Source organism: Hyperoodon ampullatus, assembly GCF_949752795.1.
Source record: "Hyperoodon ampullatus genome assembly, chromosome: 17".
In the NCBI taxonomy this organism is placed as follows: domain Eukaryota; kingdom Metazoa; phylum Chordata; class Mammalia; order Artiodactyla; family Ziphiidae; genus Hyperoodon; species Hyperoodon ampullatus.
The window spans coordinates 56,828,827-56,900,915 of record NC_136930.1 but is presented as its reverse complement, the minus strand read 5'-3'; the positions used below and the strand labels follow the sequence as shown (position 1 = coordinate 56,900,915).

Sequence of the window (72,089 nt, the reverse complement as noted above, 5' to 3'; positions counted from 1 at the left end):
TTTGCTGTGTTGGGTCTTCATTTCTGTGCAAGGGCTTTCTCTAGTTGTGGCAGGCAGGGGCCACTCTTCATCGCAGTGCACGGGCCTCTCACTATTGCGGCCTCTCTTGTTGCGGAGCACAGGCTCCAGACGCGCAGGCTCAGTAGTTGTGGCTCACGGGCCTAGTTGCTCCGCGGCATGTGGGATCTTCCCAGACCAGGGATCGAACCCGTGTCCCCTGCATTGGCAGGCAGATTCTCAACCACTGAGCCACCAGGGAAGTCCCCTGTTTTATTTTTTTAAATTCCACATATAAGTGATAACATAGACTATTTATATTTCTCTGTCTGACTTGTATCAGTAGCATAATATCCTCTAGGTCCATCCATGTTGTTGAAAATGGCAGAATTTCATTCTTTCTTATGACTGAGTAATATTGCATTGTGTGCACGCGTGTGTGTGTGTATATATACATATATACACACATATACATATACAGAAGTTCTCATCACAAGAAAAAAACTGTAACTAGACTTACTGTGGTGATCATTTTGCAATATATACAAATATCAAATCATTTCGTACATCCGAAATGAATACAATGTTATATGTTAATTAGACCTCAATTAAAAAAAAGAAAAATTTTTTAAAGTGCAGTTTTGCCCCCAGTGCACATTTTGCAATGTCATTTTTGATTGGCACAACTGGGAGGAATGAAGTACTACTGGCATCTAGTGAGTTAGAAGCTGGGGTGCTGCTAAACATCCTACAAAGCACAAGACGATCTCCCACAACAAAGAATTCTGTGGCCCAAAATATCAAAGTGCTGCCATTGAGAAATCCAAGAATGTGTCAGGATTTTTTTTTTTTGAACCAAGCCATTCTTAGTCAACATTTAAATAATTTTTTATTATTGTAAGTAACACTGGAATGAAAATCATGGTAGTTCCTATTTGCTGAGGCTGTTCTGTGGTCTGCGTGATAATTTATGTTAAGTTGCATCAATATAAGCATCTTGGGGTGTGTGTGCGTGTGTGCATCTGTGTGTAGGCTTGTACGCGAGGGCATAATGCAAATTATCCCTAATCCACATCCTAGGGACAGTTAAATAGCACTTGAAATGTCCTAAAAAAGATCAACATTTTTAGAGTAGATTACCTGGTACTTAAAGTAGTCTTATTGATATCTACACCAGAGGGTGTGTTAATTAGCATAAGTGACATTAAAAAAATTTTTCCTTGGTCTAATGAGTCATGTTTCCTATAAGTGACTGATAAGGAGTAAGTTAGAAGACACACTGCTCTTGGATGCCAGAAGTGTAGGAATAGGACACAGCCAGGAATCCAATGCCATCAGTAAAGTATTTCAGGTCAAGGTTCCCTTTGGTCACTAATCCCTCCATCCATGACAGACTTTGAAGTCTGTTGGACTCTACATTCACAGTCCTGCCTTCAGGCCATTGTCATGTTAGCCTTTCAAGCAAGTGCTGGTGACCATACATAAAACAAAGAGCTGGCCTCTCCGAGAAGATTGTAGATGGAATGTGTTCAAACTGGTTTGGGGGAAGTATAACTGACATTCAAACCATGATTTCCCTGATATTGTTGGTTGGCACGAAATTACTTTGAAACACACACAGACACAAAGGTGGAACCCAAAAGACTGCTCTTTGTGAAAAAACTGGGCATAGGCAAGGTCATCAGACAGATTTTGCGTTGATCTAGACTCTGCCTTCCTAGATTCATGTCTTGGGGCAAGCTTCTGCTCTGAGCCTCAGTTTCCCTCGTAAAATGAGGATTATATCACCAATCTCAGTAAGTACATTAACTGCGTAGCAGAATAGCTGGCACATTGTGAGCATGCTACAGATGTTTGTATTATTTGCATGTCTTTATACCCAACTCTACTTCATTACTTAGGACAAATTTCTAGAAATGCAATTTCTGGTCAGCATATCACCTTTGAATGTAACGTGATCACCAGTGTTTTCTCAATAAAGCACTCATTGCTTCAGCGATTTAATGATTTTTTTTTCCTTCATTTTGTTCTTTTAGGAGAAGAAAAGGCCAGTCTGGTTTGTTCTTCTCTTTTGATGGGAGTCAACTCTTCTATTTGACTTCAAGAATGTATTTTGGGAGCCTGGTATTCCCAGTTGCCTGTCACCCTCCCAGTATTCAAGTACAACCACTCCCACCTGGTGCCCTTCCACCAGCTTCCTAGGATAGTTCTAGAAAAGTCTCACACCAAGCCTTGCCCATAGCAGGATTGGAGTTCCTGGGACTAAGAGAAGCAGATCCTCAGAAACGAAACATTATTTGCCTTTTATAACTAGAAAGACAAGACACATTATACAGTTCTTGAAAGTCACGAAGCTAGTAATGAAAATGTTAAGGTATGTAAGTGTATAATAATGTGTCAGTGTAGGTTCATCCATTGTAACAGATGTACTCCTCTAGTAGGGGACAGTGATAGTGCGGGAGGCTGTGCATATGTGGGGTAGTGGGGGGGTGGGTAAAGCGTATATGGCACCTCTCTGTACCTTCTGCTCCATTTGCTGTGAACCTAAAACTTCTCTAAGAGCTAAAATCTATTTTTTATAAAAGTGAGCAATACTACCTCCATCACAGGCTTTGGGAAAAATTGAATGTGATTAAATATGGGCAAAACTCTTAGCATAATGCCAAGCATGTAACTGCTCAAGCAATGTTTATCACTGTTGTAAGAGAAAACATAAACGATGGCAGGAATTGCTTTAATCTCTACATGTGTTTCCCCATAATAATAATGAAACCATCTATATACTTGTTAATAAAAAAAAAAAAGAAGAGGAAGGAGAGGGCACCACGTGGAGTACTTGGTACTAGAACTCACACGCCCTGCCTTTAAATGCCTCTATCCTGTAACTAGTTCTTCATTCAGTAGACATTTGTGGCCTCCCTGCAATGTCTAAGACACCCTGCCTGGTACTTGGGAATACAAAGATGAGTGAGACCTAACCAGCCCACAAGGCAAACGCGTATGGGTAATCAAGAGTCACAGGGAGAGGCGTCTATATTAGGTCAACTACATGTTCAGAGACTAATCATTTTAAAATATCAAGGGAGAAAAGATCTGATTCAAGTAACTTAGTAAGAAAGGGGGAGAAAGCTCTGATACTTTACTAAGAGATATAAAAGAAGACAAGTGCATGGCCATCTGCACTCCCTAAATTAATCCGTAAAGTCGATGTAATCCAATTAAAATATGCCCAGTGGATTGGAGTATTTTTAACTAAACCAGCTTTCAAGTTCAAATGGAATCATAAACCTGTGAAATGTCTAGAAAAAATTAAAACAAGCATTGAGATAAGTTTCGCTTTTATTAAATATACACTGTATTCCATTAAAAAAAAAAGGCTGAAACCACATGGATGTAGCCATGTGGATTTATGCACTGTCTTGATTGTCTTGATTAATCTTTAAAGCAGACTTCCTAGTTTGTTTTCTCTTTTTACCCTAGGGGCATTGCAACATAGTATGATTTGGAATGGATGGAAAATATGCCTCTCTGACTTCCCTGGTGGCTCAGTGGATAAGAATCTGTCTGCAAATGCAGGGGACATGGGTTCGAGCCCTGGTTAGGGACGATCCCACATGCTGCGGAGCAAACTAAGCCCGTGCGCCACAACTACTGAGCCTGCGCTCTAGAGCCTGCGAGCCACGACTACTGAGCCTGCGTGCCGCACCTACTGAAGCCTGAGCGTCTAGAGCCCATGCCCCACAGCAAGAGAAGCCACCGCAATGAGAAGCCCACACACTTCAACGAAGAGTAGCCCCCACTTGCCACAACTAGAGAAAGCCCACGTGCAGCAATGAAGACCCAACGCAGCCAAAATTAAATAAAATTAAATCTTTAAAAAAAAAAGAAAAGAAAAATATGCCTCTCTCTTCCCCCTTCCCACTCCTCCCCCTCCTCCTTCCTCTAATGTAGAAGTATTATTTTGAACTTGGGCATGTTATCCAGAAGATCGGCTTGAGGATCTGGACTCTGACCATCAATAAATGTTCCCCAGTTTGAAGACTGTTAACTTAGATGAAAAAGAGGCTGCTGTGCCAAGCAAAGGGATTTTCAATTTATCCCATTCACAAAGGTTTCTGAAACCCCACACTATTGACATTTTGGAAATTGGGGGAAATTCTCTGTTGTTTGGGGAGGTCATACATACTCTGCACCACCGCAGTAAAGAATGTTCAGCAGCATCCCTAGACTTTAACCACTAGATGTCAGTAGCAGCGCTCCACCCCCTCCGGTTGCAACAACCAAAATGCTTCCAGATATTGCCAGATTTCCCCTGGGGGACAGGATCGCCCCTAGTTGAGCATCACTGCCCTAGACAAAAGGTAAGTCATTGAAGGGCTTGAAGCAATAAGACACAACCAAAATTGCAAGATTATTTGTATTGCTTTTAGAAGTAATTGCAATGTTAATATGGGGGAAGGCCTAATAAACTTTTTATAGACCTGGTGAAAAAGGAGGAATCTTTGGGGACATTTGCCTGTCCAATATCAAAACACACTCTAAAGCTTTGTTATTTAAACTGTGGTACTTGTGTAGGAATTGATAAAGAGATCTAAGAAATGGAGCAAACAGTCCAGAAATAGACTAATGTTAGAAAGAAGAGTGAAATAAGCACTCTCACACAATATGATGGTGTCATATGGTGTAAATTAGTACAATCCTTGGAAAGCTATTTGTTTATATGTATCAAGTTGAGAAAATTTTTTATATCTTTTGGGACTGTATACACTTGTCAGAATACTGTGAACTTGTTAAGAATTATGTTTATGGGGCTTCCCTGGTGGCGCAGTGGTTGAGAGTCTGCCTGCCGCTGCAGGGGACACGGGTTCGTGCCCCAGTCCGGGAGGATCCCACATGCCGTGGAGTGGCTGGGTCCGTGAGCCATGGCCGCTGAGCCTGCGCGTCCGGAGCCTGTGCTCCGCAACGGGAGAGGCCACAACAGTGAGAGGCCTGCGTACCGCAAAAAAAAAAAAAAAAAAAAAAAAAATTATCTTTATCAAGAGTGTGTTATAACATGCAAGCATGCTTATGTTATATTAAGTGAATAAATATATAGATGACAATATGCATATATACATATATATTGAATACAGAATACAATATACATTTTGAATGTATCTTCAATGTAGGCACAATTAAGTTAAAAAACAATATAAGTTTAAGAGGGTGTAGAATAACAGTGCTTTTCTCTAAGTAGTAAACATTTCACAGGCTACTTTTCTGCTTTTGATTTCTATTTATTTTAATTTTTTCTATAATCAAATAATTTCCCCTTATTAATTAAGGGAAAAATTTTCAAAATATTTGAAATAAATTATAATTTAAAATTGAATGAAAAAAATTAAATAAAAATAGCCCAGTGTAATTTTTTTGCTTTCATTGAATGTATCTTTTGACAATTTACCATTACTACCATAGCCTGCTTGAAGAGACATTAGTTTTCTGTTGGAAAAACCCCATGTTTACTGACAATTGAAAATTGAAAAATACATAACACACAGTTTACTTCAGCCTGATTGTGAGTCAGTGTTTTGAGGATGCTGGTGACGTGCATTAATTTTAGACTGAATTTGTCTTCTTTTCCCTCACATGCATGACATCCTATCCTAGGAGGAGCGTCCTGATGGTTTAATTCATCGTCCATTGTCATTCTTGACAGTATTCATCATGAAATGGACACATACTGCTGCAGCTCAGGGTAAGAAAAAGTCTAAATTGAAATTTGTTCGTTTTGAAGTTAAGTCTAGTAATAGTTATGAGTTTAAAACTTTCTTTATCTGGATCTCAACTCTATTCATCCACCTTGCTAGATGTAGAATGCAATTCCTCTTCTTTATTTGACATTCATATTTTTTTTCAACCCATGTAATTTATTTTTTTGCTTGGCATCTGGTTAGATTAATTTTTTTTCATTTACTCTCAGATGTGTTAATGCTTACACATAACTTTATTATTTCCTGCCTTGACATAGTACAACTTATACTTAATTAATGAAATATCCTACCTAGGCTAAATGATATTCATAGAGAATTATAATAAAAGTATCAGAGAAATGAAATATATCAAGAGTTATTTTTAGCAAGTGAATCAAGATAAATTTTAGTCATGAAAAGCATTATTTTATATATCCACCTCATCCTTAATAATACTGTCTGATTCCTATTACTATTCAACATGTCACTACAGTGTCTCTTAATTAATATAATAAATTATTTCTACTGGAATTCATAATCTCAAGTAGTTATTAGAAAGACAAAATTTGATTCCATAGTCCAGAACCATAAATATCTACTGAAAGATGCTTAGTAATTAAAATAACTCCTAGAAGAATATCTTTGGCTTTTAGCTTTTCTGTTTAAGTAGAAATGTTCCCATTCTGGTGAAAATGTTTAAAATATAAAATAGAACCTTTTATAATGCTGGCAGTGGAAGAAAGACTCACAATTAATAAGTTTATGTATCATGTTTAGAGAGAGATGCTGTACAAAAGGAAATTTATTTGATCCTCAAACTGATTCCATAAAATAGGAGCCACATTTTTGCTTTCTGATTTGATAAACCGAAAGAGTCACCTGTTAATTTGCAATAAGAAATACAAACATCGGGCTTCCCTGGTGGCGCAGTGGTTGAGAGTCTGCCTGCCAATGCAGGGGACACGGGTTCGTGCCCCGGTCCAGGAAGATCCCACATGCCGCGGAGCAGCTGGGCCCGTGAGCCATGGCTGCTGAGCCTGCACATCCGGAGCCTGTGCTCCGCAACGGGAGAGGCCACAACAGTGAGAGGCCCGCGTACAGAAAAAAAAAAAAAAAAAAAAAAGAAATACAAACATCAAGCCAATTAGAATGTTCTTATCAGTTAATTTGTCATTTTCCAAGAAGAAAAGAGTCTAACCAGGAAACCAAACTATCAGATCTTTTCTACCCCACACGGCAACCTTGTAGTTAGGTTTTAAGAGTCCAGTAAATGACACTACTTTCTTCCAACTCTTGGGCTTGGCGCCCACTAAGAGACAGGATTACTGACAAAAACTTTATTGGAGGACAAGGCTTGGAAGTGCAGCCACGATGATCTTTCTTAAACTGCACTTTTCAGTGCTCACAAGCACCCTATAAGGTAGTCACTATTACTCCCCTCATTTTATAGATGAGGAAACTGAAGCAGAGAGAAGTCAGGAAATCTGCTCATGTTCAAAGATGTACCAGTTGGTGGGCTGTAAATGTGAAGCCAGGCATTTTGACTCTAGAACCTACATTTAAAACTACTGTCTGCCTCACTTCACAATCTTTTCTTGGTGTGACGGGGATTCCATTGGCTTGAGAACAGAGGTACAAGCATTAAGTTCTTCCATCGCGCCACAGAGCCTCAGACATTTTGACAGTTGACATTTCCTCTGAGAGAGTCACTTTCATTCAGTGGTAACAACTCAAGCCAGAAATTAAGAGAGCCACGAGGTCTAAATTGACCACGTTACGACCATAGCCATCTGTGACTCTGGCTACATGTTTGTACAGGTTCCTTTCCCTTAATCTGGACTGAACCCTCCTCCCTTGTGTACCTCACAGCTCTCAACCCTTCAAGACTCAGTTTAAGAAGATCCAGGGCTTCCCTAGTGGCACAGTGGTTGAGAGTCCCCCTGCCAGTGCAGGGGACACGGGTTCGTGCCCCGGTCCGGGAAGATCCCACATGCCGCGGAACGGCTAGGCCCGTGAGCCGTGGCCGCTGAGCCTGAGCATCCAGAGCCTGTGCTCCGCAACAGGAGAAGCCACAACAGTGAGAGGCCCGCGTACCACAAAAAAAAAAAAAAAAGAGGATCCAATTGCCTATTTTTTAAAGCATGCTCTGATCCTCTTGGGAGATGAAATGTGTCACACCATCCACTTGACTCCATAGAACTCCAGGAACTTCCCTCATCTAGCACTCACTACATGTATTTTAGACGATATACCTACTTGCCTACATATAAGCTCCATGGAGATAATACTGGCATTTTATTTATCTTGCTCTTCCTAGGATTTAGCCAGTTATGAACCTTAAAAGAACGTAGGCTCTATAATAAATGTTGTAGAATCATAAAATCTAGTCCAGTCTTTTTCTGTTTGAATTCTTTCTACAGCTCTACAATTCTCGTGTATCTCTTGCAAGCTAAGTGTGGGCTTAGGGTTTGGAGATTAGGTATTTTGCTTTGGGTATGAGAAAACTTAGGAACTGAAAAGCAACTAAACTTCAGGTGTAAGATAGTTTTACAAATTTTTATATAAAAAGTAATGTAGTCTAGCTGTAGAAAAATATAAAAATCATAAAACACAACTTTAATTGCATCACCTTGCTTTAACATCAATATATTCCTCTAATCTTAGCAGCTGTTGTTAAGCCATTAAAAAATAGAAAAGGGAGAGTAATATAGAAAGTATCAATAAAATATTTTAGTTAAAATGATATATTAAAAAGAGAACAGGAAATGTAAAATGTTACCGCACCTGAAACAAGAATAAGGAATGTTAGATTTAAATCAGCAAAAAAGTATTGAGTGGTAACTAAAGATAAGACAAATACAGTAATAGTGATGCAGCCCCCTTTGTGACCTCAGAATCCTCGTCTCTCAGATGGTGACCAACAGATAATTCTATTCATTCATTCACTCATTCATCAAAGGACTCGGCACAGTAGCACATACTGGTTAGCCCCTAATAGATCAAACAGACCTGCAGAACACATTTTATCCTTTATCTGGTAAGTTCACCCAACAAAAAATTTCCAACTGCCTACTAAGTAAAAACAAATTAAGCGTGATCCTGGCCCTGCATAGTAATATCTTGTCAACCTTGGGGTCTACCTCCCTGAAAAGTCTTACTTAATCAAACTGTAGGTTCCACAAATTAAGGTCTCAGAGTTAAAATGATTTAAATGTCATTAAATATATTTTTAAAAGAATAAATAAATATTCCAAAAGAGATCTTCTAAAACAAATCAGATTCATAGAATTAAAACCCAGTTATATTGGATAACCCTTCTTATTAATTGCCTTCTTCTGTGGTTTAGGATACATTGCTGGGGTATTGTTTTCTTAAGGCAAAATTGATTTCCCCACAGTTTTAATATGGTGCAGGTCTTTCAGGTCTTCGTATTTTTGAACTAGTCCTTACTGGCTTGAAATGTAATGCTATTAACACTTGCATTCTTTCTGTTTTGTTTCAACATGCTCCATAACACCTGCTTTGTCATAAATCACAGTGCTTGAGGGCACAGTCTTCCTGATCTTGATTCCATAGATAGAAAGGGTGTAGCATCCACACACACACAAATTCTCTCTCTGTAATATCCTCATAAATACATACCTGTGATCTCCAAGAGTGGGGAGCTAAATTTGGGTTCATTAACAAGACTGAACCAAACCACATATTTTTTTTTTAATCAGGGTTGTTTATATATACAAGACCCCATTATGTCTGTAAAAAAAAAAATTGTCCAAAACCTGGTATGGTACAGAACCCTATTTTGTTATATTATTCCAAGCCTTCATCTGGGAAGAAATTAGTCCTCCTGATAAAATGCATAAACAATTTTAGGGCTTAAAGGGTTTAATACTGAGAAACCAGTCATCTACCCTCCCAGCTGACTCTCACTTGGTGATTGTTATGAAACATTATTTTCTATAGTTCAACAAATATTAGACAGCCATCCTCTTTTCCTATAAGTGTTCTTGCCAAGAGTGAATCTTTGAACTGGCCTGCTAGAGGCCTTTTTGCTTGCATCAAGCTCATAATTAAATCCTCCAAAACCTTTTTTATTAATGTCTCAGAACCTCCATTAGCAAGTCAGAGTTTACAGAAGATTCTTCTAGTAAGGAAGAGAGCAAAATAAGTTGATAATTACAGTGCAGTATAATAAATTCCACTTTGTAGGTATACCCAGCGTGCCATGAGGATGGAGCAAAACTGTTGAAAGCAGACTGGGACCAGCTTACCACAAGAGAAACTGAAGGTAGGAGAATTTTTGTGAATATTTTATGAACAAGTTTTCATTCAGTGTGTTTATTTTGTTTAATTATTAGTTTTAAGACAGCTACCATTTCCTATCTGTTTTTGCTAAAAGTACATTTTTTATCCACATTACAGCTCAAACAAGTTTTATTGGAATAGCTGGGAATTTAACCACCATGGTAATATCATTACTAGGGGAAAATAGGTTACAAATTCTAACCAAAAAAATCCCAAATTGACATATGATACACAACCAATTGGTAAATCAAGATTTCTTGATAATCTATGTGGGTGAATACAAAAAGATGAAATAATTCTTAGGTAAGTTCAGCTTGATTTAGCTCTGCAAGATCATTCTCAGAAAGCTTTTTTCTGATTATTGAGTTGGAGTCCCAGATATCTTGACAATAGGAAGAAGAATTTCAGCTGGTGGATATGATGATAACCTTAGTCACAGCAGTTAAATCTTCTGTTACAGATCAATCCCTTGGCTTTCTGGGGTATGAATTAGTCTTTTGTTAGAAAAGTGTACATCAATGCTAAAGTTGAGTCCATGTAAATATACACATGGTAACAGAATCAATCCAACTGCTCTAACTATATATTGACTCTGTCCTTGGTGCTGGCTGGTTAATATTTATATGCTTCATTGTTTATTGTTAATGACTTGGATAAAGTTATACCCCCAAAATTTCCAGATGACACTGTTGACAAAATCAAAACTAAAAAATATCTCCATGTACTAAGATGAACCAAAAATACACCAATAAGAAATTAACTAAGGATAAATGTAAGAAACAATTGCACAAATATAGGAAGATGTGACTTAGCAGCAGCAGGTATAATAATAAATTTTTTAAAATCAGAAGGGCTTTTATTGACAGTGAGCTTAGTGTGGGTTAGAAGTGGTCCAAAACACTAATATGAACTCAACCTATTTTCAAATGCAATTAACATTCAGTCAGTTCTTATTTTTCACTATGTTTGGGTCTTCCATATCATCATTAAAGATTTATAATGAGAGGGGGGATCAATAAGGTTTATTCTGTGAAGGTTGGACCCCACCTGGAGAACCGTGCTATGTTTAGAACAAAAGGGAACAGTTTTGTATGTTGGAGTTGCATGTTTGGGCTTGCAAGTTTTTAGTGAAATAAATTTTCCACAGAAAATTTTTAACAGAGTATATATTATAGAAAGTTTTTAATCGAGAATTTCACATTTACCATTTGTTTTGAATTCTAAAATGTGAAATTGTAATATAAAGGGAAGAACTCATATGGAACATTGTTCAGTTTTTACCATCTGAAGAGTGCTCTTGAAAAGTATCTCTTAATCTCGGTCACTTCAGCCTGGCAGTCTAATGACTGGATCAACAATCTCTGATATTAGCTAAGAACTAATTCTTGTCTGCATCATATCTCTGTTAAAAAAACATTCAGTTCGGGCTTCCCTGGTGGCACAGTGGTTGAGAGTCCGCCTGCCGATGCAGGGGACACGGGTTCGTGCCCCGGTCCGGGAGGATCCCACATGCTGCGGAGCGGCTGGGCCTGTGAGCCATGGCCGCTGAGCCTGCACGTCCGGAGCCTGTGCTCCGCAACGGGAGAGGCCACAGCAGTGAGAGGCCCGCATACCGCAAAAAAAACAAAAACAAAACAAAACAAAAAAAACATTCACTTCATCCCATAGAGACATCATCTTAAAGTAAAACAGAATGAGAACCACCTAATTAAATCAATGTGCAAAATGCAGTCTTGGGCAAAACCAATCTCAGCACAGCAGTGAAAGTTTTTCCATCAGAGAGAAGGAGTTTCATTCTACTGTGAATTTAGGACAAACTCTACAGTGCATGGAATTCCATGAACTATTAATTTAACAGATAAGAACTAACTCCCAGATGTTTCTTGCTATTTAAAGTGAAAGATTCATTTGCCTCTGAGCTACACTCAGAAAACTAGGTAGTAAAAGGCTCCTCAACTGAAATGAGCTAAGAAAATTATGTGAAAGTCAATTTGCTTTCCTACTTGGAAACTTCTGATTTCTGAGATGAAGAAAATGAGTATAATTTTCTATAAATGTATGGATTCAACTCTATGAATGCAAGCACCAATAATACATCTTAATGGAAACATGGGAAGTTATTGCTGGCATCCTCCACTTCCCCATTAGAAAACCAAAAGTCACCTCCTGCTATCCCATATTTCATGAAGCAGACTACTTGGTCTCTGTGGCCTGTATTTAAAACAAGAGTAATAAATGCAATCTGGGATGGGTTGAACAATTTAAAGGAGACATTGGGATTTTGATCCTATCTTCGGACTCAGGCAAAGAGTTGTTTTATTTCCCTTTCTTAGAAGGACCTGCAGGATGCAGCAGAGACCACTAGCAAAACTAAATTTCCAAAAGTTAAGTAAGTTATTAGCTGACAGTTGAACCCATGGGCTAGGGAGTCAGACAGACCTCTGTTCAAAGAGTGCGTCTGCCAGTTACTAGCAGATACTAAACCTCCCTAAGTCTTAGTTTCTCCATCTGTGAAATGGGATAAAAAATATTACCTAGAGCATAATAAATAATATCTGTGCAAATATAATATAATATTTATTTCTAGAAATTAAATGGTACCATGCCTAGTTTCACTCACCACCTATCAAAATGCCTTTAATATAGCAAATGCTCAAGAAATAGCAGTGATTATCCATATCATTATTATAATTATTGGCAAGAATTACCAACATTAGCCCAGCAGTTAGAAGTACAGTCTACATGGGACTTCCATGGTGCTGCAGTGCTTAAGAATCCACCTGCCAGTGAGGGGGACACAGGTTCAAACCCTGGTCCAGGAAGATCCCACATGCTGTGGAGCAACTAAACCCATGCGCCACAACTACTGAGCCTGTGCTCTAGAGCCCACGAGCCACAACTACTGAAGCCCGTGCACCTAGAGTCTGTGCTCCACAACGAGAGAAGCCACCACAATGAGAAGCCCACGCACTGCAATGAAGAGTAGCCCTGGCTCACCGCAACTAGAGAAAGCCCACCTACAGCAACGAAGACCCACCGCAGCCAAAAAAAAAAAAAGTACAGTCTTCAAAGCTAGACTTCCAGGGTTTAAATATAACTTCTGGGACTTCCCTGAAGGTCCAGCGGTTAAGACTCTGCACTCCCAATGCAGGGGGCCCAGGTTCGATCCCTGGTCAGGGAACTAGATACCCTATGCCACAACTAAGAGTCCACATGCCGCAGCGAAGATCCTGCATGTGTTAACGAAGATCCCACATGCTGCAACTAAGACCTGGCACGGCCAAGTGAATAAATAAATAAAACTTTTTAAATAAATAAATAAGTATATATAAAAATAAATAAATATAAATTCTACCCTTTCCTAGTGATCTTGGATATTACTAAGCCTCTCTGCTGTCAATTTTCACCATTCAACAAATGGTTCTGGAACAACTGGATACTGTATCCACATGCCAAAAAAAAAAAAAAAAGTTAAGTTAGACCTCACACTCTCCACAAAAATTAACTCAAAATGGATCACAGACTTAAATACAAAACACAAAACTATGAAACTCCTGGAAGATAACATAGAAGAAAATTAAATGACCTTAGGTTTGGTGATGACTTTTTAAAGATTTATTTATTATTTTATTTAGTTAGTTAGTTTTTAAATTTTTGGCTGCGTCAGGTCTTAGTTGTGGCATACCAGATCTTCATTGAGGCATGTGGGATCTTTCTTTGCAGTGCGTGGGCTTCTCTCTAGTTGTGGCATGTGGGTTTTCTCTTCTCTGTCTGTGGCACGCAGGTGCCAGGGCACATGGGCTCTGTAGTTGTGGCGCTCGGGTTCCAGAGCGCGTGGGCTCTGTAGTTTGTGGCACATGGGTTCTAGTTGAGGCGCATGAGCTCAATAGTTGTGGTGCGCAGGCTTAGTTGCCCCGTGGCATGTGGGATCTTAGTTCCCCGACCAGGGATCGAACCCGTGTCCCCTGCATTCTAAGGCATATTCTTCACCACTGGACCACCAGGGAAGTCTGGTGATGACTTTTTAGATAAAGCAACAAAGCACAATCCATGAAAGAAATAATCGATAAGCTGGACTTCATTAAAATTAAAAATTTCTGCTCTGCAAAAGATATTATTAAGAAAATAAAAAAGACTAGGAGAAAATGCTAGCAAAATACATATCTGATAAAGGGCTTTTATCCAAAACATACAAAGAACTTTAAACTCAAAAATAAGAAAACTACTCAATTTGAAAATGAGCCAAAGACCTTAACAGATACCTCACCAAAGATATATAGATGGCAAATAAGCATATGAAAAAATGCTCCACATCATATGTCATCAGGAAAATGCAAATTAAAACACCAGTGAGACACCACTACACGCCTATTAGAATGGCCAAAATCTACAACATTGACCTCACCAAATGCTGGTGAGGATGTGGATCAACAGGAACTTTTATTGCTGATAGGAATGCAAAATGGTACACCCACTTTGGAAGACAGTTTGGCAACTTCTTACAAAACTAAACACATTCTACCATATGATTCAGAAATCCTATTCCCCTGGTATTTACTCAACAGAGTTAAAAACTTATGTCTATACAGAAACTTGTACACATGTTAAACTAATGATTATTACCAATAATTATTTAACTGGAGTTGCAAATCATACTAAAATTACCTCTAAGATTTAATTTTAAATTCTTTACGTCTCCGTTCAGTGGGTCCTTTTTTTTTTTTTTTGCGGTACGCGGACCTCTCACTGTTGTGGCCTCTCCTGTTGCGGAGCACGGGCTCCAGATGCGCAGGCTCAGCGGCCATGGCTCACAGGCCTAGCCGCTCCGCGGCATGTGGGATCTTCCCGGACCAGGGCACGAACCCATGTCCCCTGCATCAGCAGGTGGACTCTCAACCACTGTGCCACCACGGAAGCCCCAGTGAGTCCTTTTGTTCCCAGATCCGTAGGTGGAGCTGTCTCTTCCAGATTTCAAGCTCAGATCAGTTTTTTAAGTTGTTTCACTCTTCTGATTCTAAGTCAGTGGTCCTCAATCTGGAGACTTTTTGGGTTGTCACATAAGGAGGAGGAGGGAGATGTTACTAGTAGACAGAGGCCAGAGATGCTGCTAAATATCCTGGATACCGGACAGCTGCCACAAATGGCACAATGATAATTATGCCAAGTTTGCGAAACCGTGCCCTAACACCTTCAGTCTCTTAGACGTCTTTTGTGTAGTTTTCTCCTCAGCCCACCTTCCATGTGTTCCTCTAAATCCCTAGGGTAACACATGATTATAATGGCAGTGCAATGGTTTTTACAATAAGATCAGTTGTGTCTCAGACAAAAACCAGTATTCTTAGAATATGCAAATTAGTTGTGAGGGTAAAGTATTTTGTCAAAGGAAGGTAAATGTAAGTTGCTATCTCCCACAGAAATGAGTTTATTTTGTTCACTTTTAGCCTTCCATTGAAAAGAAGTATTTGTCAAAGCCAGCCTACTCATTATTCTCCATCCTTAAGAAGTGTTTCAGTGATGCATCTGACAAATTATACTCAGATTTTCTTTTGGATGTAATAGTTGTACTATAATAAAGATGAAGCCTATTGTAAGAATCTTCCAAAAGGTAGAATTCAATCATGTAACTCATTAATTCTTCACACAAACATGTTGCATCAAAGACAGATACGTGTTTTTAAATTTTTTATGATGATAAAAATCTAAAAAATGTAAAGAAACAATGCCAAACTAGATATGACATCTTTAATAGCACAGAATATTATTTGAAAGCAGTAGCTTCAAATATATTAGTATTAATCTATTCTTTCATTTCAAGAAGCATGTATTAGTTTAAATTCTATTCAAGTCTTTGAATATCCTAGTTCAAAATATATACATGGTCTATATAGCAAACCAAGCAATAAATTACTTAAGAAACCTCTTAAGAAATTTGTACTTTGGAATAAGTGTAACCTCTGATAGAGGGCTCATCCCCTAACTGACTCCACTTCAGCCAAGCGGATCTCCTTTCTGTTCCTTGAAACTTCCAGGGAACCTCTTGTCTCAGAGCCTTTGTACTTTCTGTTCCCTCTCCCAGACACTTCTTCCCTAGGGACTCACAGGGCTCATCCTCTGGTTTCCTTCAGATCTTCACATAAATACCATTTTCTCAGGGAGACTTCCTTCACCCCCTCAATACTCTCTACTCCCATCCTGTACACTATTTTTCTCCATGGCAGTTGTCACCTTCTAATGTACTATATATTTTACTCATTTGTTGTATTAAGTACTCAGCAAATATGTGTTGTGTTCATTTAGTAAATAAAAGGAAGGAAAGGTGGGGATGCCAATAACATGGTTTTGCTGGAGTGGACTTAGTAGGCATGGTCTGTCTCTGGAGCTCTAATGCTGGTGGACGCTTCTAACACCCGTCCATAGCTAAGGTAGTGTGATTCTGGAACAAAGTGTACCAACAATGCCTTCCTGATTCCCCAGCTTCCTGACAGTTGCAGAGGTGGCCCTTTCTTTAGAAGGTGGCTCTCAGTTGATATTCTGGAGTCTCTCCTGGAGACCCAGAGAGAGTCAGCTCTTCTTCACAATCTATCTCATTCATCTTAGTTTACCCAAATGTTTCCTATTATCTACAACTGAGCCCTGACTATACCCCCATTTTACATCAAGAAAACTGATCACCAGGAACACTAAATGACAGCAATAAGTCAAGCCTGAGTTTATATGATCCCACAAACTAAATGAACAATTCTAGATTCCTCTTCCAATGACTCAGAAACACCTACACAGTTCTAGAAATTTCTCCTCCTAATCCCTCCGAAAGATAGATTTCTGGAACTGATGAAAAAATATATTCTTTCCAGCCCAACCCTCTGCCTGGAATAGTTTGCACCTGGTACGGATGACTGTTAAGACTGCTCCCAAGAGGCAAGAAAATCTTGCATCTCAGTATTTGAGCATTTTGCATAATATATTCTGTATGATATTTTTGTGCAATTTTCAAGATATGTTGTACCGGGAAACTCAAATTAAGTCACAAAAATCGGCTGTTTGGTTATAAACCATCCATTGTGGGCTTACAGTGCATATTATGGATTCAAATCTTCTTTCAACTAAAAATGGCTTGTTTTCCTTTTCTGATTACTCAGTTGATGACTTGTGTGATTTGGGACAATCAGAGCCTGAGAATCTGGCTGTTGCTTCCTGTCTTTTGCACGTTCTGTTGAAGCAGCTAAACTCTGTGTCTAGTTGCTTTTTTTTTTTTTTTTTTGTACATCTGTGGAGTTTGTTTTTGAAACTGAAAACATTTTTCAAAGAGAAAACCATCTCAGAAAAACATCATAGAGGGAAAATCCTCTCTATTATTTGTATAATATTATATAGGCAAGCCAAGGACAGGCCACTCCTCTGAAAAGACAAACCTGGTAAGAGGAGATTCCATAATATAGAAAGCAGATGAAGCTGAAGGGATCAGAGGATGAAAAGGACCAACATATTTTCAGGGGTATGAAAGTTAGTAATACAAAGCTATTAAATAACCTGTGAGTTAATTATATTGCACTTTTTTTTTCTTTATATATTGCACTTTTAACACACTGTGGGTTTTTTTCCATTTATTTAAAGAGTTATTCCATGAATTTTTAAGAATTGGTTCATTGGTTCCCAGGGAATTCCTGAGTGGTCCAGTGGTTAGGACTCGGCGCTTTCACTGCCAAGGGCCCAGGTTCAATCCCTGGTTGGGGAACTAAGAACCCACAAGTCACACGGTGTGGCCAAAAAAAAAAAAAAAAAAAGAATTGGGTCCCAAAACGTACAGAAGGAACTGTCCCTTCCAAAGTTGTAAGTTAGATCATGAGAAATTGTCAATATTATTGAAAGTTATTTTTAAAAAGAGAGTTTCTCTCTTGGTTGTCAAAGTCAGTACATTTCCCACTACTCAGATGGAAATCAGACCTTTACCACAAAGAGAATGCTCCTTAAGAATGGCGGTCTCATAGCATCTAACATAATAGCTTATTAGGTTTAAAAGAAAGAAGAAGAGAGAAAGAGGGAAAGAGAGAATAAATACCCTGGCTACCATCAATAAAAATTATATCTTTAAAAAAGGTTTTATATTAGAGAATTCTGTCACAAAACACTGTTAGATAAAATATTATCCTAAACATATGATATTGTAAGTATAAATAAATAGGGTAACTCCCAGAATGTACCAGGTGGACTCAGGGCAGAGGAACTACGGCGAGCGTGCAGGGGGTGGAGAAAGCTTCTCCTTTGTGAAGAGTCAGGCATGAGCATTATGGAAAAGAAAACCCTAGGAAGGAGAAGTCTCATATTTGAGTCTGTAGGATTTGCTAAAGGGCCCGGAATATACATTTTTTTATTAATCATTAAATTCCACAGCCTGACACATTGCCACACACATGATGGTTCAATAAATATTTGTCAAGCAGTTTGATACCAATGATGTCTGTTGAGCACGTACATAGATGTCAACTCCTTTCTTGCTGCTTCTTGTCTTAAATGGTGAAATGATACCTAGAGCAACAGGCATCATGTTCCAACCATGAAGCCAGTATTCCAAGGATGATAGGGCAGGAAATGTAAAAAATGTTGGTCTTTGAGGTTATCAAGGAGCTGTTTCCTCCAGATGTTTTGTTATGTGAGTACTTAAATGTTATATTCCCCCCCTTTTTTTTTCCTTTTGAGTGCAAATTTATATTTGGTTTTTTTTCCCTCTTTTTTATTGAAGTATAGTTGCTATACAATATTACATGTTACAGGTGTACAATATAGTGATTCACAAATTTTAAGGGTTATACTTCCTTTATAGTTATTATAGTTTTATAATATATTATAAAATATTGACTCTATTCCCTATGTTGTACAATATATCCTTCTAGCTTATTTTATACCTAACAGTTTGTGCCCCTTAATTCCCTACCCCTATATTGCCTCTCCCCTCTTCCCTCTCCCCATTGGTAAGCACTAGTTTGTTCTCTATATTTGTGAGTCTGCTTCTTTTTTGTTATATTCACTATTTTGTTGTATTTTTTAGATTCCACATATAAGTGATATCACACAGTATTTATCTTTCTCTGAGTTATTTCACTTAGCATAAAGTCCATCCATGTTGCTGCAAATGGCAAAATTACATTCTTTTTTATGGCTGAGTTGTATTCCATTGTGTGTGTGTGTGTGTGTGTGTGTGTGTGTGTGTGTGTGTGTGTATGACATCTTTTTATCCATTCATCTGTTGATGGACACTTAGGTTGCTTCCATATCTTGGCAACTATAAATAGTGCTGCTATGAACATTGGGGTGCATATATCTTTTTGAAATACTGTTTTTGTTTTTTTTGGGTGTATACCCAGGAGTGGAATTGCTGGGTCATATGGTAGTTCTATTTTTAGTCTTTTAAGAAACCTCCGTACTGTTTTTCACAGTGGCTGCACCAACTTACATTCCTACCAACATCATACAAGTTTTCCTTCTCCACATTCTCACCAACATTTGTTATTTGTAGACTTTTTTATGATAGCCATTCTGACAGGGATGATTTGATATCTCATTGTGATTTTGATTTGTATTTCCCTGCTAATTAGCGATGTTGAGCACCTTTTCATGTGCCTGTCAGCCATCTACATTTCTTCTTTGGAAAAATATCTATTCAGTTCTTCTGCCCAATTTTTAATTGGGTTGTTTGGTTTTTTGATGTTGAGCTGTATGAGCTGTGGACGTAAAAGACCTGTACTCAGAAAACTGTAAGACACTGATGAAAGAAATTGAAGACGATACAAATAGATGGAAAGATATACCATGCTCTTGCACTGGAAGAATCAATATTATTCAAATGACCATACTACCCAAGGCAATCAACAGATTCAGTGCAATCCCTATCAAAATACCAATGGCATTTTTCACAGAGCTAGAACAAATAATTTTAAAATTTGTATGGAAACACAAAAGACCCCGAATAGCCAAAACAATCTTGAGAAAGCAGAACAGATCTGAAGAAATCACACTTCCTGGCTTCAGACTATACTACAAAACTACAGCAATCAAAACAGTATGCTACTGGAACAAAAACAAACACATAGGTCAATGGAACAGGATAGAGAGCCCCCCAAAATAAACCCACACACTTATGGTCAATTAATCTATGACTAAGGAGGCAAGAATACACAATGGAGAAAAGACAGTCTCTTCAACAAGTGATGCTGGGAAAATGGGACACCTACATGTAAAAGAATGAAATTAGAACATTCTATACCACCATATACAAAAATAAATTCAAAATGGATTAAAGACCTAAATGTAAGACCAGATACTGTAAAACTCCTAGAGGAAAACATAGGCAGAACACTCTTTGACATAAATTGTAGCAATATTTTTTGGATTCATCTCTTAAAGCAAAGGAAATAAAAACAAAAATAAACAAATGGGACCTAATTAAACTTAAAAGCTTTTATGCAACAAAGGAAACCATCAGTGAAATGAAAAGACAAACTACTGAATGGGAGAAAATATTTGCAAATGATATGACCCATAAGGGATTAATGTCCAACATAAATGTTTTATTCTTTGTCCCTGAAACCACTGTTATTTATTACTTGTAGGAAAAAAAAAAGGTTATTTATTACTTGCAGAAAAAAGCATTCTTCATTGATACACCCCTAAAAGGAAAACTGTATCTTTTTTCCAGGTCCTGAAAAATAGGCCTGGTCTGATTTCACAGCAGCACCCCCAGATAAACAAACAAACAAACAAACAAAATCACCTGTTTGCTGATGTCTGCAATTCTTCATGCAACAGAACACTTTATCTAGAACATGTGATATTGACTCCTACTTAATTGTATAGCACCTGCTTTTGGCATTATCTTTGGGTCTGCTCCAAGAGAGAATTTCCTGTTTTAGGAACTTCTGGGCTCGCAAATTCAGATAACCCTCAACATATCTATTTTTCAGTTATTACAGGTTTCCTGGTTCAGCCATTGCTAAGCTTTTGTTCTCAAACTAATCACTCTGCTTCTTTGTATTACATAAATAACCACCTCTAAAACTTTCCCTCATAAACCATAAACCTGGTTCTTCCCTCAAATAGTCATAGATCACCATCTGTGCCAGTTATCAATTTATTGTCTCTGAGCTCCAAGTTCACCTTTGTTTTGCTTTGTGATACAGGAGCTGGACCATGCAAATATTTCCCCTTGTCAGCTAGTACAATGTTAGGCTTTGTCAGCAGGGGGCGTGGAACAGAAAGCAGCATATGGGACACCCAGTGGCACTCATGCACCAAGTTTAGCCAGCACCATGCAGAATCTCACTAGCAGCTCAGAAAGTGACTTACCAGTGAGCTTCACCAGCATCCCAGGGGGCTGATTCCCAACTAGTTTTACTAGGGCCCCAACAGGTGGTTTCCAGCCAGACCTAGCTGGTGGCACTTCAGCAAATTCTCTGTTATTAAGTAGGCCACAGCCACACTCTCTCCAACAGGGTCTGGATATCAGTGTTGGCCTCCTTCCAAGTCTTTTCCTTCCATGAGTATTAGACTCAGCTGTAGAAGTAGTAGCTCCTCCCTACCTCTGCTATTCTTGTGTTCTGTTGAGTTCACTTTATTGCTAAGCTGTAATCTCCTGTTATTTAGTTAACTATTAATTATTTATCCCTTAGTAGTTACTCCTTGCTATTAGTTCATTATTAGATAATAATTCTTTATATTGAAATGTTCCACTCAATTAACTGAGCGATTTCTGTCTCCTGGCTAGACCCTGACTGACACATCTTCTTTAGGTCATTCATAGGAATTCTTTTTTTTTTTTTAATTTTATTTATTTATTTATTTATGGCTGTGTTGGCTCTTCATTTCTGTGTGAGGGCTTTCTCTAGTTGCAGCAAGTGGGGGCCACTCCTCATCACGGTGCACGGGCCTCTCACTATCGCGGCCTCTCTTGTTGCGGAGCACAGGCTCCAGGCGCGCAGGCTCAGTAATTGTGGCTCACGGAGCTACCTGCTCCGTGGCATGTGGGATCTTCCCAGACCAGGGCTCGAACCCATGTCCCCTGCATTGGCAGGCAGATTCTCAACCACTGCGCCACCAGGGAAGCCCCATTCATAGGAATTCTGCATGGGCTATCTTTATTTTACAAAAATGACAGGAGTCTACTGACTTCCAAAATAAATCAACCTATCAGTTGTAATGTTAAACATGTAAGGCCAAGTTTCCAAGCCTGGTAATCCAGTACATTAAAATTAAATAGTATATATTATTTTGCAAAGGTCCAGGAATCACGAAAGATTCAAAGACATTGAATTTCTGTTGTGGTAGCCTTCCTTAAACCCATTAACGTTTATTTTAATTGTAGTTCCAAGGTAATATTTCAAATAGTCTGAGAATGAAATTGCACATGTAAATACTTCAGTGTTTAGGGAAGTATTTGGGTATTAGAAATGGACTCTAGTATTGCCTACAATTCAAGGATTTGAAATTTTTTATCTCTACTAATAATGAGCCTATAGGCAAACTGAATTTTTAAGAAGCTGTACTTTCAACCCACGCAACTGAATATCAGAACATTTGAGATTTTTAGGTTCTGTGCTATCCTTTGTCAAGAATGACACAAGTAGAGAAAATATTTACAAATAATATATCTGATAAGAGTCGTGTCCATAATATATTAAGAATTCATACAATTCAACAACAAAAGGTAAACAACCCAATTAAAAGTGGACAAAGTATTTGAATAGACATTCTCCAAAGAGGAGACATAAACGTCCAACAAGCATATGAAAAAATGCTCAATGCCATTAAGGAAATACAAATCAAAACCACAATGAGATACCATTTCACACCCACTTGGATTGATAGAATTAAGAAATAATAATAACAGAAAATAACTAGTCGTAGTGAGGATCTAGAGAACTTGGAACCCTCATACCTTGCTGGTAGGAATACAAAATAGCACAGACACTGGATAAAGAGTTTGGCTATTACTCAGTAATTACCATATGACCCAGTAATTCCACTCCTAGGTATAAACCCCAAAGAATTGAAAACAGGTGTTCAAACAAATATCTGTATGCAAATGTTCACAGCAACACTATTCCCAATAGCCAAAAGGTGGAAACAACCCAAATGTCTATCAACTGATGAATGGTTAAACAAATGTGGTATATCCATACAATGGAGTATTATATATCCAGAAAAAGGAATGAAGTACAGCTATTCACTACATTGTGGATGAACCTAGAAAACATTATGCTAAGTTAAAGAATTAGGCACAAAAGGTCACATATTGTATAATTCCATTTATATAAAATATCCAGGGCTTCCCTGGTGGCGCAGTGGTTGAGAGTCCACCTGCCGATGCAGGGGACACGGGTTCGTGCCCCGGTCTGGGAAGATCCCACGTGCCGTGGAGCGTTTAGGCCCGTGAGCCATGGCCCCTGAGCCTGTGCGTCCAGAGCCTGTGCTCCACAACGGGAGAGGCCACAACAGTGAGAGGCCCATGTACCGCCAAAAAAAAAAAAAAAAAAAAAAAAAATCCAGAACAGGAAAATCCAGAGATTAGTGGTGTCCAGGGGCTGGAGGGAGGATGGAATAGGGAGAGATAGCTGAATGGGTATGTTTTCCTTTTTGGGTGATAAGAAAGTTCTAGAATTAGATAGTAGTGATAGTTGCACAACATTGTAAATATACTAAATGCCACTGAACTGTATACTTTAAAGTGGTTAAAATGGTGAATTCTGTATTATATATATTTTACTGCAATGAAAAGATTATGGAAGGGAAGGAACTGGAGGTAGAAAACATGAACAATTCTTTAAAGAAATTTTGCTGTAAAGGGTAGTTGAGAAGTGGTGCTGTAGCTGGAAGGGGATGTAGAGTGAAAGGAAAGTTTTTAAAATATTGAAAATAGTGTTATATAACAATTATCAAATAGGTCCTTGGTGAATGGTAATGTGGTGCATGGTTACCAGACAGACATAGAGGGTGGCAGCGTTGGATTAATAGCCATTGATCTGTTAGAACCTAAACAGAAGATACCATGACCCACCTTTGCCTCTGATACTCATGATCTCACTGTGCGAAAGAAATGAATGATGACAGTCGGGAAGCAAGATAAAATATGGAAGACCATAGAGACTAACTGATGTGTTGCTTAAAATATTAATTAGATTTCACCTCAGTTCATCTTTCCAAGTGAGATAGTGGATAAAGCTCATTGATTTTGTGCTACCAGTAAGATGTATGAATGAGAAATCCCATTTCCAATTGATTAATCATTGCCAAATAGAACAGATGAATAACTTGGAGAATTGGATGGTTACATATAAATATACTTTATAAATTCCAAGTGTTCTAGAATAAATGCTGGTTAAAAAACCTGTGAGGGCTTCCCTGGTGGCGCAGTGGTTGAGAGTCCGCCTGCCGATGCAGGGGACACGGGTTCGTGCCCTGATCCGGGAAGATCCCACATGCCGCGGAGCGGCTGGGCCCATGAGCCATGGCCTCTGAGCCTGCGCGTCCAGAGCCTGTGCTCCGCAACGGGAGAGGCCACAACAGTGAGAGGCCTGCGTACCGCAAAAAACAAAAACAAAAACAAAAAAACCTGTGAATCTTGGGAAATTTGCTTATTTAAGATTAAAATTATTCTTCATGTCTTGATTTCATTTAAAAAATTTTTTTAATGTTTTGTTTTGGAAAATTTCAAACATATGCAGAGGTAGAGAGAGTGATTTCCTCATGTACACTTCACCCACCTTCAACAATTGTCAACTCACTGCTAATCCTGCTTCTAGCCCCTCACCCACTCCTCTTTCCACTTCTTGAGGATTATTTTATAATACATGCCAAACATCTTATGATTTAACCTGTGAATATTTTAGGATGAAACTCTAAAGGATACTGGCACTCTTTTAAAATATAACCACAATACCATTTCACACCTAAAATAAACAATTCCTTGGTATCACCTTTTTGAACCCTACCTTCCATTAGCTAGTGGATAAAGAGTTTGTCCAGTTGGAAAACGCTGCTCTTTTTAAGAAATCTAGGAATGCCCACATAACACTGAGCAAGACATATTAACCTGGCCACACCTAGATGCATAGGGGGTTGGTAAATGTAATCTTTTAGCTGGGTGCCATATGCCAATCTAAGGAAAAAGGGAAAGATATTGGGAAGTAATATGCAGTTTTTGCCATGGAACTCAATATAGAATAAAGATCAACAGTGAAGGAGAAAATCAGTAGATCTCAGGAGAAATGATTGTTGAATGTGTTGAGGAAAATAAGTATGTCATTAGACATCCAAATATCACTAATAGTAACTACAATAATGTTAAAAGAATAACTACTAGTTACTGAGCTCAAACAATGTGCCAAGCACCATTCTAGATGCTCTAGATATGTCATCTCGTGTAATGAACACCACAGCCACGAAGGTGTAGATATAAGGAGCCTGATTTTACAGATGGAAAAACTGAGCCTCATGAAGTTAAGCAACTTGCTCAAGGTCACACAGCTACTAAATGGGAAGAGCCATGATGCAAACCCAGGTCTACCTGGTTCCAAAGTCTGTTCTCTAAAAATCCTTTCCGCTTGATGTGGTCCACATACCAACAGCTTCTGAATTGCCTGGAAGCTTGCTAAAGGAAGGAAAAAAAAAAAAAAAAGCAAATTCTTGGGCCCCATCCCAAGCAGCTGAATGCAAATCTGCAATTTAACAGAATACCGAGATGAGTTTTAAACCCATTAAAATTGGAAAATCACTCTCTTCCACCCTACTATGAATATACCAGGCCTCACTGATAATAAGACATCAACTCTAGTCTTAGGGAAAGAATTTTGATCTATTTTGTTTCAGTGTGAGTTTCTGTAATAATATTAATTCCTCACTTACAATTAGCAGATAGGGGAATGATTTCCAAATGACGCGGAAGTTACATTAGTTCGGATGTGATTTCTTTTTTCCCTAACACGTTAATTTTTTGCCCCCATCAAGTTAATGCAAAGCCTGTTGACACAGGACTGTACATGATGCCTATTTCCTTCCACCCAGCTCTTGGCTCCATTGAGCCCCGCACTGTGCCTTTCAAGTGCTTACTGCAGGAGTTTCCCTTATCTCATGACCTAGCAGCTTCTATCTTTCTTTACACCTTTTCCATCAAGCTACTTTCACCAACTTTTTAAGTACTTTATCTGCTATATTACTTCCTTGATTAGTGGTAATTTAACATCTTTGAAGTTTGCAAGGATTTTTTATTAAGATGTTACCATTTTCGTTCTCTGCATTGGTTTTAAGAGCTCTACCCCAGCCCTATTTTCCTGCAGTTTGCCCTACTATTTTTTTTTTTTTTTTTTTTTGTGGTATGCGGGCCTCTCACTGTTGTGGCCTCTCCCGTTGCGGAGCACAGGCTCCGGACGCGCAGGCTCAGCGGCCATGGCTCACGGGCCCAGCCACTCCGTGGCATGTGGGATCTTCCCGGACCGGGGCACGAACCCGTGTCCCCTGCATCGGTAGGCGGACTCTCAACCACTGCGCCACCAGGGAAGCCCTGCCCTACTATTTTTAATAAGCAATTTGCAGGATGAAAAGAACAATGTATATTACGTTAAAACAAAAACACCTGCATTCTGGAATGACTGGAGGGGTTCAGGGGAAACACTATCCATCTGCTTTTGGGTAAGCACCCATTATTGTCAAAGATGCCTCATTATTACAGACGAGATCATGGGCTTCAAATCAGAGGAAATGCATCAAAATAGTCAATGACAAAAACGTCCAGCTAAGGAGTTAAAAGTGCTCCCAGCATGGAAATGTTGTTAGAATAATGAAAGTTTCTGAGAAAAGTCAAAGTGATTATCGTAGACCCTGACCCAGCTTCTGCCTCTGCAGCTTCCACTGGCCTCAACCTCAGTTGTTGACAAATTCACATTCCCATCAGGCCCAGAGAACTGCCGCATCCCTGAGGCCACTCCTGGCCCCTAGTGATTTTTCTTTGCTGACACCTACCTGTCTGAACAGACCGTGCAGCCTTGACAGGGATGTTTGCAGCCCCTCTCCAGAGCAGAATCCTGATTCAAAATGACATGCCTGAAGCTGGGCATGTGACTATGAAATGAAATCTACCATTTCTATGATTTATAAAACCCTCTCTCACACATGCCGTTATCACTAACTTATTTAATATCTAGAATATTAAGAATTGAATACCAATGTTTTGTCCTTAATCCCGCCGCTTCTTACATATAATGCATCTGATTATAACATTTTTGACTATGACTGTTGCCCTTAAAATGTGTTCCCTTTTTGATCAAAATATTACCATCCTTTTTAGGGATAAAAAAAATATTGTTGACAGTAGAAGAAAAGCAAGAATCTACAATTTTTTTCAGTCATTTTCTGTCCATTTTTCTCTATTTAGCCCAAAATCTGAAAGGGGCTAGTCACTCTTTCTGGACTTTTCTTTAATGAACTTTAGAAACCACAGGCAACAAATATTTTATACTTTGATTTTCTTTATTTAAACAATTTTTAAATTCTGGTGCAGCATACTTAATACTCATCCATTATTAATATTGAAATACTCCTGAAAATCTATCCATTTGCCTTATTCCTCTCTTAATCTCACCCCTCCTACTTACGATATATTTTTTATGTCATAGAGCATTATGTTTTGAAAGTTTAGCAATTCAGAGAAACAAATCTATGAAATTGTGTTTAAATCTTAAACAGCTCTGTTACTATGTGTTGATCATCTATTTCTGTAACAGTTTTTATCTCGTGAAAAGTCTCAGTTGTGTGAATGTGTGTGTGTGTTCCTGAAATAAGACATAGAAAGAACACAGCTGCTTTATAAACATGCTTAAGACAGAGGCAGCATCCAGTTCTTCAGACAGTGATTATCCCAAATCATACAAGTCATCAACTGAGGAAGCAGGAAAGAAAAGCAGAGTATTCCAACTGGAGGAAGATTAGATCTGCAATTTAAATCTGTCCTGCCACGGTTTTAGTCAAACAAATTCACAATTATTAAAATTGCAAATTTTACATTGCAAAATTGCACACTCACCAAATAAGTATTTCCAGGTAAAGGAGATATTAACTGCAGCTAAGTTCTGTAGCAAGAAAAATTAACTAGCTCAACATTGTGTATAAGGAAATGAATGAATATGTTGATAGGATGGGACTTCAAGCCAGAACAGAATATATACCTTGTTCAAAAGAATCAAATCCACAGATTTAGGGAATTAGGGTTGTATGTGAAGAAAATATTAAAGAAATCCATAAAAGGGAAAGTGGGCTCCAGTGGAGAGCTACTGGGTAAGAATAAATGGTTCAAGAGAAAAGAAGTGATAGTACCTTGGGAGTTCAGTACTGGAGAGAGAGAGAGATTACAATTGTAATCAAATAAGAATTCCAAAATGGTCATAGAGCAAAGTATAGTTAAGAAAGGCATTTAGAGTATGCAGGTATTTACTGATGTTCTTAAAAGCTGAATATTTGATAAATATTTGCCTTACCTTGCCAGCTATTTCATTACTCAGAAGCTAGAAGGCTCAAGAGTAATAGTCACAATTTATTGAGTAATTACTCAGTTTCAGCCACTATGCTAAGTATTTCATATATATGAGCTTATTTAATTCTTTCATCAGTCATAAAGAGTATGGCCTCCATTTTTGTAGATAAAGAAATCAAAACCCAAGAAGTTAAGTATAATAAATTGCATATGGTAAAACAGCTGAGAAGTAGAAGAGATGGATTTGAACCCAAAGCCCATAACCATCCTTCAAAGATAGAGGGAAAAAAGTCTTAGATAAAAAAAGTAAGCTGTTGATTTAAATGTTAGATTTGTTATTAGAAATTAGTAAAACAGAATCGTTTTTATTCAAATTAAGAGGAAATGTATGTGGTCCCACTGACAAAAACTCTAAAAACTAATGTAATATAGAAAGACAGGAAGTGGCAATGCATATTCATCTGACCATATTTTGAATATTTTGAAATGGAGACAGATTTAAACTGAAATTTAATATTAATGAAGAAGGATTCACCATGCAATGTAGTCTTATCCATGTAATCCTTAACCTGACTCAAGACTCTTCCCAGACGATTAGTTTTAGATCACTTTGTAGCTGATACGCTTAAATTATTTCAAAGTAATAATTTTGAATTAAATCGTTCACTGGCAGAAATTGAATTTTTCTATTGTAAAGAGTTTGTTAATGAATGAGTGTGTGTTTTTGTTTGTTTGTTTGGGTTTTTTTTGGGGGGGGGTTGTTTTTGTTTTTGTTTTTTGGAGATGATGACACAATTGCCAGAGTTGAGTTTATGAAAAGCCACACCAGCAGGAAGGATTTAAATGTTTTAAACATTTAATCTGTATTGGTTGAGGGAAATCACAATGAAAATAATAAAAGTGCTTGCACCCCTTCCCTACTTAGCTTGGGATTTCAACAACTGTCCTTAATGGCAGCCTCTTAAAGTCCCCATTAAAAAAACAAACAAAAAATTGCCCAACTAAAATAGGATAGTCACTTGATGAAGCTTTGAGTTCCAGCTGCCATGACCACTTAGCTAATGGACTCCAGCCTGTGAGTTAAACCCTGCCCCAAGCAAAAATCAGGTGACCCAGAATAAGTGCAGCACAAAGCTGCCCACTTTCTTATCCACCTGTTGCTACAACATAGGAAGGTTAAAAGTGAGTTGTGTTGTATAGTGTTAAAACCCTCGAAGGGTCCAGGGCAGTTGAAAAACTAGCATACAACTGGGCTGGATTAAAACTGCTAGGTGTCCACATCAAACGATGGTAATCTTATCCTCTACTCTGGCTAGGAGCATTTTGTCTAGCTCGGGGTGCCATTCTTTAGGGAAAAAACAAAATTTATAGGGGAGAATAATTGTGATAATGACAATGAAGATAGTAATAAAAATAACTTAGATTACTTGTAACATGCCATGCACCATTCCAAATGCTTCTAATCGTGTTAATTCATGAATCCTCGCAACAATCCTCAGGTGAGAAACCGAAACCACAGAGAGGCTGTTACTCATGGTCATAAAGGCAGAAATTGGCAGGGCCGTTTTGTAAAGCCCTTAAGTTTGGGGCGGGATGGGGACCTTTTTTTTTTACATTAGTAGTGTTATCCTAAATATCAGTAATACAGAGGATCAGGGAAGACTCTCTTGTGGAAGTGACTTTTGAGCTAAGAGTGTAAGATTAAGAATTAGACAAAAGGAGACGGGATGGAAATGCAAGACTATTCTAAGCACAGAGAACAGTGAGTACAAAACTCTTGAGCTCTCTTGGTGCGTTTGACGACTGGAGCACAGTGAGGAAGAGAGGGGCAAGAGGGACAGGAGACAGGAGCTGGATCATTATATTATCTTAAGCACTTTGGGTAATAGCACATAGGCAGATACTATCTCACTATATAGTCATTATATCCCAGACCCTAGCTATCATAGTATGTGGTTCAGAGAAGACCGTCTATAAATATAGGTTGACTGAATGAATGAACCCCTACACTTTAGAGAACTTATTTAAGGGCTTTATGTTACATTCGTTGCTACAGAACCATTTAAATGAATTTTTATGTAAGGGGCACACAAAACTACACAGGTTTTTTTTTTTCCTTTAAAACAAGCCCAAGAATAAAGTTACATCCAATCAGCGCTTCCTTGGCAAGCACTGCGCGCGCGCCGCTTGCCAGTTCCGCGACGCTAGAAGACCCTCTAGCAAGAGAATCACCTTTACGCTTGCTCAGTTCGGAGCTGCTCAACCAGAGGGCGGGTTCCAAAGAAAAGGAAATGGTCGCTGCGCCTGCGTTGCTCCTTCTGGGTCTTAGGCTGGCTGCGCAGGCGCACAGGTACCATTTTGACCGTAAACATCCTGCCGATTTGAACCGAGGATTTGGGCGGCAGGAAGAGCCGCGGCGTAACGGCAGCCATCTTGTTTGTTTGAGTGAATCGGGAAGGAGGCGGCGGCCGTGGCGGCGGCGGGAGCTGCTCCGAAGCTACACCTCACAAGGGCTCCCCCCCTTTCCCCGCCCCCTCCCCCGACCCTTTTCCCCTCCCCAGGCCACCCAGCCCGCCCAACTCCCGGCGGAGAACAAGGTAAGCTAGTCGGCTGACCCCTTCTTTTCCTCCGGCTCTCTTCCCCCCACCCGTTCCCTGCCGTCTTGCCGTCGGGGAGCCGGACTCCCGGGGCGGGGGGCGGGAGGGCGAGGGAGACGTCGGCACTGCCTGCGCCCCGGCTCGGGGCAGTGCTGCCACCCTCCGAGCTCCCGAACCGCAGCGCCGCCCGCCCAGGCCCCTTGCCCAGGTGCCCACCCTCGGCCGGGACCCGCGCAGCCTGGGCCCGCATCATCGTCTATTGGGTAGCAAATGGTTCAGGTCTATTCCAAGGCCAAAGAAGCAGTTACTCGGTCGGTCTCTCGGTGAGACGCGGCTCCCCGAGGAGGCAGAAGAAACCCCGGGCCGCGGAGGGCGAGGAGGAGGTTTGAACGAGCGCGCTCTGGGCACCGGGCCGCCTACTCTTCGGGTGAAAATGGCTGTCTGGGAAGACGCGGGATTCGGGGCGGGAGACGGCGGCGGCGGGCTGGCCGCCCGCGACGCCAGCTCCGAGGGGCCGCAGCCGTCCGCCGAGCGTGGGTGCGGGGTAAGAGACACGCGGGCCCTGCCATTGCGGCCACGGTGAGGTCGGAGGACGGGGCGGGCCCCTCGCCAGGGACCGGTGTTGCTCCCCCTTCCCCCCCCCCTTTTTTTTAAGGAAAATGGTTACGCTGGAGATAGCAGATATTGGCCAGACCCATGGAAAACGCAATCAAGGGAAGTTGCCTCTGATTCTTAGGAAATTAGCATAATTGGTTTTCCTCCCTGGCTTTCCTAGTGATTGAGGATATTGAGTGTTGTATTTGGGGGGGGGAGGGGGCGTTTCTGACAAATGCCTGGTGTCTCTTTCCTCGCTGAGAAAGGCTTTGAGAATGATCTGCTGTGATAGTGTGGGGTGACACTGTCGAGCTGTGCTGCTGCCAGACTTAGCGGCCTTCTTCAAATTTGAAAGAGGGAAACGCTGGAAGGTTTGGCCACCTTACGATTTGTTAGGCTTTCAGTGTTCAAAAACGCGCTTGAGTTTTTAAGGGTTTCTGGTAAAGGCTACTGTTCATCGGCTTCCCTTTGCAAGCGAAAGTTAACATCTGCTCTCCGTATATTGTTTAGAATGATGATTGAATTCCAGAAACAAATTCCCATTTTCTTCCAACGAATGTAAATGCCAGGGAGCTGTGTGGTTGTGCGAAGACAGGCTGGAAAAGCTTTCCTAAGTTGTAGAGTCATTAAATTTCTTTGTTTCATGTTGGAAGCAACTAATCAATTACTTTTAAAAAGGCATTGATAAGGACGTATGCCATACCCAATGATTAAATTATTACCAGTTTGTAGATGAGGTGACAGCAGTGCATAACTCAGTGGACATAGTGCCTTTTTATATACAAGTCAGAATTACATTGATAGAGCATAGCTTTTACCTTTCTTGTGTTTATAGAGGCAACACATTAGTACAATCTAGGATTAACTTTTCTTAAGGATGAGAATTTCTTTCCTGGTGAGTTCCTATTTATTGGAACATAAGGATTCTGAGAAGTTTTATCTTTTATAGTTTGGTACAGAAGGGAAATTTCTAATATCAGAAATGAAGATTTTGTGTTTTTTGTTTAAATGTTGTGATGTCAGAATTGTTAGGCATGATCATGATAGCTGGTATGTGCTCTGTGGGAGATTTTTTTCCCAAAGTAACTATTTGTGTCTATAGTGGCATTGTGTTGGGTATGGTGTTCTGTTTAATTCTCATAATACTGTTCGGGAAACATCCCCATTTTATACATGAGAAGGCTAAGCCTCAGATGTTAATTCACTTTTAACCCTTACAAAACAACTGTGGAGGGAGCTGAGTTTGAACCTAGGACTGTCTGATTGTAAAACTCTCCTTCAAAGAACATTAGTATCAAAAGGGAGGGGAGCTCTAGGGTGCGGGGTTGGAAATACCTTCTGTCCCTGAGACACTCCCCAAGCACCCCCAAAGAGATGGTTCCATTCTTACCTGAGTTCGATGTTGATGTTTTCTAAGGTTAGTAATCACTGAATTTCCACCTTCCAGTTTTTTATAGTTAGGAAAAGTGAACTACACAGATTAAGCAGTTTAACATGCTAGTTACTGCCAAAGCACTCCCAAAATAATTGTTTTTACTTTCAGTAGATGACGTTTGTGTATTCCATAAGTTAAAAAAGAAAAAAGAAAAAAAAAAGTCCAACAACAGTACAGAAGGGTCGTCCTCACTTTCTCACTGGACTCAGGTTCCAAAGGTGACCGGTGTCATCAGTTTTATTTGCACTCCATAGATATTTTTTGCTCATGCAAATGCATGTTTGTATACATGTATAGAGAGAGCTCTCTTTTATCATTGTTTAAGAGTGCATGGGATTCTATTGTATGATTGTATTAATTTGCTAAAAGTCACTTATTAAGGGCTAGGTAGGTTATTTCTAATACTTTGCTATTAAAAGTCATGCTGGCAAGGCAACATAGTGTTTAGTTAGACTTGTGGGCTCTGAAGTTCAAGTTCCACTTGCATTAAATACTGGTGACCTTTGCCACATTCCTTATCCTCTCTTTTTCTCTTTTTCCTGGTTTGTAAAATGGGCCAGTATTTATCTTCTAAGACTGTCACAAAGAGGATGGACACATAAAATACTTAGAGCTTAGTAAGTTTTTTTTTTTTTTTTTAATTGTTGTTATTATACATCCTCAAGTATACTTTTGGTTTATTACTGGAAGTGCAGTTTCTTGCTGGAAAGTATGAGATGTTGCCACATTGCCCTTCAAAGAGGTCATAGCAATTGATGCAGCCAGTATCCTGCCCTGCTTTTTAACAGATGAGTGAAATATTATAATGGTTTAACATCATTGTAGAAACATGAGCTGTAATTTGACTTTGTTTTTTTAGAAACATCTTAAAGAAATTGCCGTTTTTGCGTTCCTGAATATGTTCTAAATTATCAGTCTGTTATTTCACATCAGATTTAAATTACTTTTTAGGATCAATTTTTAAAAGTTGTTTGCTGCTTTAGAAAAAATTGATTGAGCAGTCATGAAACTGGTAAGCTATGCTTTTTGACCAAATGCAGACTTTCTGCTAAGATCTTTTGTAAAGAATTAGCAAAATTTAGAATCTTTAAAACTTTCAACCAGTCTTCTTTAAAGATTGGTTAACGGTTTGGTATTACTAAGGGAAAAAAAATGGTTTAAAAGGCAACAATGATTACACTTTATTCTTATTTAGGTACAAGCCAGTAGTTGATCCACTGCTATACATCAGGCTTCCTTTAGTTATTAAGGTGATTTCCTCTTGCTAATTGTTTCCCAGATTAATTTTAGCACCACTCTGCTTTAGTTACTCGCCATCCAATGCCAAGAAAGCATCCGTTTAGGAATCTCTGCCTGGGCATAGCTGGGATATTTTAGGCATGGTACTCTTGACTAGCAGCTGAAGTGCTGGCCATGAACTGCTGACACCTGTTGAGACTTGCCAGTTTCAATTTCTAAAATTTCCAGAATTTTTTACATGTATCAATTATGAGATCACTTGGTTTATTTCATTTCCTTATTCATTAAACACTTATTTAGTAGTTGACACGCAGCAGGGAGTATTCTAGGAGCTAAATAGTAAGAGTTTTTTTACTCATTTGGAACATGACTATCTTTTATAGTGATACTTGGAGCTTATGTGTATGACAGTGATTGTATTTCTGAGAACACACAGCTATATTGGATTTCCACAAAATCCTGTAGATTATATTTATAATGCTGTAGAGGCAGCTTAATTTTTATGCTAACAAACTTTAAGGCTTGAAGTAGAAGCACTGCAACATAGGAGGCTCTCTTTGATTATGGGAAGCAAATTTTGATCTGCTGAGTGGAATAGAAGGTGCACTTGAGGTGTTGTTATTTAATGCTTTTACCTTAGAGCATTTGATCCGGATTCTTCCTAGTTTAGTATTCCTTAGTTCTTTTCTTAACTCCACATTTGAGAGAAAAAGTTCACATCATTAGGCAGTTGATGAAGCCTATTTTATTTTTTTTCTTCAGAGAAAATTTTCCTAGTGTGAATTAATGACCCCCTGGAAGCATCTGGTTCAGAGATTGAAAATTCCATTAAGTGATGGAAACTGGAGATGAGGCAAACCTGACTGAATTACTCTTGCACCACCCTCCCAAACATTTTTGACAGGCATAAAATCTCTTGCTTGGGATACATTAACTAATATGTATGTATTTTCTGTACCTTATTGGAAGGAATGAGCATAGTTTTTAATTGAAAGTACAATAAGCAAACTTCTTGTTTAAAATTTACAGTCCCTTTGTAAAAATATGAAAATACAAGTTAACTTACTCTGGATCTTTTTTCTTAAGCTAATTCAAAAGAAATTTTGCATTCCCAATAGCAGTGTATGAGAAATGCAGCATCTCTGTATCCCCACCAGCATTTGCTTCCTGTTGCCATTATGTTTTATTTTAGCTCTTATAAGAGGTGTGCAGTGATATCTTATTGGGTCTTAATTTGCATTTTCCTAATGACTAGCGATGCTGAGCATCTTTCTTGTTTTTAATTTGCCATCGGTATAGTCTCTTCCTTGAAATGTCCTTTTTTTTGCCCATTTCTAGTTGGATTTTTTTTTTTAACTCTTTAGTTTTGAGAGTTCTTTATATATTCTGGATCCAGGTCCTTCTCAGATATATGGTTTGCAGATATTTTTTCCCATCTTCTGTCTTGTCTTTGCATCCTCAGTGGGTTCCTTCATGTTAGGTTCTTTTCCTTTATAGGACATGTGTTTGGTACAATGTCTAAAAATTCTTACCAAGCTTTAGGTATCAAAGGTGTTCCCTTGTGGTTTTCTCCTTAAAATTTTATACTTTTACATTTAAGTCTGTGATTTATTTTGACTTAATTTTTATATAATGTGTGAGGTTTGGGTTGAGGTCTTTTTTTTTTTTTGCCTATGGGTGATGTCTGATCACTCAAGCGCCATTTGTCAAAGACTAAAAGACTACCTTCCTCCTTTGAATTGCTTCTGCATCTTTGTGAAAAATCAGTTGGACTTAATTGTGTGGATCTATTTCTGGGTTCTTTGTTCCATTGACCTGTGATTGATCTGTGTGTCTCTTCACACAGTATTGACTGTTGTAGCTATATAATAAGTCTTAAAATTGGGTAGACTGATTCTTCCCACTTTATTTTTCTTTTTCAAAATACTTTTAGCTATTCTGGGTCTTTTGCCTTCCCTTATGAGTTTTAGAAAAATCTTGTCAGTAGCTATTAAAAAACCTCATTCGAGTTTTGATAGGAGCAGTGTTAAAGTTCCTTTAAAAGTTAAAGGAACACTTACCATGCTGTTCAATAACACCGCAGAACATTTATCTTGGAAAAATGAAAAATTAACATTCACCAAGTCTGTGTACACTAATATTTACAGCAGCTTTATTTGAAATAGCCAAAAACTGGAAACAACCGAATGTCCTTCAATAGGTAAATGGCTAAGCAAGTTGTGGTACTATAACCACCCCCATGGAATGCTACTCAGCAATGAAAGGGAACATACTGTTAAGACATGCAGCAAACACTTGGATGAATTTGTATCATGATGCTGAATCCAAGAAGCTGTTCCAAAAAGTCACATACTGTATGATTCCATTTATATAACATTCTCAAAATGATAAAATTTGAGAAAAGAACTGAGCGGTGGTTGCCAGGACTTCAGAATGGTAGGGAGCAAGGGATAGGTGTGACATAAGTTTTAAAAGTTTTAAAATCTTAATTAGTTTTCATGTGTTTTGGGTGTGCTTGAGTTTCTTTCTGTAAAAGCATGACTTACCTTTTTTTAGTGTTACGGACATTTTAGAAAAAATTCATTTGGCAAAATAGATTTTCTAAAGTTTTCTGTGGAAAAGGGAAAATACATGATATAAGGGAAATTATCTTTTTATACCGTTCACATGCTCTCCAAACTGGAGTTTTTCAGGCTGCCTTTTTTTTTCTTAGGTATTAATACATTAGCTTACTAAAAGGAAAATAAAAGAATAACATACTTGTGTTTCTACTAAGACTATTTCAGTCATGAGATAAATTGTATACTGTATCATTGTCCTGAATTTAGTAATCAAGTGCTTTTCAGATTCCTGAGTTGAGAAAACTATACAATGCCTCATCTTTTTAAGGCTCAGCTTTTCTAAACTGCTTACCTGTAAAATGGGGCCAGCCCACTTACTTATCTGCTTGGTGAAATATGAAATGCTTGTCATGAGGTAGCAATTATTATATAATGCATTTAGCTAAGAATCTCAGTTTTTAATGGGGTTCTAAACATGGAAATTTCCTCATTGATTAATATCTGTGCCTGAGTGTTTTTCTTCTTGGACATTCTTTTCTTGTCATGAAGAATATATTTTCTGGCTTTGGGCCAGAAGCAGACTTATTTTTACAGTTGTAATCAGGATAGGAATGGAATTAACACTTGATGGAACTTCAAAAAGAATAAGAGTTTTCTGAAGACAGTTTTTACTTAAAGGAAAAAAACAAACTAGCACTTTTATTTTAAGATGATAGTAGGGCATGGAAGTGACTTGACTTGTCCCCTTTCCTTTCAGCTTAGTGTTTGGGGGGATCTTTTCTTCTCAAAATTAAACAATAGATTGTTTTTTATATGCATACTACACTTCACTCAACCCTTTCATAGTTTTTTTTTTTTGTTTTTTTTTTTGTGCTACGCGGGCCTCTCACTGTTGTGGCCTCTCCCGTTGCGGAGCACAGGCTCCGGATGCGCAGGCTCAGCGGCCATGGCTCACGGACCCAGCCGCTCCGCGGCATATGGGATCCTCCCAGACCGGGGCACGAACCCGTATCCCCTGCATCGGCAGGCGGACTCTCAACCACTGCGCCACCAGGGAGGCCCCATAGTTTTTATATTTAGAAGAATAGGAGACTTTTATTTTCAGATTTCTTGTATGTCTTGATAAATAATTCATTTCTTATGTGGTGTTGTTTGCATTAACTTTTTGTCCCCTTCAGGTTTCCTCCTGTTTCATAGTCAACCAGAACAATGTTCTACGCACATTTTGTCCTCAGTAAAAGAGGGCCTCTGGCCAAAATTTGGCTAGCGGCCCACTGGGATAAGAAGCTAACCAAAGCCCATGTGTTTGAGTGTAATTTAGAGAGCAGTGTGGAGAGTATCATCTCACCGAAGGTATGTTTGATGTTGATATTTTTATTCACTTTGTTGATTGTTCATTGATGTGTGAAATAGAATTCTATAAAAACAGCTTCTTAGGTAGGCACCGATGTATATTGGAGGTAAAGAAAATCCATAGATTAGCCAGAGTTTCAGTTTGATACTCTCTTCTCTTTAAAAATTCTGTTGCGTACACAGATATCTTCATTTGCCTCTTTTAATGGCAGATAAGCATGGTCGGGCAGTACCCAAATATTTTATATTTAACTTTCTAGATGTTTTTATATTAAATATGTGTATAGGTATTCCTGATTGAGGAATTTACAAACTTCTCAAAATAAGGACCCATTAATTAGAAAATGTTGCAGGGGCCAGATCTAACTGTTGATACTTTATCCACGTAGCAAATGGTATCCAACACTTGCTCCACCTCAGCTTCACAGGCCTACTTGCCATTTCTTGAAGATACCAGAACTTTTTCCCATCGTAGAACTTTTGTACTAGGCTGTCTTTCCCTAAGTATTTAATTACTGTGTTCCTCTAGAATGGAAGCCTCACGAATGTCCTTACCTTATCTGCCTTGCTTAACTACTCTGTTTCTAGAGGAGATTTTATTGATATCCTCTGAAACTTCTGAAGCAGTGGTTTCCACCCTTGGATTTCACAAATAGTATGACTTAATATGTGTTTTTTGTGTTGCCAAGGAAAGACCATTCAAACAAACAGACACAATTATAGCTACTTAACATCATGAGCATTTCATTGAGGAACAGACAGGTTGACTTTAAAAATGTATGAAGGGCTAATCTCAAAATAAAGGTATAGTCCTTGAATATAATTTTTATATATTCACACACACACATACATATCACATCTGTGTTTTAAAGGTCCTTTCCTGGGCTTTGTATTTATGCATATGCATACACACATACATGTACCAATTTTCCTATTTTGAAAGCATTCCACATTGCAGCTCCCTGGATCAGCATTGGGAGCTCCTCTTAGGATTAACAGTTTGGACAATGCTGGTACAGTGTGTTAAATAAGAGCAGTTCTTTATTGCTGAAGGAGCAAGGGGATCCCAGGAATAAAGCTGGGGTGTAGCAGAGACTTGTTCAGAAAAGTTATCTGGGAAAATAAATGTTTTACAGGAGAGAAGTGAAAGTTTGTATTTGGAATTAGAGTAAATTATAAATTTCTATCTGTATATGGAAATTCAACTGGTTTTAGAGTTACGGTGTAGAATTTATTGGTGTTAAAGATGTTTCTGTTATGTTATTTCTAAGACAATACTAGTTAGAAAACTTTACAAACGGGGAAAGAAGTGACCCGTAGTTCTACCACCGAGAGAAACCTTTAGTATCTTGCGATGTCTTCTAGACTTCTATGGGTGCGTGTGTTATACACGTAATTTTTCTCCTTTTTTAATGCATGTATAAAAAAACTGCATTGTAAGTTTTGTAATAGGACTGCATTCAGGAAAAGCTCTGTTCATAACTCTGCCATCATTTTTAATGGTTGCATTGTACATTGTCATAGTCTCTTACCCACAGAACTTAAATACACAGAAAAACCCAGAAACACAACTTGACCAAAATTGAAGTGAGGCCATTTGTGTTTTCATAAATTTACTGTAGAAATACTAATGTGTATGGTTATGGGGAGCTGCTGCAGACACTCTTGGGAATGTTTTAATAAACGGCATGTGCACTGCAATACCTTTATAATATTCAAAAAGCTCTGAATTCCAAAACACATTTGGCCCCTAGGACTTCAAATAAAGGATTATGGACCTGAAATTTATCATTTTGATTGTGTATGATTTATTTTACCAGCTTCTTTTGGAAGGGAGGGAAATAATCCATATTTTTTCCAAATTTTTTGAATTTAATTCCTCTGGTCTGTATAATGCAACCATTAAAAATTATGATAATGCTATGAACAGCTTTTCCTGGCTGCAGGCTCATTACAAAACAATGTAATAGTTTTTTGTGTACACATGCACACAAAAATTGTGTTTATACATATATAAAAGCCTAGAAGGCATATTAAAATATTACTAAAGGTTTCTCTAGGTGGTAGGATTACAAGTTTTTGTTTTCCTCTTTTTAAAAAACAGCCGTTTAGTAACTGTTACTTGTAAAATCTTTTGTTCTGTGTCTTTCCTTAATGTTGATGTTTAGGAATATAATTATTGGAGCAGGTGATATACTTATTTTAAGATTTCTGATGTGCATTAACAATTTGCTCTGTGGGGAAATTGCACCAGTGTGCACTGCTGGTCGAATTGTTTGAGAAGATGATATTTTCTTTTTATAGGTATGCTTACTGAGTTAGGTGAATGGAGAAAGGAGAAATTGAACTCTTTTCTTGAAATTGATATGTGTGGCTAATCTTTAACATCCATAAGCAAGTATTGAGGGTGATTTGGCTTAAAAGGATACAAACTTTTTCATAATATGTGCAGAGTACTTTGTACCCCATTAGGGACACTACAACTTTAAAAACCATTTCAAAGTGCATTTTTATTTGATTGATTTTGTTTTATTGTGATAGAATATATCACAATAGATATCTCCACAGGGTGAACTGACGTGAAAATTTCTAATGTCTGCTCTTGTTGTGCAGTTCTTGTGGTGAAATGTTGGTTTAGTCGTTTAGAACAAGTGTCAGACAAATTGCTCCTTGCAGCTGCATGCGTTCTCTCTCCACCCTTCCCGTCTCCGTCTCTGGTTGGAACAGCCCCTCTTAAATCCCTGCAGATAAGAGTTTTCCTTGGATGTATAGCCTGTGTTCTTGATTATACCTCCACTCTTAACATGAGCTAGCTCAACAGCAAAAACGCCACACCTCATTTTACCTATTCCGGGACTAAACCCTGAACCAAACTAATCCAGAAAGAAAGACTTGGCCCAAACACCACCTTTTTATTTAATGAGGTGACTACTTTATTATCTGCATTTTTAAGAAATTTACTTTGAGGTAACGTTGATTTATAACATCATATAGGTTTTATATTTCTACTTCTGTATACCCCACAGTGTGCTCACCACCAATAATTTAGTTTCCATCCATTACCATACAGTTGATCCCCTTTAGCCATTTTGCCTTTCCCCCATCCCGTTCTCCTAAGGTAACCACTACTCTCTTCTCTGTATCTCCATGTTTTTGTTTAAACACCACCTTTTAGAAGTTGCTAATTCTGGACAAGATAATGGCATGCCAAGATTGGGGGTTTTTTCCCTCCTTTTTTCTTAGGTGAAGGTGCAGTCAGCAGTAATTTTAAACTTCCTAAGACTACACCATAAAGGGAGATTGTCATTTTCCAGTAGGAGCAGTATTTTAATTGGGTATTATTTTTCATATCAGGGATTTATCATCAGATAAGTCCTAGATTTAGTTATAAATTTATTACAGTTTTAGATACTTACGAATTTATAACACTAAACTTCATAATTTTATGCTGTTATGAGATGTGACCATAAATATAGAGCCTGAGAGTTATTGTAAATAGGATTCTAGACTGCTATAGAGAGTACCCATATTAAATAAAACAACACATTGTATTTGTAAGTTATAAGTAACATAGTGTACTAAGCATAATTTAAATTTTAAGCAAATATTTAACAGCTTTTTTTGCTACTTAAAAATTTGATGTTTTTATGGTGTGATCTGGAAAACAATCTGGTAAAGTTGAGCTCATGTTTTCTTGTTCTTTAAAAAAAAATTCTTATTATAACCAGAGGAATGTTGGATCATTCTATTTAGATTGGGTATTTACTTCTCTCATTCTTTTCCCAACTACTCTGTCTCATCCCACATACTGGATCCCCCGTAAGCACTGATCAAGATCTACCTTGATAAAATACAGGCTGAGGAATGTATTTTCTTGTGAAGAAAGATGGATACCTATCAGTCAGTACGCTTTCCAGTCAGGTCATAAAAACTCAGTGAGAAGTGGCTTAAACAAAAGAAGTTAACAGTCTTATTTAACTAGAAGTTTAGAAATAGGAAGATCTAGGATTGGTTCAGCAGTTCGAAGATGTCATCCAAGGACTCACCTTTCTTAGTTTTTTGGCTTCTTGTGCTCATGCAGACTGCCTCGCAGTTACGGGGGTACTGCAGGCAGCTACAAGCCCCACCTGCTCACAGTGCACGCAGGGGAGAAGGAAGGGAGGGGGGTTCGTTGTGTTGTTTTGTTTTAATCGGGAAAACCTTTCTCAGGAATTCTCTGACCTACTTGACACTTCTCGTTGGCTGAGCTGGGGTACGTGCCCACTCAAAAACAAGCACCAGCAGAGAAGAATGAGACACTCATCCTTCCAGACTGGGGACATTCACTTCCCAAATAAAATCAGAGTTCAGTTAGCCAGCAAGGAGCAGTGACTCTAGATGGGCAACCAAAAGTGCCACATACTTCTTAATGTGCTAATGACAACAATTCATGGAGTGCCTTAGTACTTGCTTCATAGCTACCTTCACATCTATATTAGTTCATGAATTTCTGCCCGTCTGTTCTTTGGGTATACTCAGGAAATTTACAGGTAAAGGCAGTGAGAAATAAAATGTACATGATTGTGAGGTAACTTCAAATAAATGGTTAAAAGTATGGAGAGAGATAAATTGCCTATGAATTGCACAACATACAAGCTTTGAAGTAGTCTCTAAATCCAGAAAATTAACTTTATAAATTGGAGTAATGTTAATTCACAGGTGAAGATGGCACTCCGAACGTCAGGACATCTCTTACTGGGAGTAGTTCGAATCTATCACAGAAAAGCCAAATATCTCCTGGCAGATTGTAATGAAGCGTTCATTAAGATAAAGATGGCTTTTCGGCCAGGTATTGCTGACTTTTTTGTTTTGTTTTTAACTTTGGAGTTAATCGTGTTTAGTTTAAAAACTGCTAAGCAAATATGCTAGATGAGCATAGTTTGTTTTAATTGCAGTACAGGGAACCCCTTAAAAACGGGGCACAGCTTAGAGAGGCAGTGTTTCAAGGGAGAAAACCGATTTTATTTTGGTTCTACATGTGGAATTATGACAGTTACACCTTTTTTGTTAATCCTTTGGAGCTGCCTTTTTCTTTTAACCCCTTTTTCAGCAATCATCAGAGGTTGAAGTGTGGAAAACTAATCGTTCTATGATTTTTAAAAAGCTCAGGAAAGAAAATCTCAGAATTTTAATTTTTTCCTGAATAATTTTAGTGTAGTCTTAAATTCACTTTTAGCTTAAGTTGTTGAGACTTTATTAAATGTTCTCTATAGTTCTTCGTTGTTTTGTTTTAGGTAATAGTTGATTCTAAATTGGACTCTAGCAACCAAACTTGAATCTGCATAGATAATTACTATTGTATAATTTTTTAAAGCATTGACGAAATTTTATTCTGATTAAAATAATCTCAGTGTGTAGGAGAGATGCCTTATACTGTAATTTTTACTGTTACATTCTTATACTTCCATTTATTTTAATATATAAATAGTGAAATCTTTGAGATCTAAGATTTGGTTAAAAGTAAAATATTTAGGCGGGGGCCATGACACTTTAGGTGGAGGCCGATGATTTCTTATATGTGGCTGCTAAGTGTATTTTGCTTAAATAACATGTTTTGTTTCTTTTTATCTTTTAAAACAATGCATTCTTATAGACCATTTGAAAAATATAGGGGAAAATGTAAAGAAAATTGAAATAATTTAATCCCACTTTCCTAAAATAACCAGTTTCTCTTAACATTTGGGGTATTCTTTTGCAGTCATTCCTTTTCCTCATAAATTTCATGCTTATTTAGAAAACTGTTATTAATATTTATTTACTTGTTGATACGTCCTTTTAAAGACTTCTCAGTTTAATGCATAATTAGTGCTTTGACCTCTTGTAACACAAGTAATGTGGCTAATGATTATTAAAAAAACAAAAGTACTTGAGCTTCAGTGGTACTTTGCAAATATTATCAACTCTTCTGGAATATAACCTTAAGAAATTATACTGACTTTTTTTTTAACATCTTTATTGGAGTATAATTGTTTTACAATGGTGTGTTAGTTTCTGCTTTATAACAAAGTGAATTAGTTATACATATTCATATGTCCCCATATCTCTTCCCTTTTGTGTCTTCCTCCCTCCCTATACTGACTTTTTACCTTCCTTGACCCCTTGATAATCTTTGGTGTAGCCAGGTCTTCAAGCTTACCGTTTCTTTTCCAGGTGTTGTTGACCTGCCTGAGGAAAATCGAGAAGCTGCTTACAATGCTATTACTTTACCTGAAGAATTTCATGATTTTGATCAGCCACTGCCTGACTTAGAGTATGTCTCTCTCTCTGTCTCTTCTTCTCCTCCTCCTTCTTCTTTTTTTTTTTTTGACTTGGTGTACAAAAAACATTATTGGCTTACAAATGCATCGTTTTCTTGGGATGTTTTGACATTGCGTTAACATGTAGCTAGAATGCATGTGCTTTCATTTAGGGTAATATATAAATATGAAACACATAACCTAGAAGTGTTTCTTCTATAAGATCATGTAGAAGATGCCAGTTTTAACACAGCTAAGAGAATTCTGATTTGCTTAGGCAATTGTGTAAACTGAACAGCAGTCTAGCTGTTTGCTTTACATAATGATATCAGTAAACTAGAACTGTTGCTTCATGATTTTTTTCAGAGGTATATACTAAAGTCATCTACCAGTTTATCATCTTGGCCAAGCTATACTCAGCCACAATTTTCGTTCTTTTCTTTTTTTAATAAACATGAGATAACTTTCTATAAAGAGCAAGAAAGGGTCATTGTCACACAACATTTAAGAAGAGAAAGTTGTACAGAGATGGCCATTACAACAGAATACTGTGGTATGTTGTTTCCCTCTTCTCAAGTCTTTAGAATTCAGCTCTGATTACCATGACAGGGAATGTGACTGTCACTTTCCAAGTGATTGAGTAGCACAGTTATCCGAGAAACTCTCTAATACCAATCCCCATTTATTTTTTGACAAATTTGTTGTGCTTTTTAAAAAAATGATCTTTGACTTTTAATTATAGGAGTAAATTTATGATTTATTTTGAATTTATTGTGTTAATTAGTGCTAGGCACTATTTGGTTGCTTTACTTTTTCCTCCCTTTCTTTATACTTCTATTTTATTTTTAAAAAATTTTTATGGTGGAATTTTTTAACATAGCTAAACAGTAGAGAGATTAGTAAATATTATGAACCCCAGGTACTGATCATCCAGCTTCTTTCATTATCACTATATTGCCAGTTTTATTTCATGTGTACAATCAACCCTTAGACAGGTTTCACCTGGGAGGGTCTACTTATGTGCAGATTTTTTTTCACTAAATACATGCTACAGTACTACACAATCTGAGGTTGGTTGAATTAGTGGATGCAGAACCACAGGTACCGAGGGCTGACTGTAAAGTTATATGTGGATTTTTGACTTCAGGGGGAGGGGTGGGTAGGTGCCCCTAAATCCCACGTTGCTCAAGGTTTCAGCTGTATTTCCCCAATTGACCTTCTAACTATGGATTATTTTAAAGCAAATAACAAATATTTTATCTCATCTGTAAATACCTTGGAATGTATCTCTTTAGAGGCAAGGAATTTTTAAAACAAAGACATAACAATATCACAGTTTTTTAAAAATTACAATAATTCCTTAATATAATATACAATCAGGAGTCAAATGTCCCCAGTTGATGCATAGGCTCCCCCCGCCCTGCTTTGTTTCAGCTACGGTCTATACAGAAGTTTCCAGCCTGCATTTGGTTGATATGTCTCGTAAGTCTCTCTTAAGAACCTGTAACAGAGCTACATGTTTTTTGTATGTGTGTCCTTGCCATTTATTGGCTGAACAAACCTGGTGATTTGTTTGGAAGTACTTACATTCTGAATTTGGTCGATGGTATTCCACATTTGTACTAAACAGTCTCAGAAAAGCCAGTTAACTTCAGTGTTCACATAGCCTGTAAGTTGCAGGGCCCTGATGAAAACCCATGCCTATCTAGCCCATGCATCTCTAAGTTTTTGCTCTGTATACCATGTTGCCTTATGTAGTGATTTCAGCATATTATATTTTGCTCGCTGGTCATTAACAGTTTTAAAATTTAAATACAAATGAACTTACACATCATTTAGATTCTTGGATTGTATTTATTTAATATTAAATATTTAGGCTCCATAGGTTGTATGTATGGTTCTTTTTCTTATATAAAGAATTGAGATGTGTTTTCCCTTATAAATACATTACAATGAGACTTGAGACTACAATGTATTTGAAATTCTTTTAAAGTGACATCGATGTGGCCCAGCAGTTCAGCCTGAACCAGAGTAGAGTGGAAGAGATAACCATGAGAGAAGAAGTTGGAAACATCAGTATTCTACAAGAAAATGATTTTGGTAATAGAGAAACAAATCGTTAGCCACTACCTATAATGTTAAAATTATGTTACTTAATATATTTAGGGTAACCTAAATTTGGATCTTATATTTGAATTTTCTCATTATGCCCCAGAATCAGTTTATGAAATATAATAGATGCTAAAGATTTAAAGTTTAAACTAGATGTTTTAATATTCAAAGATAAGTAAGACTTCAGTAAGCAAATGTGACATTATAATTAAAATAAATCATTAGTCATTTTCTTTTGATTCGGTGATGTTTCTAACTTTTTTCAACTAATGACCAACTAAAATTTGTTCAGGTGACTTTGGAATGGATGATCGTGAAATAATGAGAGAAGGTAGCGCTTTCGAGGATGATGACATGTTAGTGAGCACTGGTGCTTCTAACCTCCTGTTAGAGCCTGAACAGAGCACCAGCAATCTGAATGAGAAGATTAACCACTTAGAGTATGAAGACCAATATAAGGATGACAACTTCGGAGAAGGAAATGATGGTGGTATATTAGGTAAGTCACAACAAGGTGATTATTCTAACATAATTTATTTAGTTGCGGGGTTTTAGAGCAGTTGCTAATCCTTAGTCTTGAGCATCTCTCTAGGTATATATGTGTGACTTGTCACCAGTTGGTTCAGTAACAGTTTTCGGTAAACCTGTAGCCTAAAAGTGTTTTAACAATACCTAATTTTGTTTAAAACTGCTTGTCTTGGAGTTTTAAGTTTTACTAATTCTTCGAAGTGCTCTATTGGTGTTTAAGTAAATAGGTGTTTTAAAATTAAGAGATTTTTTTCAGATGTTAAGTGTTTTATACTTTTGTATACTACCTTGAAGAGAACAGATGCATATTGAATACAGATTTAAATTTTTTAATTTAATCCATTTTAACATTATTTTTCCAGTGATTGGCTATTGTTCTTTTAGCATTTCTTTTTTAAATTGTAACTAAATTACATTCCCTATTTCAGATGACAAACTTATTAGTAATAATGACGGCGGTATCTTTGACGATCCCCCTGCCCTGTCTGAGGCGGGGGTGATGTTGCCAGAACAGCCTGCACATGATGATATGGATGAGGATGATAATGTATCAAGTAAGCATTTCATGTTCAGTGGTCCTGGGCATGATGTATGGCATCCAAAAAGATACTTACTGTAGAAGACCAAAAACTGCAAGTTTCAGCTTTTAATGAACTGTAAATCTCCTTAAAAACAGTGCTTGTGATTGATTCTCTTTAACCCTGTGCTCTGCCCTCCTTTTTGGGCAATAGGTCAACTGGAGAGACCTCCTTATAACTAGAAAAGTGTTTTTTCTTTGGAACCCGTGGGTTTCTTTCAGTTACTCAAAGGGATTTTTTTTCCCTCATTTGCTGGATATATATTAAATACCCAAGCCTTTTGTGACCAAATTTCTGCTTTTATAGTGGGTGGGCCTGATAGTCCTGATTCAGTGGATCCTGTCGAACCGATGCCAACTATGACTGATCAGACAACACTTGTTCCAAATGAGGAAGAAGCATTTGCTTTGGAACCTATTGATATCACTGGTGAGCAAACAGACTTTTTGACTTAGAACTTTTTCTAGTTCTCGCTCATGCCCACTAATCTGCTGCTCATTTTAAATATAACTAAACTTCTTTTCTCCTTTGTTAGTCATCTATTATGGAAACTTTAATTCACTTATAATTCGAATATCTTACAGAGTATCTTTGCAAGTCGCTGTGAAATAAAAGTATGGAACAAGCTTTCTGCTAATAAATACCTTAGTCTTTGGGGGTTACAAAAATGCCAACAGGTCACATGTGTAACAGAAAGCATTGCAAGGCATTTTTCAGTAAGGTGCAAGATTGACTAATCAGTTATCTTCCAAAATTCTAGATTCTGTGTATGGTTTGGGCTACAATCTGGGAAAATCTAAAAATACTTTTATTTTTAACTGGAAATATCAAAGGTTCTAATATCAGTATTTTTCTTATACTGCTTATTAAAAAACACAGCAAAGCATATTTAATTGGGGGTGCTGCTTCTGAGTAAAAGAGACAGTATGTAATTTGGATGTGAAACTTTAAAATTTCTAGATGGTGTATGGGTACAATGGGGTAGAATACTTTAAGTCATTTACAGGATAATTCAAGATACTGTTATTACTTCTGAGTAAAACAAGATTAACTTTTTGGGTTTCCTACTTAGAATCTGATGACCAAAAACTCTGATTTGGGCTTCTGGTTTAAAAAGAGTACTTGCTGTGTAGCTAGCTGTATTTAGGAACTAAAAATATAAAAATGAACAAGTCCTTATCCTCATGGAACTTAAATAATAGGGGGAACTGGGTAATTAAGTAAATTATATACTATATTATTGACAGATACTACAGAGATCTATAAACAAGGTAAGAGGGACATATACTGTGGTGTTTAAAATAGGATAATTGAGCTTAGCCAGCTGTTACAAAAACTTGAACTTTTTAATTTCAAGGAAGGGAACTCAGGAGCTGGAGGACAGGGCCTGGACAGAGGCTGTCACTGTACAACATCTTTTTGAATCTTGAATTTTGAACCACATGAATATTTTAAAAACCTGTGGGGTATATAACATGTATGACAGTGAAATCTTGAGGAATTTATTTAATACCATGAGCTTTTCTGTATCTTAAGAAATTGAGATAACGTTACCTCTTTGTAAGAGTTTAGTAAGGATTAGAAATGAGGATCCAAAAAGTGTATAGGATGGAGTTCCAGGTTCATCTGACTGGGTTTGGGCTTGTTTCACTTTATCAAGCTGCTTGTGCAGCTGCCATATATGAATTGTAACTTTTCCAATAAAAATCATAGTAGTCGCAACCTTTTGTGCAGTCCTCAATCTATGTCAGACATCATACTAAATATTTTACAATCCCCTATAAGTGGTTGGCCATATTTCAAATGAGAAAATGAAGAGGTTAGCAAAATGAAGTTAACTTTTCTTAATGGTCACTCACTTAGTAAGTGGCAGAACCTAGGACTTGAGCCCAACTCTGAATCAAGTGTGATGTGTTTACAGTATAAAGCTACATGGGCAAAAATGAATTGGCTCTTGCCATTATTTTGCTCATTTTGTGCTAAAAGTCAATATTCATTCATTCAGCAAATTTTTATTGAACACCTGTTGTGCGCTAGCCACTATATGGTACTTGGGAAACATCACTTAAAACAGATTCTACCCTCATGAAAGCTTAACTTCTTTTTCTAGGTGTTTAGAAAAGCAGAAATATAATGAGACCAAATCTGGTAGTTGTATGTTTCATGCTGGCCTCAGAAAAAAATGACCTTATTTTCTTATATCACGCCAGTCAAAGAAACAAAAGCCAAGAGGAAGAGGAAGCTAATTGTTGACAGTGTCAAAGAGTTGGATAGCAAGACAATTAGAGCCCAGCTTAGTGATTACTCTGATATTGTTACTACTTTGGATCTGGCACCACCCACCAAGAAATTGATGATGTGGAAAGAGACCGGGGGAGTGGAAAAACTTTTCTCTTTACCTGCTCAGCCTTTGTGGAATAACAGACTACTGAAGGTAATATAGTTTGCAGAATTTTAAATTTCATGTAGATTTTGATCATTTTTAAAAGTAAACTTTAAAAACTTTTGTTTGAATCATTTTTGATCAGGTATTTTTCAGTGATATAGCATCTTCTCTTTTTTTCTCCCTTAAACAGTATACTGAACATAAACCTGATCTGAAAGATCATGATAAGTGACACCTGCATTTCTAAAAGTTGTAGAATTAATCTTCACTGTTCTAAAAAGCCACTGATGTTTTTAATAATAGTTCTCTCTCCTCAACTTGCTATGATACATTACCAGTTCTGTTGCCTTAGTGTGTACTGTGGTTCCAGTCTGCAATCTTTAGATGTTGCTTTCTGGCTAAAACAAGGGGTGGTTCTACTTTTCCCACAGTACAGAAATCTGGCTTTATGAGAATTTTCTTTCACTTACAGGCCCTTTCTGCTCACTTTAGGTTCCAGACTATTCTAAAGCAAAGTTCTGAGGCATCATAGAACCAATTGATTTTTACTATAAAGTGTTTAAAGCAGCAAGGCTTTGGTAAAACTGCTGTATGTTGGAAGCACAATCGTAGAATCATTTGGAAGAAGGTCTTTAAGTGGTTGTTTGTTTTTTTGACTCAGTGGTCTCATTGTTAGGAATTTTTCTTAAGGAGTAATTCAAAGTATGGAAAAAACCACTTCTATAAAGATGTTCATTATTATTTACAGTTAAATTTTTTAAAAGAAACTTAAAATATTGTATCATTCAAGTGTGGCATGTATATACTCGCACATGTATATTTACTTCCACTCAGTGGAATATTCAGTCATTAAAAATACTAGAAATGATAATGAAATTACCATACAGTATTAAGTGAAAAAGGCACTATGCAAAGCTGTTGGGTATGATTTGTTAGATTGTTTTAAGTGTATGAATATGAAAATAAACTGCAGGTAAATAAATTTAGAACTTTAGTGTTATCTCCAAGTTATATGAGACAATGGTTAAAGATTTCATTCTCAACTTTTCTAAAATTGCTGCAAGTGAAATAATTTTTACATAGAGGATTTCAAATTATAAAGTAGAATGAAGCATGAATATGATATAACATTAAGTAGAAATCATGCTAAATTATATATACGCTGATAGTTAAAACATACTTATGGAAAATAAGTAATGCCATTGGTAGGTTTTCGGTTCATGTGATTTATAGTAGAGATTTTATAATTATTTTATTTTTTTTAATAGCTGTTTACACGCTGTCTTACACCACTAGTACCAGAAGATCTTAGAAAAAGGAGGAAAGGAGGAGAGGCTGATAATTTGGATGAATTCCTCAAAGAATTCGAAAATCCGGAGGTTCCCAGAGAGGACCAGCAGCAGCAGCAGCAGCAGCGCGATGTTATCGGTCTGTTATCGCTGATAAAATCCAAATGAACATTTGGCTTAGAACCTACCTATATATTACCAGAGAAAAAGAAATCAGGAACAAAGACGTATTCTCAAATTTTTGGACAGGGAAATACATGCCTTATATTCTCTGATTCCTTTGTTAGATGGGAAGTTTTCTGTTTTCAGAAAGGTGTACGGTGTAGGACTTGGCCGAGTGATAGTCTGCTAAAGGATTGTCCTGCCTTGGGCTGGAGGTGGGACATGTCCTTTTAAAAACCTCTTCCCACTTTTAAATGTATTATAAATTTAGTAACCTTTGTGGAGGTAAAATTTTATTCAGCCTTCTTCATTAGGGAAAGTCTTAGCATATTAGTATTAAATGGTTCTAAAATGTTGTTGAGGACTGTATGACCGTAGTCCCCTCTTCATATGATCGATTGCAGATGAGCCCATTTTGGAAGAGCCGAGCCGCCTCCAAGAGTCAATGGAGGCCAGCAGAACCAACCTGGATGAGTCAGCCATGCCTCCGCCACCACCTCAGGGAGTTAAGCGAAAAGTGGGACAGATGGACCCAGAACCCATGATCCCTGTAAGCACAGCTCTCCAAGGTGTTTGGGGGGTGGGTGTGCGGGCAATGTTTTAGATCCCTAGTAATAGCAAGTGTTATTTAAGGAGACCTTTTGAAGTGTCATTTAAGGAGACCTTTTGAAGTGTCTTGGTTTGGGCAGAAAATAGTAAGGAATGGGTCCAGAAAGAATGACAGCTGAGGATCAGAACACAGTGTGCTGAGTGGGAGGTGTTCTTAGGAGTTCTTGGTTTTTCTGACTCTTGGATAGAGTCTTGCTTCACAGTGGCCTAAAGTGAGCATCCTTGGCTAATGTGGAATCCTTGACTCTGAACTTGGTTCTGGTTTTTATTTTACTTCTCAAAGATTAGCCCGTGGTGAATCTGACAGTCTAGATAGAATAAATAAAGCAGCATCTGAAACCCGTTAAGTACGTTGTGAGTAAAATGAAACAAACTTCCTGCTAATAGATAACTTTGTCAGCAAGGTGGAACATTTTTTCTCTGGTTTTATTGAGATATAATTGACATATATAAATTGTATTTGTTTCGGGTGTACAATATATAATGATTTGATAGATGTATATATTGTGAAATGATTACCATGATAAGTTTAGTTAACATCCATCACCTCACAGAATTAGATTTTTTTTCTTGTCGTCACGAGAACTTTTAAGATCTACTCTTAGCACCTTTCAAGTACATAGTATATAGTTGAACCTCCTCATCCATGGATGTATACTGAGGGCTGTCTGCAGTACATTGTTTTATATAAGAGACTTGAGCGTAAATTTTAATATTCAGAGGGGATCCTGAAACCAGTCCCCTGCAGATACTGAGGGACAGCTGTATTGTTAATTGTAATCATCATACTGTGTATTAGATCCCCAAAACTGACTGTGACCAACATCTGCTCATTTCCCCCCACCCCCTAGTAACCATTCTACTCTCTGCTTCTGTGAGTGTGAGCTTTTTAAGATACTTAAGATTCCACATGTAAGTGATACATCTATCATACCGGATTCAGCTTTCTCCGATTTATTTCACTCAGCATAACGCCCTCAGGGTCCATCCATGTTGTCACAAAGGGCAGAATTTCCTTCTTATGGTGAATATTTCATTGTGCATGTATATCATATTTTCTTTATCCATTTGTGTGTTGATGGATACTTAGGTTGTTTCCATAGCTTAGCTATTATAAATAATGCTGCAGTGAACATGGAAGTACAGATGTGTTTTCCAGATAGTAATTTTATTTCCTTTGGATAAATAGTGGCTGCAGCAATATACATTCCCACCAACAGCGCAAGAGGGTTCCCCTTTTCTCCTCATCCTTGCCAACACTTGTTATCTCTTGTTTCTTGGGTGATTAGAGATGTTGAGCACCTTTTCATGTACCTGTTGGCCATCAGTATTGTCATGTACCTGTTGGCCATCAGTACTGCTGTCTTCGGGAAAATGTCTGTTCAGCTCCTCTGCCCATTTTAATCAGTTTGTTTTGCTCTTGAATTGTGTTGCATTCTTTATATATTTTGGATATTAATCTCTTATAAATGATTTGCAGATATATTAGTTCGATGAAGTCCTACTTGTTTTTGGTGTCAAATCCAAAAAGTCGTCAGGACCAATGAGCTTATCACCAATGTTTTCTTCTAGGAGTTTTATGCTTTCAGGTCTCAGATTCAAGTCTTTAATCCATTTTAGTCTTTTGCATGTGTCTGTCCAGTTTTCCCAACACCATTTATTGAAGAGATTGTCCTTTCCTCATTGTATGCTGCTTTGTGCTAAATTAATTGACCATATATGCATAGGTTTATTCCTAGACTCTCTATTCTCTTCGGGGTTCTGGTTTATTCTTTATAAATATTCCTGTATATCATTAATACTACGCAGTTTTAGGCTCTCTTATTAAGAAATCAGAATATACTCGTCCAGTTGCTGAAAAAAGGTAAAGCAACGTCTTGCCACTTCATTTAGACTGGCTACCATTAAGTTCACTTAGTGTTCCTATCCTGAGTATAAAGGAAGGAGGTGGTCTGGTTTAAGGCTTCCCAAGCTTAAGTCTATAGAATAAATTAATTCTGGGCAAGGGAGGCTTTTTGGTACCTTAGGCTCTTGGTTCAGCCTCCATCATCAAGACATTGGCAAAAGAATATTCTTTGCCAATTCTAACAACTGGTTCTCTATGCCCTCTGATGGTAAGGAGTTGGAACAAGTAATTAGTGGGTTACTCTAGTACCACTCTCCAGGTAATTGTTCCCTTGTCACTCTTTTAATGTCCTCATGTGTTAGTATTAAGTCCGAGAAGAAAGAAATTCAAGAAATGGACCCAGGAAAATAGTCTCCTCATTCCTAATATTTGCTGCTGGAAGAGCACAAAGGCTCTTATTTAGAGCTCAAGCTGAGTTGCAGTAGCCTTATACAGCAATGGTCGACAGTACCAGGCTAATTAATGTTCAAGCCTTTTTGCATCGCCCAGGAGTCCGGGTTCTGTTTAGTCCTAAAATGCTAATACAGAAAGTGTTGAGGGTTTTTCCTTGTTTGCAAATTCCTCTCATAGACTGAAACAAAACACTTTTGTTCTAGGATAATAAGATAATGAATGGATTAATTTCCTTGGTAAAGTACTTTAATGTTGTGGCTTTACAGTAAAAGAACAAGATGTGTAATCAGGTTTTGATTATGAGGAAGTGTGAAGATAGATGAAGTATTTCTTTCCATTTTGAAAACTGCAGCAACTACATGTTTGCATAGTTAAGAGAAGCTACCCTTAAAATGTGCATCTTAAATTGCCTTATCTTTATTGCTTTAAGCCTCAGCAGGTAGAGCAGATGGAAATACCTCCTGTAGAGCTGCCCCCAGAAGAGCCTCCAAATATTTGTCAATTAATTCCAGAGTTAGAACTTTTACCAGAAAAAGAAAAGGAGAAAGAGAAGGAGAAAGAAGATGATGAAGAGGAGGAGGTAAGGAAACGTTGTAAAAAAAGACCTGATGAATAAAATCCCCATTCTAGGTTTAGCGAAAATTGTCAACCAGCTCTTACTAGTTTTCATCTTGGAGCTGAGTTCATTGTGGTTGAGCATCAGAGTGACGAAAAATATTTGAATATAAGCAAAACTTAGCCAAATTCTTAAGTGATCTAGACCATCATTAAGAACTTCAGATGTTGTGCTGTGTTCTCTCTCATTTGGTCCCTTGGGGGCTTTTCAAGGACATGGGACTTGCCCTTTCACTGATTTCTTCTAAATTGTTTGTTATCGTGTGGTCAGCTATTAGCATCTGCCTCTAATATAATTTGTGTGGATTTTGCTTTTTCATTAGACTGGAGTGGTTTGTGACTTGGCTAAAATAGATTGATTTTTATTTTTACTTTGGGAATGGCTTTTCCTAATGCGTTTTCCTGGGGCATACTTTGGCTGTTCAAGTTTTTTCTTTCCCTCTTTTCCTGGATCTTTAAGGTTGTATATTAGAATATGTATTCTTCTATTTGATGTTCTGTCAAATATTTAAAAGTTTCTTCCAATTTTCATTACCATCTGGTCGTGTTTGTAATTTATGCCAGCATAGATTTCATAGCCAGTTAGTGCTCAACATGAGCCTTACACTGTTTTAAAGTCAGAATGTAGCCCCAAAGCTCTTGCAGCCTGTGTGCTAGAGTATCTCAGCCTTAGTGTTCAATTAGCATTTAAAATTATACTTTCTAATATATGTTAAGCTGTTATTAACTCCTGGTTCTTTGGATGTGGTGATAGTTGCAGCATAGCCTGGAAGCATCTCACTCAGCTGTTGCCCCATGCCAACTTAAGACAGTCTTGTAGGTGGCAGGTGACTGGCAGCCAGGCCACTCCAGTTAAATATACTATAAATTATAGCCCATTTCTTTTAAAACACTGTATGGAACAGTATTACTTACTCATCTTTGCTAGTCTGCAGGCTCTTTGGTAGTGGTCCACAGTGAGATTAGGAATTTTCTGGAATACCATCATCCAGAAAATCATGCTACCAAAAAAATACATAAATATACATTCAGTTAAAATAAACAGTATGCTTAGTGACATAGTTGGTTTATTTCCTTGCTTAAGTTTCTTACCTTAGCAAGGGCCAGTAACGCATAGCTCGCCAACCAGCGATAGTCCATGGACCAGACTGTGTAGATCACACACCTAAAGGCCAGTACAGAGTCATATATTCAGCTAACTGCTTGCAGGTACAGAGGATTTTCTTTTGTAATTTAAGAAGGATGTCGAACTAGATGCTAAGTGATTTTTCCATTAGTCAAAATACACACAATTTAGAGCTTTCAGGAGATACGGAAATGCTTCATTTTGTAGCAGTTTTGTCAGTTTTTTGTTTTTGTGCGGGGGTCATTTTCACTCAGGATGAAGATGCCTCAGGGGGTGATCAGGATCAAGAGGAAAGAAGATGGAACAAAAGGACTCAGCAGATGCTTCATGGTCTTCAGGTAAAGTCTTAGAGAAAAAATTTCATCAAAGGCTTCTGGCAGTGTTTCCTTAAAAAAAAAAAAAAAAAAAGTTACATGCTATAACCAGAAAGTCTACCTTTTGTGAAACTTTTTCCAAAACCGCACACCTTAAACTATTTTAATACATAAGCTGTTGGGCTAAGAGTAAACCTGGAAAGCATCCAGGTGAACACTTTCCCATGGTTACCCTGCAAAGCAGAGCTCCTTTGTGTGTGTACATCTTACTTTTGGTTGAGCAAATTTAATGGGTTGAATCATTAAATTTGTCAAATCATTGTACAGTGTCATTTATCCTTGGGCCTTAATGTGTCAGATACAGAGGAGATATCTTGAGTGTCTATGAAAAATAACCAGGCAAGGTGCTCAGGTCTCCTAAAATAAATTCAAAGGATAGTTGACAGTTTTCAGAACTGTAAGTGCTAGATTTTACTATTTTATCAATTAGATGAAATTGATAGATGAACTGATTAGATTTTATTAATTAGAAAAAATGAGTCATCTATATTAGGTTGTCCCAACAAATGTTAACTTTGTCCCCTTGCCTTTTTTAATGTGAGAAACACTCTCGTACTGTTCAAAAATCTACTCCTAGCCCCCAACAGAATATACAGTATACTTTTAAAAGGATACTACTTTTGGATACTGAAAAAATTACTACTTTATTGTATAGATTATTTTCATTTAATTCTTTCTTTTATTTCAGCGAGCTCTCGCTAAAACTGGAGCTGAATCTATCAGTTTGCTTGAGTTGTGTCGAAACACGAACAGAAAGCAAGCTGCAGCAAAGTTCTACAGCTTCTTGGTTCTTAAAAAGCAGCAAGCTATTGAGCTGACACAGGAGGAACCATACAGTGACATCGTTGCAACACCTGGACCAAGGTTCCACATTATTTGAGCAGCTAGAAGCATTATAGCTAGTGTTCATTTCACTAGTGTGTACAAATTGCCCCCATGTGTAGGGCACACAGAACCTTTCAAGAAAGTTTAGATTTTTGTGTGTACAAAGTCCCTGCCTCTTTCTTCATGTTTTCCGGTATTTTAAATTTGTCCATTTCATCTTTAAGGGAAACTGCTTGTATGGTGTTTGTGTTCTGATGGAGAAAACAAGTACCCCAAGTTTATTTTAACAGTCCAGAACAGATTTGTGCAATATTGGCGCATATAATAATGTTGAGTAGCAGTGGAAAGTCAGGGTTTTTATCTTAGTTCTCCATTACTGCATTGTAAAGGAGAACTTTTCAGGAAAAAATGCCTGACAGTTAATAACTATAGTGTGAATCGTCTTTTCCCATCAGCACCTGGCAGTCTTCTTTGTAATCATTGTGCTTTAGGGAATGGTGCCCAAAGCAGAGATTGTCCTCTTAAGTTTTAAAGTATAATTCCACACTTGATCTTGGGGTTGTGTGAAATTGTACTGTAACTAATCCCTTTCAGCTACAAAAAAATAGGACTTGGTTTAAAGTGCCCTATTTTGTAAATCATTCCATTTGAAACTTTTTAATGAATCTTACTATCCTGAAATCTATTGTTTTAGTGAGGCTCTAAAATGAGCAGAAATAGACTTTTTAGAGTAGAATAAAAAGCATTTATAACTTTCCAGGAGCTATAAATCAAAGTTTTAAAAAGATGTTTGGATATATTTGAATATTCAGATCATGAAAATAGAAATTGCTATGCCAACTGAAAGGACAGACTGATGGGAAATCGTACAACTGGTTGACTTAACCTTTAAGCAGACAGTGCTGTAAAAACTAATGGCTTCTCTGATATTTATTACATTTTAGTACTGATCATTTTTTCCAGTGCTTGCACACTCCTGTGTTTGGAACTCTAATAGCTTTGCAACAGAAATCCAGTATCTGGTTTCCTATAATTTAAGTGAAGAAAAACACATCCAAATAAAGGCTTTAATATTAACAGATCAGATAGCACCAGAAATTATGTGACTGTTATGATTATCAATACATGTCTTAACATTTTAGGGCAAAATTACACACTGAAAGTTCTAGCTTTTAAGTGTTGGCACTTTTGTGGAAAAACAAAAATCACTCAGATTTCAGCGTATACCCAATAATTTTAAATTATGTGAGATGTTTTAAATTTGTGAACTCGTAATTACTGTTTTGATGATTCAGTTTCTTGAGAATGGTAATTGTATAAAATTGCTGTTGCCGCTTTATTTTCAATATGATGTGCCTGTAAACCATGGTTTTTTCTCCCTTTGTATAAAGACATTGTAGATAATTGAATGTTTGATTATAGAAAGGTCAGTTTCTTGTTACACATTTTGTTAGTCTGGTTTTTGTTGCTTATCAGGTTTAATATTGTTCTTGAAAATAGTTGATGCTATGTTATGTATAACTTTTCTAATAAAAGTTGTGTTATAAGCTGTAAATTTTGAGGTATTGGTATTCAGTTGGTGGCACTCCCCAAGAAAACATTGCTTCATCTTTTTTGCCTTATCTTGAATAATTATCCATACAAATAGTAAGTGAACTTTTCAAGAGGTCTTAGAGTAAAAAATAAATCTTTACAATGTATATTAGAATGTATTAAGATTAAAATGAGCCCAGTAAATGGCTGGTGCTGAGGAATCTTTGGGGCATAGATACAGCCCTGTAACTGCTAAGTACATAACAAATTATGACATGCCTGTGGGTTCTTGGTGCCCTAAAACAATTGTAGCCTATGGGCAATGTCCTGGAGATTTTCTGGGTCCATCTGAGAAGCCTACTTTAGCCAGGGCTTTCGGTAGGTAACTTCGAATGTATCCCACCTTTGCATTCAAGCATCTGACTTGTCCTGCCACCAGCTGTGAGCTTTAAGACATTCAAGACTTTATGGTTTAAGTAAGCCCTGCTGTATCTTCTGCATAAATAGTTAAAAACTGTTTATAATAGAAAAACCAATGTTTACTAAACACCAATTAGCCTCAAACCTGAAGATGCTTTAATTTGGGGCTCACCACCTGTGGTAAAGACAGCCTAGTAAAGAATTACAGTCTAACGTGGAAGTAATGGGAGCCTAGAATACAGCATGCCGAAGTACCTGCAGATAGTCCAACGAGAAAAAGCTTTTGCTAAGATTTGAAAGATAACTCATTGGAGTAATGGTTTTATTTCAGGTATAGCAGAACCATGAGTATTCAACTTGGGACTAAAAAGCCTAGGTAGAGATGTGAGAGTGGAATCCTGCCCCTTGACTTCCTTCCTCAACTTAGAGCTAACAAAAGGGTGCAGTAGGGTTTTCCTGGTGGCACAGTGGTTCACCTGCCACAGGGGACACAGGTTCAAGCCCTGCTCCGGGAAGATCCCGCATGCCACGGAGCTACTAAGCCCGTGCGCCCCAACTACTGAACCTGCGCTCTAGAGCCCGCGTGCCACAACTACTGAAGCCCGCGTGCCTAGGGCCCATGCTCTGCAACGAGAAGCCACCTCAATGAGAAGCACATGCACCACAATGAAGAGTTGCCCCCGCTCCCTGCAACTAGAGAAGGCCCACGCACAGCAACGAAGACCCAACACAGCCAAAAATAAATTAATTAATTTTTAGAAAGGGGGGGGATGCAGTAGAGCAATGGGCCAGGGGTGTAGAAACTCAGCTTCAAAACCTTAATTTGATTATGGAGCCTAAAGCTCAAGAAGCTTTATTCTCTATCTGGGCCAGATCGTGTACAAGCAGAGGCTCTCAACCTTGCTGCCCTTTGTGGTCACCCGAGGGGCTTTAAAAAATACTGGATGTCTGGGTCCTATTTCCTGCAGAATGTTTTTCTGGATTGCTAATGCCCACTGAATACAAAATAACTGAATGGATGGAAGGAAATAAAGTAAGAGATGTCCCACATCAATCTTTGAGTAAACATTAGTGCTCCTGCAAGGCATATCTTATTTACTGTGTGGTTTGCGGTAATGCCTGACATGCTGCCACCAGTCCCAGACTTTGAGAAAAATCAGTCAAGTGAAAAGTAAACTGGTATTTACAGTTAAATAGCCCAGGGTTGCCTTGAGACTCTGTTTACTCAACTATCGATCTCGATGGTTGGTACAGAACTTGCAGAGTGTTTGTGAAGGGTCCCTAAAAGTGGGCACTCAATAAATGGTGGCTATTGTAAAAATGTTTAAAGCAAGGGATTCATATTAGAAAATGGAGTTTTCAGGATATGAATCTGATAGATTGGGATGCAAAAGAGAAAGGATTATGAAGAGACTAAAGTTCTTTGTAAACACTAGGGGATCTGAGTAAGATGCCAGAAGGAACCTAGAAGATGGTCTCTCTCTGAACATTCCCTCCCTTTCAACACATTACCTTCCTTCTGCCTTCAGTGCCCTATGACATGAGCAATCCTGGCTGCAAAGATGGTGACATAAGAGGCTCCTGAACTCCCGTCCTCCCATGGACATACCAAATGTACAGCTGCACATGGAGCAATTTCCTTTGAAAGAAATCCAGAAACCCTAAGCGACTCCTATACATTGGGTAAAACCAGAACATAACCCACATCAAAGTGGGTAGGAAAGGCTGAGACATGCTTGACATAAACCTCACCCCCAGCACAGCAATATATAATCAGGAGAGAACTCCAACTTCTCCCTGAAGAGTGGAGGACTTGGACCCCACATTCACCACCACAACTTTTAAGACCCCACCCAAGGGACAGGCCCCCAAAATACCTAATTCTAAAAGCCAATGGGGCTTGCATCCGGGAGACCCACAAGACTAGCAAATGTTTTTAACAGGTGTGCGAGCACTTGCCACAGCTATCCTGCCAGGGGTCAATGCAAAGGGAGCAAAGAAAGGCTCTTATTTGTGTACTTTAAAAGCTGACTCCTAAGGGTCAGGTTTCTAATTGCGCACACTTACAGGGGCTGACTGCAATCCTCCTCAGACTAGGGAAACCAGCAGATGCCTCCCCTGCCCTCTCCGTCTAGCTTGCTTCAAGTCACCAGTATATCCCTGAAAGGAGCTTTTACAAGTGTCTTATGCCCCAGCTTTTACGGCTGCTGCCTGAGGGAAAGACCCCTGGATCACCTGACTCTGATAGCCAACAGGGTTCACAAGTTGACATTCACAAGTCCCATAGGACTGTAGCAAACAACAAAGGAGTTCTTAGACTCAGGAGCACGCACGCACACACTCACGCACCCCACTGCCCTAGACCCAGGCCCAAATCAGAGGGAGCAGGCAAAATGCCCACCTGGAAGGTCTAAATACTTCACCAGCTGCTGTGTAAAGGTCCAGCTTCCAACCAGCCTGTATCTATGTGCTGATCGCAGTCCTCCCCTTTGGGGCATTGTCATATCTGGATACACCCTCAACTACTGAGAGCCAATAAGAACAAAGAAAGCAGCTTGGACAATCAATCACAAAGGCTTGAGAAACAACTAGGAGCATGGGCCAGGCTTATTGCAGAGGCTCATCTCTTATACAAGACCACTTTGTCAAGACTGGGAGAGGTGACTGTTTTGTCTAAGCACAGAAACAAACACAGTCAAAGAAAATGAAGAAACAGAAATACGTTACAAACAAAAGAACAAGACAAATATCCAGAAACAGATCTTAATGAAACAGATGTAAGTGATTACCCAACAGACATTTCAAAATAATATATAGATGTTCACTGAAGTCAGGAAAACATTGCATGAACAAAGTGAGAATTTCCATAAAGAGAAAAAATATTTTAAAGTACCAAATAGAAATCACAGAGTGTAAGAATACAGTAACTGTACTGAAAAATTCAATAGAGGGGTTCAACAGCAGACTAGTCAAGCAGAAGGAAGAATCAGCAAACTCAAATCCAGGGAGTAGAATTCATCTGGGCTGGGGCACAGAAAGAGAAAGAGACAATAGTGTAAGGGACTTAACGGGAAATCATTAAGAGGATCAATATACATATTATAGGGGTCCCAAAAAAAGAGAGAGAGAGAGGCAGAAAGTTTGCTCAAAGAAGTCATGGCTGGAAACTTCCCTAAACTGGTCCCACTGGACTGTATACATTTGAATACTTTAAAAGCTGCTGCCTGAGTTTCTGGCTTCCAGTCAGCCTAAATCCAGATGCTGACTGAGATTCTCCTCTTTGGGACACTTACAGGTCTTGGCACACTCTCAACTACTGGGAGCCACTAAAAATAAATCTTGGACAATCACAAAAGTTTGAAAGACAACAAAGAGCTAGACAGGGTTAAACGATAAGGTTCCTGTCCTACATGAGGCCACTCCTTCAAGACTAGGAGAAGTGACTCTCTCACCTAATGCACAGAAACCAACACAGAAAGTCAAGGGAAATGAAGAAAAAGAGAACTATGTTCAAAATGAAAGAACAAGATAAAATCTCAGGAAAATATCCTTAATGAGACAAAAATAAGTGATTTATCTGATAAAGAGTTTAAAGTAATGGTCATAAAGGTGCTCACTGAACTCAGGAGAAGAATGGATGAACCCAGTGAGAACTTCAAAAAAAAAAAAAGAAAATGCTGTATAAAAAAGTACCAAACATAAGTCATATTAATGAAGAATACAATAACTGAACTGGAAAAAATGTACTAGATTATAGTACATTAACAGCAGACTATATGAAGCACAAAACTCACCCAATCAGAGCAGGAAAAAAAAAGAGAAAAAAAAAATTAAGGTAGTTTAAGGGACTTATGGGACAACATCAAGCAGACCAACGTTTGTATTATAGAGGTCTCAGAAGGGAAGAGAAAGAAAAAGTAACAGAAAATGTATTTGGAAAAGTAATGGCTGAAAATTTTCCTAACCTAGTAGTGAAGGTTAAAAGACAAAAGTTTTAGTAAAAAACAATTATAACTACAATAATTAAGGGATACAAAAGATAAAAAGATGTAAAATGTGACATCAAAAATATAAAATTTGGAGGTGGGGGAGAGAATAAAAATGTAGAGCTTTAGAATGCACTCAAACTTGTTATCAAATTAAAATAGACTGCTATAGATATAAGGTGTTATATGTAAGGCTTATGGTAACCACAAAGCAAAAGTCTATAGCAGATACACAAAAGATAAAGAGAAAGGAATTGAAGCATACTACTAAAGAAAGTCAAACCACAAAGGAAGAGAATAAGAGAAAAAGAAAGGAACAGAGGAACTACAAAACAACCAGAAAACAATTACCACACAATAAACACACACATATCAATAATTTCTTCAAATGTAAATGGACTAAATTCTCCAGTAAAAAGAAATAGGTCTCTCTTTTTTTTTAAATCCATTCAGCCACCCTATCTCTACAGTGCCTATAGGAGACTCCAGATATAAAGACACACACAGACTAAAAGTAAAGGGATGGGAAAAGATATTCCATGCAAAGGGAAACCAGAAGAAAGCTGAGATAGCTATACTTATCAGACAAAATAGACTTTAAAATAAACACTTCATTAAGAGACAAAAAGGACATTACATAATGATAGAGGTCAATGCAACAAGAAGACAAAACATTTGTAAATATTTATGCACCCAAGATAGGAGTACCTAAGTATATAAGACAAATTAATTGAACTAAAAGGAGAAATAGACAGCAAAACAATAAAGGTAGGGACTTTAATACCCCGCTTGCATAAATAAATAGAAAGATATTTCATGCTCATGGATTGGAATAATTAATACTGTTAAAATGTCCATACTACCCAAAGCAATCTACAGATTCAATGCAATCCCTATCAAAATTCTGCTGCCTTTTTTTTAATAGAAATAGAACAAACAATCCTAAAATTTGCATGGAACCACAAAAACCCTGAATAGCCAAAGCAATCTTGATAAAGAATAAAGCTGGAGGCATCACACTCTGTGACTTCAAACTATATTACAAAGCTATAGTAATCATAGCAGTATGGCATTGTCATAACAACAGACACATAGATCAATGGAACAGGATAGAGAGCCCAAAATTAAACCCATGCATATATGGCCAATTAACTTATGACAAAGGAGCCAAAAATATACAATTGGGAAAGGACAGTGTCTTCAAAAATGGTATTGGGAAAACTGAACAACCACATGCAAAAGAATGAAGCTGGAAATTGCACAATAATTAACTATAAATCAATTAAAGTTTGAGTGTAAGACCTGAAACCATAAAACTCCTGAAAGAAAACATAGGTGATAAGCTCCTTGACATCAGTCTTGGCTAAGATTTTTTAGATCTGACCTTAAAAGCAAAGGCAACAAGCAATACTAACAAGGAGGACTACATCAAATCAAAAGGCTTCTGCACAGCAAAACCATCAACAAAATGAAAACAAAAAGAATGGGAGAAAATATTTGCAAATTATATATCTGATAAGGGATTAATATCTGAAACATGAAGAAATCATACAACTCAATATCAAAACAAACAATCTAATTTAAAAATAGGCAAAGTGTCTGAATAGACATTTTTCCAAAAAAGAAATACAGATGGCCAACAGCCACATGAAAAGATGCTCATGATCACTAATGATGAGGGGAATGAAAATCAAAACCACAATGAGGTACTACCTCACACCTGTCAGAATGGCTATTATCAAAAAGACAAGAAATAACAAATGTTGGCAAAGATGTGGAGAAAAGGGAATACTTTGTACACTGTTAGTGAGAATGTGAATTGGTGCAGCCACTATGAAAAACAGTATGGAGGTTCCTAAGAAAATTAAAAATAGAGTTTCCATATGATCCAGCAAGTCTGCCTCTGGGTATTTATTTATGTGAAGAAATCGAAAACATTAACTCAAGAAGATATACACACGTCCAAATTCACTGCAGCATTATTTACAATAGCCAACATATGGAAACAACCTAAGTGTCTATGATGAATGAATAAAGAAGATACGGTGTGTATGTATATATTTTATACACAAACACACACAATGGAATATTATTCTGCCATAAAAAAGAAATGACATGAAATCTCGCCATTTGCGAAAACACGGATGGAACTTGAGGACATTATGCTAAATGAAATAAGTCAGAGAAAATAAAATACCATGTGACATCACTTATATGTGGCATCTAAACAGATAAGCAAACAAAAACTCCCAAATTCACAGATACAGGGAACAGATTAGTGGTTGCCAGAGGTAGGTGGGGGGGGTTGGTAAAATGGGTGAAGGAGGTCAAAATGTACAAACTTTGAGTTATAAAATAAATAAGTCGTGGGGATGTAACGTACGGCACAGTGACTATAGTTGTTAATACTGTATCGCATAATTGAAAGTTGCTAAGAGAGTATATCTTAAAAGTTCTCGTCACAAGAAAAAAATTTGTAACTGCATATGGTGACAGATGTTAACTTGTGGTGATCATTTTGCAATATATACAAATATCAAATCATTATGTTGTACACCTGAAACTAATACAATGATAAATGTCAATTATACTTCAATTTAAAATAAAGAAATAATAGCTGAGAACTTTCCAAACCTGGGGAGAGAATTATACATCCAAGTTCACAAAGCTAATATAACCCTATTATCTCAGTGCAAATAAAACCTTATCCAAGACACATTATAATGAACCTGTCAAAAATCAAAAATAAAGAGATAATCCTAACAGCCAAGGGAAAAAAGATAGTAACCTATAAAGAAAGTCCCATTAGGCCTGCTCTCAGCAAATTTCTCAGCTAAAACTCTAGGTCAGGAGAGAAGCAATGATATATTCAAAGTGTTGAAAGAAAAAAACTGCCAGCCCAAAATATTCCATCCAGCAAAGTTATCCTTCAGATATGAAGGAGACATAAAGATTTTCCTAGAGCAGAAAAAGAAAATCTGAAGGAGTTCATCACTACTAGACCTGCTTTGCAAGACATGCTAAAAGGGGTTTTTTTGAGCTGAAATTTAAAGATGCCAATTAGCAACATGAAAGTGTACAAAAGTATACAGCATATGGGTAAAAGTAAATATTCAGTCAAACTTAAAAAACTAATTCTGTAGTAGGATGGTGTGTTAACCACTTAACTACAGTATAAACATCAAAAGAAAAGAGTATTAAAAATAATTATAGCTACTATAATTTGTTAATGAATACACAATATAAAAAGTAAATAATGCTCAAAATCTTAAAAGAGGGAAAGTAAAAGGGGGAAGCTCTTGTAGAAAACTGAAGTTGCTATCAGCTTAAAATAGACTGTTTTATCTATCAGATGTCTTATGTAAGCATCATAATAACCACAAGGCAAAACCTATAGTAAAAGCACAAAAGATAAAGAAAGGGGAAACAGAATATACTATCATAAAAAATCCCCAATTTACAAAGGTAGCCAGAAACAGAGGTTAAAAATAAACAATGGAAATATAAAACAGAGAACTATTAATAAGATTGCATTAGTTAAGTCCTTACATATCAGTAATAACTCTAAATATGTGTGGGTTGAATTCACCAATGAAAAGACCCAGAATGGCTGGATGGATTAAAATCAAGACCCAACTATATGCTGCCTACAAGTGACTCACTTCAGGTTTAAGGACGCACATAGGCTCAGAGTGAAGGGATGGAAAAATACATTCCTTGCCAGTGGAAACAAAAAGTATGTGGAGGTAGCTATGCTTGTATCAAACACAACAGACTTTAAGCCAAAAACATTAATAAGAGACGAAGAAGGTCAATATGTAAGGGTAAAGGGGCTCGATTCATCAAGAAGATATAGCAATCATAAATACACATATACCCAACATCAAAGCACCCAAATATATATATTGCTATATAACAAATATAAACATCTCTGAAGGGAGAAAGAGACGGTAATAGTAGGAAGCTTTAGTACCCCACATTCAACATTGGATAGATCTAGACCAAAATTCAAAAATGAAACATTGGACTTAAGCTATACATTAGACCAGATGGACTTAGACATTTACAGAACATTCTATCCAAAAGCAGAATACACATTCTTCTCAAATACATACACATGGAACATTCTTCAAGGATAGCTATATATTAGGCCATTAAACAAGTCAATAAATTTAAGAAGACTGAAATCGTATCAATCATCTTTTCTGACCACAGTGGTATGAAACTAGAAATCCATTACAAGAGGAAAACTACAATATGCACAAATACGTGGAGATAAAACAAAAAAATGCTCCTAAGCAATCAATGGGTTGAAAAAGAAATTGAAAGAGAAATCAAAAATATCTTGGGGCAAATAAAAATTGGAAATACAACATACCAAAACTTACGGGATGCAGCAGAAGCAGTTATAAGAGGGAAGTTTACAGCAGTAAACACTTAGATAAAGAAAAAAGAAAGGGCTTCCCTGGCAGCTCAGTGGTTAAGAATCTGCCTGCCAATGCAGGGGACACGGGTTCGATCCCTGGCCCAGGAAGATCCCACATGCTGGGGAGCAACTAAGCCTGTGCGCCACAACTACTGAGCCTGTGCTCTAGAGCCTGTGAGCCACAACTACTGAGCCCATGTGCCACAACTACTAAAGCCCACGTGCCTAGAGTCCATGCTCTTCACCAAGAGAAGCCATGACAATGCAAAGCCCGTGCACTGCAACGAAGAGTAGCCCTCACTCGCTGCAACTAGAGAAAGCCTGCACATAGCAACAAAGACCCAACACAGCCAAAAATAAAAACAAATAAATTAATTTAAAAAAAAAGAAAAAAGAAAGATCTCAAATAGCCAACCTAACTTTACACGTTAAGGAACTATAAAAAAGAAAAAACAGGGCTTCCCTGGTGGCGCAGTGGTTGAGAGTCCGCCTGCCGATGCAGGGGATACGGGTTCGTGCCCCGGTCTGGGAAGATCCCACATGCCGCGGAGCGGCTGGGCCCGTGAGCCATGGCCGCTGGGCCTGCGCGTCCGGAGCCTGTGCTCTGCAGCGGGAGTGGCCACAACAGTGAGAGGCCCGCGTACTGCAAAAAAAAAAAAAAAAAAAAAAAAAAAAAAGAAAAAACGAAGTCTAAGGTTAGTAGAAGGAAGGAAGTAACAAATTCAAGTGGAAATCAATGAAATAGAAACTAAAAAAGACATTAGGAAAAAAATCAATAAACCTAAGAGCTGTTTTTTTGAAAAGATAAATAAAATAGACAAACCTTTAGGTAGGCTAACTAATAAAGAAGAACTTATTAGAAATAATATAAATAATATTAGAAATGAAAGGGGAGATATTACAATTGATAACACAGAAATACAAAGTATTATAAGAGAATATGAATAATAAATACATGCCAACTTAGAATAGTGGATACTTTTCTACAACCTACTAAGACTGAATTATGAATAAATAGAAAATCTGAACAGAAAAATCATGAGTGGTGAGATTGAATCAGTAATCAAAAACCATCCAATAATAAAAAAAGCCCAGGAGCAAATGGATTCACTGGTGAATTCCACCAAACATTTGAAGAGGAATTAAAACCAATCTTTCTCAACCTTTCCAAAAAATAGAAGAGGAGGGAACACGTGCAAATTCATCTTACCAGGCCAGCATTACCCTGATACCAAAAACAGACAAGGATACTATAAGAAAACTACAGACCAATAACCCTGAGGAACATAAACACAAAAATCCTCAACAAAATATTAGCAAACTGATTATAACAGCATATTAAAAGGATCATATGCCATAATGAAGTGAGATTTATTCCAGGGACGTAAGGATGGATTCACATCCGCAAATCAATTAATGTGACACACTTCATTAACAAAAGGATAAAAATCAATAGATGGAGAGAAAGCATTTGACAAAATTCAACATCTTTCATTATAAAAACTCTCAACAAAATGGGTATAGAGGCAATGTACCTCAACATAATAAAGGCCATATATAACAAGCCCACAGCTAACATCATACTAAATAGTGAAAGTCTGAAAATTTTTTTCTCTAAGATCAGGAACAAGGCAAGAATGCCCTTACTTTAATTACTTACTTACTTAACTTACTTTACTTATTTACTTCCTTCCCTCCTTTACTTACTTCCCTTCCTTCCTTTACTTACTTCCCTTCCTTCCTTTTTCCTTCCTTCCTTCCTTCCTTCCTCCCTCCTTCCTTCCCTCCTTCCTTCCTTCCTGCATTGGGTCTTCATTACCATGCACGGGCTTTCTCTAGTTGCGGTGAGCAGGGGCTACTGTTCATTGCAGTGGCCAGGCTTCTCATTGCAGTGGCTTCTCTTGTTGCAGAGCACGGGCTCCAGGCGCATGGGCTTCAGTAGTTGTGGCATGTAGGCTTCAGTAGTTGTGGCTCGCGGGCTCTAGAGCGCAGGCTCAGTAGTTGTGGTGCATGGGTTTAGTTACTCCGCGGCATGTGAGATCTTCCTGGACCAGGTCTTGAACCCATGCCCCCTGCATTGGCAGGCAGATTCTTAACCACTGCGCCACCAGGGAAGCCCTTTAAAAAAATTTTTTTTTAATTTTTATTTTATTTTTGGCTGCATTGGGTCTTCATTGCTGTGCACGGGCTTTCTCTAGTTGCGGCTAGTGGGGGCTCCTCTTCATTGTGCAGGCTTCTCATTGCGGTGGCTTCTCCTGTTGCAGAGCATGGGCTCTAGGTGCGCGGGCTTCAGTAGTTGCAGCGCCCAGGCTCAGTAGTTGTGGCTCGGGGGCTCTAGAGTGCAGGCTCAGTAGTTATGGCACATGGGCTTAGTTGCTACGCAGCATGTGGGATCTTCCCGGACCAGGGCTTGAACCCGTGTCCCCCGCATTGGCATGCGGATTCTTAACCACTGTGCCACCAGGGAATCCCTCTTTAAACTTTTATTAAAAATAGTACTAGAAGTCCTACCCAGGGCATTTAGGCAAGAAAAAGAAAGAAAAGGCATCCAAATCAGAAAATAAGAAGTAAAGTTTTATCTATTTACAGGTGACATGATATTATATATAGAAAACCCTAAAGATTCTCCCCCCCCAAAAATTGTTAGAATAAATAAATTTAGTAAAGTTGCAGGATACAAAATCAGCTGTGTTTCAACACACTTAACAATGAACTACTGGAACGAGAAATTAAGAAAACAATCTGATTTACAATTGCATCAAAAAGAATAAAATACCTAGGAATAAATTTTACCAAGGAGGTGAAAGACCTATACATTGAAAACTATACAATATTGATGAAAGAAATTGAAGAAGACATGAAAAATGGAAAGATACTCTGAGCTTATGAATTAGAAGAATTAATATTGTTAAATATCCATACTACCCAATGCAAAATACAGATTCAATGTAATCTTTATCAAAATTCCAACAGAAATAAAACAATCCTAAAATTTATATGGAATGACAAAAGACCCCGAATAGCCAAAGCAGTTTTGAGAAAGAGCAAAGCTGGAGGCATCACACTTCCTGATTTCAAACTATATTACAGAGCTCTAGTAATTAAAACAGCACAGGGTTGGCATGAAAACAGACACACAGATCAATGAACTAGAATAGGGAGATCAGAGATAAACCCACTCACATACAGTCATTTGATTTACAGCAAAGGCGCCAAGAGTACTCAATAGGGAAAGGATAGTCTCAATAAATGGCATTGAGATAACTGGGTAGCACCTGCAAAAGAATGAAAATGGACCCCTATCTTATACCATAACAAAAATTAACTCAAAATGGATTAAAGACTTGAATGTAAGACTTCAAACTGTAAAACTCCTAGAAGAAAACATAGAGTATAAACTCCTCGACATTGGTCTTGGAAATGATTTTTTGGATTTGACACCAAAAGCAAAGGCAACAAAAGCAAAAATAAGTGAGACTACATCAAAGAAAAAACCTTCTGCACAAAGGAAACCATCAAAAAAATGAAAAGGCAACCTACAGAATGGGAGAAAATATTTGTAAATCATCTATTTGATAAGAGGTTAATATTCAAATTATACAAAGCACTGATACAACTCAAGGGCAAAAAAAATTTTTTCAAAAAGGACAGAGGAACTGAATAGACATTTTTTCCAAAAAAAGACATACAAATGGCCAAAGGTACATTAAAAGGTGTTCAGCATCTATAACTATCAGGGAAATGTAAATCAAAACCACGACGAGACATCACCTCACACCAGATAGAATGGCTATCATCAAAGAATAAGCCAAGACATGAAAACAACTTAAGTGTTTGTCAACAAATAAATGGGTAAAGAAAATTTGGTAAATACACAACACACACAGTGGAATATTCTTCAGTCATGAGAAGGAGGAAATCCTGCTGTTTGCCATAACATGGATGGACCTTGAGGGCACTATACTAAGTGAAATAAGTCAGAGAAAGACAAATACTGTATAATATCACTTACCTGTGGAATCTAAAAGAGCTGAACTCACAGAAGCAGAGAGTAGACTGGTAGGATCAGGGGCTGAGAGGTGGGGGAAAAGGGGGGATGTTGGTCAGAGTATAAACTTCCAGTTATGAGATGAATATGGGAATCTAATGTATACTATGGTGGTTATTGTTAACAATATTTTATTATATTTGTGAAAGTTGCTGAGAGTGTAGATATTAA

At 37.8% G+C, this 72,089-nt stretch overlaps 1 protein-coding gene across 1 annotated transcript; it reads left to right on the top strand.

Moving 5' to 3' along the window:
- Nucleotides 1-31,598: 31,598 nt before the first annotated feature.
- Nucleotides 31,599-57,693, top strand: RAD21 (RAD21 cohesin complex component). The gene is made up of 15 exons (XM_079722827.1): nucleotides 31,599-31,689; nucleotides 33,283-33,392; nucleotides 38,153-38,327; nucleotides 43,026-43,155; nucleotides 44,517-44,616; nucleotides 46,596-46,702; nucleotides 47,007-47,213; nucleotides 47,671-47,796; nucleotides 48,127-48,249; nucleotides 50,031-50,254; nucleotides 51,475-51,634; nucleotides 52,062-52,207; nucleotides 54,996-55,145; nucleotides 56,561-56,644; nucleotides 57,369-57,693. Exons 3-15 carry the CDS (start codon nucleotides 38,184-38,186, stop codon nucleotides 57,558-57,560), a joined length of 1,893 nt encoding a protein of 630 aa, XP_079578953.1. The 5' UTR covers nucleotides 31,599-31,689; nucleotides 33,283-33,392; nucleotides 38,153-38,183; the 3' UTR covers nucleotides 57,561-57,693.
- Nucleotides 57,694-72,089: the final 14,396 nt, after the last annotated feature.

Bases quoted from the DNA above. Each gene is read 5' to 3' on its own strand.
- RAD21 (XM_079722827.1), top strand. From the start codon at position 38,184: ATGTTCTACGCACATTTTGTCCTCAGTAAAAGAGGGCCTCTGGCCAAA. The intron at 44,617-46,595 runs GTATGTCTCTCT...ATTCTTTTAAAG, and splicing joins CAGCCACTGCCTGACTTAGA to TGACATCGATGTGGCCCAGC. The intron at 46,703-47,006 runs GTAATAGAGAAA...AAATTTGTTCAG, and splicing joins TCTACAAGAAAATGATTTTG to GTGACTTTGGAATGGATGAT.